This window comes from Rhododendron vialii, chromosome 1a (genome assembly GCF_030253575.1).
Source record: "Rhododendron vialii isolate Sample 1 chromosome 1a, ASM3025357v1".
In the NCBI taxonomy this organism is placed as follows: domain Eukaryota; kingdom Viridiplantae; phylum Streptophyta; class Magnoliopsida; order Ericales; family Ericaceae; genus Rhododendron; species Rhododendron vialii.
The window spans coordinates 5,605,172-5,676,773 of NC_080557.1; the positions used below are offsets into that span (position 1 = coordinate 5,605,172).

Sequence of the window (71,602 nt, forward strand, 5' to 3'; positions counted from 1 at the left end):
AAAAAAAGAACAGATAGTTTTGGGTCAATTATTGATTCTCAACTTTAAAATCACAGTTAAAATCGAGCTAAACTGTTTAGCATCAATACACACGTAGTCAAATGTAATTATGTATTTTCATTTGGTAAGTTAATTTTTTTGTAGGGGATACCGTATTAATATTTTTGTTATCTACGAGGACAATTGAACAAGTTTGTACTGTGTACACATCCCCTGTCCCTTTTTCAGGTGGTGTTGGTGCATACATCTTTAATGAAAATAATTATTTTGATATTCCTTTTTTGTTTTTGAAAAAAGTTTTAGAATATACTAATCGGGTAGAATCAGAACCTACCTAAAATCACACGATATCACTGTTTGATTTTGGTTAGGCTCGGCATAAATAATACATTATATTTTAGTTCTCAATTTTCAAGAACCATTTGGAATGATATGGTTCCTAAACTGGTAAAGAATCGCACAAATTCTGACCGTGCGGAATGAAGAATATCTCTCCCTGATTCCCGAGTCCTGACCTTGATTCGGTCCATTGAGGTGGCAGTCTGGTTTGAAGCTTTTGTTACCAAGTAAAAGTCCATTATGTGTTTTCCTTAACTTGTACGAAAAATTTACAGACCAATATTGGAGTAGCAATGTTGTCCTAATCAAAATCTGACAGAGCAAAACCCGACGGCTCCCATCTCCCCTGGACCTTCTTCCTCTGTAGCTCACCAGTTTCAACAATTTGGATTCAATGCTTTCCAAGAACGCAATTGTATCCAATTACAGCCGAGTAATGGATGCCAAAACCCTAACCCTGGCTCCACCAACCCCACCGCTACCAGTGCCGCAACCACCACCAGGCCTCGCCCTCTTCCCATCCCTCAAACCCCCAAACAAAACCCTGTCTTTTCACCAAATCTCCGTCCTCCTCCTCACCTTCGCCGCCTACGCCGCCTTTCACGCCTCCCGTAAGCCCCCCAGCATCGTCAAGAGCGTCCTCGGCCCACAGCCCCAAACCCAAAACGCCACCGCCGACGCCGGGTGGCCCCCGTTCGACGGGTCACGCGGGCCCCACCGCCTCGGCGAGCTCGATCTCGCCTTCCTCTCGGCCTACGCGGTCGGTATGTACCTCTCCGGCCACATCGGTGACCGGATCGATTTACGGGTGTTCTTGACAATTGGGATGATGGGTAGCGGTTTTTTCACTGTTGTTTTCGGATTGGGTTACTTTTTTAGTGTACATGTATTGGGTTTCTATGTGTTTGTTCAGATTGTTTGTGGGTTGTTTCAGTCAATTGGGTGGCCTTGTGTTGTTTCAGTTTTAGGGAACTGGTTTGGGAAGTCCAAGAGAGGGTTGATAATGGGGGTATGGAATTCACAAACCTCAGTTGGTAATATTATCGGGTCCTTGGTGGCATCGTCGGTTTTGGGTTTCGGGTGGGGTTGGTCCTTCGTGTTGCCAGGGGTTTTCATAGTGGTGGTTGGAATTGTGGTTTACTTGTTTCTTGTTGTGAGTCCTGAAAATGTGGGATTGGAGTTGGAGGGGAAAGAGGTTGAGATGAATGTGGAGGGACTGCCTTTGGTAGTTTCAGAGAAAGTTGAAACTGGAGAAGCAGGGTTGGTTCAGTCTGAGAATGCGGATTCGTTGGGTGCAATTGGGTTTTTGGAGGCTTGGAGATTGCCGAATGTGGCACCGTTTGCGTTCTGCCTCTTCTTCTCTAAGCTTGTGGCTTACACTTTCTTATATTGGTTGCCCTTCTACATCAGGCACACAGGTAACCATTTTTACTAACTTCAGATCGTGACGTTTGAACTAATTATGCATCTGACTCTGCGTTAGTTAAAATTTCGTTCTTCACCTAGTGGGAGTATCCTGTCAAGTTGTGTTGCAAGTACCAATATTTTAAACTAGGAGAGTTGTAGTTCTTATAGATGATCAAATGGCCCCAATCGTAGTTGGCAAGGTGCTTGGAGGTACAGATTTGATTTCAAGATTAATCATGTTAGATAACTTCAGAATATTAGGCAAAAGCTGCTGGCAAGGAAAAACTTTTAGACTACGTTTGGATTGACGTTGAATTCAAACAAAGGGATGCAAATATAGATTTGAAGTTTGCTTATGGCTTTTGAGATTTAGTTTGAAAGCTTTATCTTGATGGGCTTGAAATTACTAATAGCGGAGTGATTTGTAACTGTCCATAGACATATCTCTTCTACTTGTAATCCATCTTCAACTCCCTTTTCACAAATCGCATAAAGCTAAACCTCTTATGTTTTTATCAATATTGAACCTGGATTCTCTTAATATGAAATCGACACTATTCAAATGGCTCCCTAGGTCCCACGTATATTCCTCAATTGAGATTTTTTAGTGTAGTAGTCTCTACTGATGGCTTTGATCAATGCACCGCATCCATCTGGCACTACGGATAATGGATTTCTAAATAGAAGCATGAAACACAATGAACTTATTCTTTTTTCCATGAGCCATCCAAATGCTTCCTTTTGTTTTGTTTGAGCGTGCTTTGTTGAAGGATTTATAGAAGAACGGAAAATGCAAAGGACTAGGATAAAAATAAATAAATAGGGAAATGTATAGTCAATTTATTTCTTTCGTTTTTTTCCGTCATTTTCCTGTCCCTTGACATAGTTAGAAATCCGCAATTCAATAAACTTCCCAAGAGTTCAAGTTCTTAAATGCGACTTGGTCGATTGCTTAATTTCCACTCTACATTTTTGTTGTTTCGTGATTGCAGCTGTTGCAGGTGTGCACTTATCACACAAGACTTCTGGGATCCTTTCCACTATATTTGATATTGGAGGAGTCGTTGGTGGTATTCTAGCAGGGTTCATTTCGGATGCAATTGAAGCTCGTGCTGTTACTTCACTCATATTCTTGTTACTTTCTATTCCTTCCCTTATCTCTTACCGCATTTTCGGAAGCATATCTATGATTAGCAATGTTACCCTGATGTTTCTTTCTGGGTTACTAGTAAATGGACCATATTCACTTATTACGACTGCAGTTTCAGCTGATCTTGGTACACAAAGCTTGATTAAGGGGAACTCACGTGCGTTAGCTACTGTGAGTGCAATTATAGATGGTACTGGTTCTGTTGGGGCAGCTCTTGGCCCACTTTTGGCAGGTTATATTTCAACCAGAGGGTGGAACAGTGTGTTTTCAATGCTTACCGTTTCTATTTCTATCGCGGCCATGCTCTTGATTCATGTAGTCAAAGCAGAGATTAAAGAGAAGATGAATGAAGGAAAATGGCTTCGGTGGAGTGTAGTCGTGCAGTAAGGAAAAGCTTTATGACGGTACAACTGTTATTGCAGAATGCCATTAATCAATACTGGTGTGTCCAGGCCATGATAATGAATGGGTGGACGGTATAGTATACACGGATTCAAAGTTGACGCATTGATCATTTATTTGATTGTTGTATTTTATAGGTAGAGCCAGGTTTTGCATAAGACGTTTCTTAGTCTGTCATACATGTATATCTTTGTATCCTTTTTGGAAGTCGACTTTCGCACACACTGTACAATGATCAGGGATTTTGTCAATCCACGACTCGTGGGTTTTTTGAATCCCTTTCATCATACGAGAATAAAACTTCGATTTACGTCTGACTGAAATTGTTCCTTCGACTTTTGTGGGTATTGTTCTATTTCTCCTGGTTCCTTTTTGGTTATCCGAGTTACAGCTCTTGTATGTTTCTGCTTTCGAATGTGACGCTTGTATTAACTCTGTGAAGAGAAGTTAATGATAGAAACTTGTGGATAAAGGTCCGTTTAATGCATATTGTTGGTTTATAAATTCTTATTGGGCGTTAGATGAACAGTGATGGTATCGTATAATTGTTGATATGCAGAGACTGCGACATAAATGTTTAGAGCCGTCCAATGCAAATAGCCATAACAAAAAAAATGCATCGTACATGTACATCGAACAACTTTAAACACATTTGTGTCTAAACACATCCGTGTCCGAATTAGTAAATAGAGTTTCATTATTGGTTTTTCCGATCGCAAATCATTGAATATTTGGCCACTTTATTTGGAATGGAAAATGTAAGGATGTGTTTGGATAGGCAATTTTTTGATACATTTATGTGAAAACCATGGAGAATGAAGTGAAATAGCCAAATGCATTCTTTCGTTCGTTTTCAAATTACTCCACAACTCTATGATCCAAACAAAGCCTGTTCATTTTCAAATAACTCTCTCCATGACTCTATGATCCAAACAAAGCCTAATAGCATATTCGCATACCAGCACACAACTATTGAAAAGCAAGGTAATATGAAAAAGATCTGTGTAAGATCGGTGTACTCTGCTCATTAACCACGTAAGTTAACAAGGACCATACAAGAAGTCAAGAATCACAAAATTTGTATGCAAGTTACAGTCTACTGCCAAAGATACACAACACTTATTTCCGATCCAACAATTTCTTGATTCTCCATTATGCTGGAACCCCAATTGGACACTAACAATACAGGAAAGTTCTCCCCACTAAATGTATCTGTATACAACAAATATCCGAAAAATAGCCAATTATCGCCATCATCGTCATCACCGGCTGTGTATTATTATTGACTCCTCTGCCATCTTGACTAATATAAACTCTTACCCTTCTTCTAGCAGGCACTTAATATTTTGAAGCCCTTCCGCAGAAATACTCCGTTTGACTCTCGGTCTCTGCACCACCATAGGAAGCGGCGGCTCTGAATGGAAACAAACCATCACAACCGTCAAGTTATCCATAGCTCCTCTCTTCACCGCCTCCTCCACTATCTCCTTGCAACACTTCTTGACATCATTGTGTTCTTGCAGTTTCCTCCTAGCAAAATCCACAGCATTTTGGCTTCTAAACACGTCCCACATCCCATCACTCCCAATTATCAAAAATTCATCTTCTTTTGTTAGTGTAAGTAACTTCAATTCTGGTTCAGCACTCAAGGGTCCACCCATTCCGGTGGTGGTTTCCTTTAATCCGTTCATGTGCCAATCTCCTAGGGCCCGCGTTACGCCCAGTTGACCATTCAAGTATCCATCGTCGATAAATCCTCCCAATGACTCAATCCTCATCCTTTCATTATCGCAGCATGGCCTGTGATCTTTTGACATTTCTATGACCATTCCGCGTCGAGATAGTACTGCTCGGCAATCACCGGCATTCGCTACAAGTAAAGATCTGAGGAAAGTGACAATAATTAAGCTAATGCATGCACAAAACATATAACGCTTCTCAAAAGAAAAAGGGTGTGCAGGCATCCCTAGAGTTCAACAGTCCCCATTTCAACTTTTGAATGTGCGGTAACATGTACAAATTCATCTTCTTTAGGCACCCATCTAAATCGTACAATCCCCGAAATTTAAAAGCAGATGGTAAGCAAACATCATACATTGAAGTTTGAGAAGCATCAGTAAGACAAAGGAAACCCCAAATTCAAATGCCAATATATTTATTTGCAAGCTCCTGGTTTAAAATTTGATTAGAGCAGTAACTATTTAGGTTTACATGTCTTTTTGTGTGCTTTTTTCTTCCTATTATTCCATAAGAAAGGAAAGTTTTGCAGTCTCTCGTTTTTGGTGGTAAAGACTGCAGCCGGAATGGTTTCTTGCGTATGAGCAGAGATTTACTTGTTTTGGGGTAAAATTATTCAGCTCTAAACCCACTAAGTTTTCTGTTCTCACTTCTTCTAGCTTTGAAATTGTGAACTATTAAACTCATCCTTCAGTCTATGCGATTGTCAACCGAAAGCTAACACCCTCATTGCCCCCCAGTTTGTCACCAGAAGCTCACTTTAATAAGCCCCAAAGGTAAGGTGAGTATAATGCTGAATTCAACAAGATCCTACATTGTAAGTTGTAACTATCCTTTTCTTAATAAGCCCCAAAGGTAAGTCTCTCCTACATTCCCCCCCAGTTTGTCACCAGAAGCTCACTTTAATAAGCCCCAAAGGTAACGTGAGTATAATGCTGAATTCAACAAGATCCTACATTGTAAGTTGTAACTATCCTTTTCTTATTTACTTTTTCAGGAAGGAACCAAAACAAATGGGCAAACAACAGTGAAGTTACCTCCCAAATATCATTGCAGTGAGAGCAGTTGTGCCAGAAGACAGGGCAGACTCAAGAGAGCATGACTTTGCAAAGGCAGCATCTGTTTCCATAAATGATCTTGTGACCACTTTCTCAAGTTCTAAAGGGAAATCAGCATCCTCAACAATGACCCTTGGTAAGTGTTCGCGGACAAAATTTGCTGCACCCTTTCCCCCATGTCCATCAAACACCTATCATTTTAACCAGTTGCCGTTTTCAGTTGTCACAAGCCGAAAAACATTTCTGATATTTGATGTGCAATATTGCTTGTCCATATTCTACTCCTGAACATCATCATTCATAGGCTATATTATTCTTTTTATCCACAAGTGATATCTACTTGATTAAAACATTTGAGAGCTCTACATTTGAAATTAGTAATTCTCCTGCTGTTCCGAGATAATGTTAATCAATTAACTGAATTAGCACAAGAACTAAGCAGACAAACAATGGACAACCAAAGTAGGTTAAAGAACTTACACCATAGAAGGAGATAGCTTCCTCATCAAGTACATTGTAACCGAAGTTCTTTGCTAGGTTGGTAATGCATATGTGAGTATCCTCCATATCGGAGCGACCACCAATATCAGACCACTCTCCAGACCTAAGGGCTGGGATGAAGTGATTAAATGGATTGTATCTTCTGTTTGAAACCGAGGCATCCTCACTAATGCTTTCCAGCTAGGAAATTTCAGAAAACAAAAGGGACAGGTTAATTTGCAAAGTAGGATTACAAGATAAAACCAAAAGAATATGTAACAGGAGAAAAATCTTTTTGATTTTATTAATGAGAGACGGACATTGTCTTTCCTCAGAACATGAAGAATTTCAAAAAGAACAAAAAAAATGAACAAGATTACAACACGAGGCAGGGCAAGAAATTCATAAATGACAAACTGTTGGAAAAAATGCCCACCTGATAGAAGATTTCACAAACCACATGGAAGTGAGGTAAAGAGTCGGACAAAAAGAGGAGTGCCAACTTTGACACATCCACGAACACTTTAGTTATCTTTGGATCATGGATTCGTGAAGGCATTTATGATGAGAATGGAAACTAATACGGAAACCATAAAAACAATTAGTTGCTTATTCTTTCTTTCCCTTTGTGACTCCCTCTACAAATCAAAATTCCAACACAGCCTTATAGTGAATCTTGCAACTAGATCCTGGGGCGAATCTTTCTCCTGGGGCCTGAAGTCAGGAATAGGATGTATGGCACATTGTAATGTCCACACAAAAGGATTAACCAACTCCTTAAAAGGACAAGCCAAAAAAAATTCAGCACCTATGTTTTACCGTAGCACACACTATAAATAGGTTTATATAGCAATCTAGCAGAATCGAGACACCATTATAACTCAAGGAATCCGATTAAGATAACGTTTCCTCCAATGTAGCTCATAAAGGCTCAAACAAGTTCCTCAATTAACTCACAAACGGGAAGCTTAAAATCTAAGGGATACATAAATACTGGCAACCGGCAGTTAAATTATTCCAGTGAGTACCAAAGAAGTATAAAAATCCAAAACTTATGACAAAAGTGGTTCCGAAAGACAAGGAAATCGCAAGTACTCAGATACTCATACAAACAAAATTAGACATATGGGCCTTGGATATAAATTCCAATTCAAGCAAGGCACAGATACACATTTATGAGGTAAAAGTACCTCATGTGTCATCTACAGGAGTAAAGTAAAATTTAGAGCCAGAATAACTTAGATAGTACTCAAAGTAAAACCATCCACACCCAACTCAATTTCAATTCGTGAAATAAAAGCACAGTAATCAATAAAAACAGCCCTTTGGATAGAGAGACTTGATGGGAAAAGAGAAAAAGATTAGAGTTTCTTGCCAAATTACCTATTTTGGATTACAGCCCCTTTTGGATGATAAGAAAGGATGAGATAAGAACAGGTAAGAGCCAGAAAAAGTTTCCATTTTTGTACTTTTCTACCCACCAAAATACTCAATCCAAATGAGTGATTTGGCTAAAAACCAAAACCCTTTTCTTTTTTTCTCTTATGAAATCCCTCCATCCAAAGAGGCTCTAAGTAATTTGGCGAGAAAAAAACGGGTACAAAAATGATATTTTTTGATTGGCTCCTTCCCCTTACTCACCTAAACTCACCCTTTTCTCACAATCCTCACAATCCAAAGGGCTCTCAACTCTCCAGTGAAAACCAACACAGACCCAACTCAATTACAGCTAGTCAGATGACAAATGGATCCTTGAGCATACAAATTAGGTACAAAAAACTAAGTTATGACCTAAACCACACCAAACCGAGACGAATTAACCCCCTACAAACCCAAGGGGCGGTGGAATTGGGTTCCAAATTAGGCGAGCTGCGCGTAAGCTGGTCTGGACGCGTGAGTTATCAAAAAAAATTACACCCAACAAAAGACAGTTATCTGAAGCTTCCTAAAATTAACAGCACCAATTATCAATCAGAACTTAATCACAAACATGAGAACATATCACAAAAAGGGATACAGATCAAAGAATTGAAACACATACAGGAAAAGAAGAATTCCCCAAATCACAGGAACTGTCTTTCTGATTCTCCATGCCCTCAGTTGCTTGTTCTGAGTCTTGAACTCCCATTTTGGGTGGTCTTAATTTCAGTCTGAAAGCAAATTGGAAAGTCTCTCTTTTTTTTTTTTTTTTGGAGATAGAATATGAACAAAAATGGGTATTTGGAGAGAAGATTCGTTGGGAATATCTTGGAGTCTTTTGGTAAATGAGTAGATTTTAGTATTACTCTGTGGCGGGGCTCTGTTTTATGGTAGTAGGTTTAATGGATGGATGGGAAGTGTCTACTTAGAGAGAGAGAGAGAGAGAGCAGAGAGAGAGAGGAGCAGCCGTTAAATTCCAGAGTTTTCTGTGAAAGCGTGAGATGTGGGGACGGCGGAGGTGTTAGCGTCCGATGATGTGATAGTCTGATAGTGTTTTTGCTTTCTTAAGGCGAAAGTGTCGGTTATGTGGCTGCAAACATCTTCTTCTTTTTCATCATGATGAGAAAATATCTTAAAATTGACAAACTCTTACGTTTATTTTTAGAAAGTGTTTTTGACACACTTTTTTTTCTTCTAATGGCACTCTTCTTTTTTTCTCTCTCTATTAGGTAATGGAGATAGAAAAAAAGGAAAAGTGCTGTTAGAGAAAATGAGAGTGCCAAAATCACTTCATTTATATTTTACTGAATTTAAAAAAAAGGTAGTGATTTACACATTTATTTATTATTTATATTTTTGCTCTTATAGGTATGAATTTGTTACTCTTTCATGTCTTATACACATAAATAGGCAATATAGTAAAAAGGAGTGTTGATAGTAAAAAGAAGAGTGCTAAAATCAATTTTTGAAAAAAAATATTTATTTTTGTGTTTATTCGCAGCCCTTTATTTTCTCCCATAGCTCACTACATTTCGGTAAATGGTTGTTGAAAATCATACATAATATTTCGGTAAATAGCTATTGAAAACAAGATTATATTTTGGTAAATACATGTCGAAAATATGTCGCACAAAAATTTGTTGCACTCATCTAGTTCAACAATTGCACTCTTAAGTTGTCAATCTACTGGTTTTATTACAAAAGGGTACATACGACTTTCTATATTTTTTCGCAAGAGAACAAAAGTAAAGCGGCGTCTCTTTTATAAATTTATGTAAAACTGAGTAGTGTTTTTACTTTATAAATTTTTGTGCGACGGTGAGATTGATCTCGATCTCAGATTAGTTGAGTCTTTGAATCCCGAGTTATAAAAATAGTGATTTTTTTTTTAATTTCGTTTGTTGTCAAGCAAGGGGAAAAAACTTGTTCTTGAATTGAATATTTTCTAGTTTTTTACAGATTAACTCTAAATTAGTAAACAAAAAAGTAGTTTTCAGATCTAAATTTTGTAAGAACGACTCCAATATCTTATTTTCACACACTTTGCATAGTTTTAATGGAGTCAAATGAAAAGTTTCTTCCAATTTTTTTAAGAAGAGATTCTTCGAAATTAATTTACAAATACAGTAGGGGTCAAGTTTCACCTCTAATTGGTCATTGAACCAAAATATCTCTGCAGTGTCTTTACAAAATCACGCAAATCCATTTTATTAAAACAAATGTGATTCATTTACTAAGTTACCAATATCCGATCGATGTGACTTTGGACGAGTTGTTCTCCATGTTGAACATTCCGCATCCACCCCTTTTCTAAATTTTGTAGAGGGTCGCGCAAAATGTGATATTGCGTCAATACAGTCGGATTATTTTTAATGTAAGCTAATCAAATAATGCAACGCTCTACGATAATAATATTTTAAGCTTATTTTTTTTTCCTAACTATAATACTTTATGAATTTGTAAAAGTCGAGTGAAGTTTCTGTTGCTTGAAAAAAATTCCTTTTGACTTTCAACCATCGTTAATTGGCCTAAATATTGTTTAAAAACTCTTTAAGATTTAATTATAGGTAATTAATTACTCTATACACGCATTAAATTTGAGGACATCACATGTAGATTTTCTTTATTTATAACTCAAATGTCCGCGTTAGCTTACGCACATCTCAACTAATTTCGGAAGCCCAATTAATCTCATGGCCTGCTAGCGGAGAGCCTAATTAAGTCGGAGCAAAACTCCGTATGGATTGATCCCAAAAGAGTTGATAACATTGTAAAATTTTAACCCGAAATCTTAATTAAGATTTAAGAGAAAACAAACTCTTAAAGTTTCAGGCTTTTACCACCGGCTACCATGTCAACCCGTTTCGGTTAACATCTAGAATTTTGTGTTACTCGTGGATTAAAGAAACTCTAGAGAGGAGAAAAAGCTGGATTCCCTTTGCATGCTATGTGGGTGAGAAAATTGTGTTATCTTTGTGCTTTTCCCAACTTTAGCTTTCTATCCACTAAATAGTGCTGTTTTTAGGTGCATAATATTCAAAAGTCGTTGAGTTAGGTGAAGATTATAGTCTGTTCAAAAAAGGTGAAGATTATAGCACAATTAATGCAAAATGACAGAGGTATGGAGGAGGGAGTACTGACAATATACCGCCGGCTTGTGAGGCCCATTTTTGAATCCCATACGAATCATTCAAACTGATATTATCGGTGGGCCTCACACACACATCGGTACATTGTCGGTGTTCTTGCCGTCGGTACCTATAATGGGCCGACTCCTAACTTTCTTCAAAATACGCCTGTTTCTATTCCATTCTTCCAAATTATTCTTGTAAAATGCATATTCTTCATTTTCAAGCAACAACATTTGTCCAGATCTGTATACTTCTTGGCCCGATCTGATGTAATTTTGTCAATTGTGCATTACTTATTATTGTCGTAAAACAATCTTACCATAGCAAGTGGCAACTCCGGGAATTCGGTACAACATATATATGGGTCATATCAATTTTATTTCCGTAGAAAAATAGTCAAGCCAATCTCTCTTCATAAAATCTAAAACTATGCAGTGCAAATTGTAGTTTTTACTTTATTACGTTATTCTTGATTTGAAAAAGAACAAAAAAAATTCCTAACTTCAAAGTTTTTTTCTCTGGTTACTGGCCCCCTTCAAATTAGAAAATACGTAACTTTTCAACTCATAAATCCAGGAATGACCTCATTATTTCATTTTCATGACCTTTTTTTGCTTAAATTTCGACCGGTCAAATGAATTTTGTTTCAAAAAAAAAAAAAAAACACATACACACTTTATAGGTAGCTTTAATTTTGGAAATTGTTTATGATACTTCACCCCCTAAAATTAGCTATAGCATCGCCACTGGATAAAACCTTGAAAATAAAGCCTTAAGAGGCCTGAAGTTAATTAATATGGAGTTTGCAAGAAAAGAGGTTTTGTTAACTAGTTTGGGTTTGACATATGTAGTTAATTAATCCATATCAGTTCCATTTCAAGGTTTCGTGATATAAATATGTACTACTAATTAAATAATCTAATAAGTATTAGTGTAATTAATCTTTGAAGGACCAGTACATCAAGACCTCCAAATCCGATCAAAGTACATGCTTTTCATGCCTAATTGGTAGTCACGGATGGAGAGATCGATTTGGATTTTTTCCATGTGCTATTAAGTCTTCTAACTGAGCTTAATAACTACGGGCTTTGTCTTGATTTTAATTGGACTCCCGATTAGCAGATTAGTAAATGGGTAAATTTTCAAAAATTAGCTGAGCTGATTGTAAACGGACTATCACACTCGTAAAAATTCAACTCATAATAGATCTTTTAATGCGTAGGTAAATATCCAATGTGATATTTTGTTTTTGTTTTTAGTACTTCGGAATATCCAAGGTGATAGCTCAACCTCCGAAGAAAAGTGCACCATGTTTTTTCTAATTGGTGATGATTGAACCACGTATGTCAAGCTGAAAGTGGCCTTCAAGTGTGAGCTACAAGACAGGTAATATGTGGAGATGATTACAAGAGACAATGACCATAGATTTGTTCCTTTTGCCTTTTGGGGAAAGGGAAAGCGAGATTTTTTTTATTACCGCATGTTCGACCAACTTACGTGCATTTCGATTAATTCCCGAATTTTGGTGATAACGATCAGGTATAACTCCCAATAGCCCCATATTTGAAATGTTTGACCTCCGTATATTGGAATAAAACCTGTAACCTCATGGACACTTTGCTTTCTCATAATTACTTGGTTAAAGTCCTTGGGATTGAAAGGGGAAGATAGTACGTGTGTGTATATATGAATACAGCACTCCTCTTTCATGTTCAATGGCGTCCAGCTCTGTTTTGATTGGAGTTTTGCCAACCCACATGACAAGCCAGAAAAGAGGAATCATATTGATCTTTTTATTGTTTTTTTAATTTAAAATACACCTTCGCGATATGAATTAGGACCTTAATTTCATGTGATTGTGTCGGTGATGTGATGATCTCTTCTTGTGATTCGGACTATTCATTCATAGGCCATAATATACATGCATAATACATCATTTATTTATAAATCAAGTTAATCGGATATCAGTTAGTACCTCAACAAATAACATATGTATCATAAGAAATGGGCTGTCTGAAGTGACATGAAGCCTTAAAATTTTGACTGTCTATTCTTCTCAAGACAAATATAATTTGCTAAGATTGCTACCCACGTTTGATTTGCTAAGAAATGGGCTGTCTGAAGTGACATGAAGCCTTAAAATTTTGACTGTCTATTCTTCTCAAGGCAAATATAATTTGCTAAGATTGCTACACAATAAAATTTATATAATGAATGGCTCCAATCATTAACATAAGAGTATGGTAGGCCTTGTTTGCCTCACTTTGTGATAACACGAGAGGTCCACATAATTAAAAACTCAAATAAGATCAAAAGAACCGTTCTCGACTAATACAAAGTACGTTTATTGTACGGATAAGAAACATACATTTCTTAAAACGGATAATAGAACCTACTGTAAGACCCATAACCCGCACAAATCAAGGTTTTTGAGAAATGTATTGAGAGGGCGTTGGATTTGGTTCTCTAGATTAAGGTTTTTCATGGTACATGAATCATGAAAGGTTTATCTTTATTTATTTCTATTATCTTAATATTGTGCTCACGTATCGTGGTAATTCTGAAAAATCATTTGTTCAAATCAATCCAACCCCTTCCCTTTCTCACCTACTATCGGGAGACCATTATGTCGTTTCATGACAAAAAATATTGAAAGCTTGGAATAATATATAATTCAATCAATAGTGTGTGTTTATATATATGCATACACACACATTATGTCATGCAGGGGACCAAGTCGAAAATAGGGTTTTGCTTTCTTAACCTAAATATAGGCTAGCACAAGTAATTGGTCTATTGTAGGTGATGCAAAAGAATCTTCACATAGTTGGTTGGATTGAGGTGGAAATTGACTAATTGTGAAAGCAATTGGTGGATCTTTAGGTGGCATATTGCTATCCATCCAATTAATCTAATGAGCCAATTTTGTGCATTACATAATGGAAGATATTCTTAAATTGGGGTCCTTTGTCTTCTTCCTCGTCCCCTTAATTAATTAAGCAATTCGCTACGGGTTTTTCTTTTTTCTCGGTAATGTGGGTGTTACGGGCCAGTTTGCACGCACTTCAAACTAATTTATACAGTCTCTCCTATGGCTGTTCCGATCACACGCTAATGCGTGAGGGTGAGATGATCCAAGAGTTGCGGGCAAAAAAAAAGAATCGAACCTGAGATATTAGAAGGAAGCAAACCCCTAAGTCCCATACGACTACTTGGCCAACCCCTCGGTTGAACTCACACTATGCCTTGAAGTGGACTTGAATCGCCACGCTCTTTATATAGCACGATATTTTGAATATCGTGTGTCTTGTACAATTTTTCCATCAACACATCTTCCAAGTAATTTAAGTATATTCCAACAATATGATAATTTATCAATGCTCAGATCATCCATGAAAAAAGCTTAGTTTGATCTGGTAACCGTCGTCGTCACATATTATTGTAGTCGTGTACGATCTTGCCTTCTAAACAAACAATTATGGACAAGTTCTTGAATCCAGCCCAAAGAGTATTGAAATAGGCAAAATTAAGTCAACCTCATATTGATATCATCATGGTATTTGACATTATGGGCTTGGCTTAATAGGATTTTCTTTGCGATCTCAAATTTTTGTAACCCCACCTAGGTCCAACCATCCAGAAAATGATACCTGGCAAAATATTTCTCTTGGTTTAACATCATAAAGTAAGTAGTAATGAAATCAAGCTAACGAGGAAGAGGGGTCTTTATAAAATCGTGTATGATCTTGGAAAAAGATCGGAAAAGACATTCATTCTCATATAGATGGTCTTTTTCGTTGTCGAACATTTTCTACTTTGATCTATATTTTTTTACTTTTCAATTTCTCTCATTGAGAAGAAATTTTTCTTTTAAAAATTGGACTTGAACCTTGTAAAAATTAAAAGAAAATAACAAAAAAATCGTGCCGAAAAGTGACAGAAAAGTGACAAAAATAGTTAGTTAAGTCGAAGGCCCCAAAAATACTCACAGGGCCATAAGAATTCTATAATGGGCCTGGCTTTGGGATCATTGGACCAGGGTGTGTTAGAAAGTTGGTCCAACACACACACACACATATACACAAATTATTAAGTGAGGGATCCCTCACTTTGTTAAAATGCGGGACTTTCATTTCTCGATCAAATTTTGAAAATCCGAACCGTTCAATGTGTGCAGAACGTGATTTTAAGGGTCCTCGCCAGAAATCAGCCAAAAAAATGACCGGGAAGGGCTTCATCCGAGCAGTTTTTTTTGAACCGTTCAATGAAAACTGCTCGGATGAAGCCCTTCCCGGTCATTTTTTTTTGATGATTTCTTACGGGGACCCTTAAAATCATGTTCTGATCACTTTGAGCGGCTCGGATCATCGAAATTCAATCGGGAAGGAGAGTCCCGCATTTAAAAAAAATGCCGGATCCCTCACCGGAACCCGACTGTATGTGTGTGTGTGTGTGTGTGTGTGTATATATATATATATATATATATATATATATTCGGTCAAACGGAAAATGTCCAACATTTTTTTTAATGCTTAATCCAAATGAGAGAAACTTATTCACGGCTCCACTGTGAACAAGTTTTTTACAGCAGTAATCAAAGCAACCAATCGCGATCGTTCAAAAGTCTTAGGGATGATTTGGATGTTAATGAAATTTTTCCGAGAAAGAGTTAACTTTTCTGGGAAAGAGTCTCTCAGAAAAGTTTTATTAACCTCCGGACCGTCCAGAACTCCAGAACACTTTTGAACGGTAGTGATTGGCTCCGTAAACAACTATTCACGGTTCTACCGTTAAAAAAAGATTTTCTCTTGAGTCCAACCTTTGATGGATCCAATCCAAGAGCAACGTGGGACTTGGTGAGATAGTTTCAAAATCATATTTTTGCACCAATAAATTACGAGGTTTTGCATCAATTAGGGTTACTTATGATTCACCTCCCAGAAATTACAATCACTGATATGTCTTTTAGTCCAACTCCACCGGGAGCTCTCTGATTAAAATGTGGAGATTAAATTCTTTCTTACCATGGCCTTTTTCGGTCCTACCGTGTACTTATTGTTGATCTGAACCGTTCATCTTGTAGATTCACATAATAGTGTATCCATGAGAAAAATAAACTTGATCGGACATCAATAGGAGTATCAAAAATTGAATTTTGCTTTGTAAAATAGAAAGTTAATCTTTATTATTATTGACAGAAATCAGATCGTCTATTTTATAAATCAAAATTCAAATTTTGATATATTTAGCGACTTTCGATGAAGTTGATTTTTTGCATGTCAATACTATACTACGGGTCTTATAATATGAACGGTTCAGATTACAATAATCGATGCTCGGTGGGACCCATAATGGACGGTGGTGGAAAAATGAGATTTTACACCGACGGTGGATAGAATTTATTCTCTAAAATGTGTACGATATGCACCCACTTGAATTGTTTTGAATTCATTGCATTTTTCATGAACAATCATTCTAAAACCACGGCCACTAACTAGATGTGTGTGGAGTCCGCACTCTTGTGAGTTTGGGTATATAATAGGGGGTAAATGATTGTGATTCTAGCATTTTTGTTATGCAATCCGTAACATCAGTTTTGAAGTCATAACTTCTGCATAGCAATTCGTAATGTTCAGACAAATTTTGAGCATTTTTCTTAGTTCAGTAGTACTAACATTTTTCAGAAGTACCAAATGTGTTTCCCATACAAATCAAGTACAATACATTTGTGCTGCTTTTACTGCTCTTATTTCCTTTGTCCTCCATTTTTCTCCAAAACTCAATATTTTCTTCAACGGCATTTGTTTCCGAGAGCCAATTAATGGTGGATTGGAGGTTTTGCATGTGCAGGAGTGTAATCTATCACTTCTACATGCGAATCCCTTTCTCCCGTCACACTTCTTCTGCTTTTCACGTTCTCTTCGATTCCATCAATGTTCTCTGTTACAATATATATATATATATAGGGAACGACTTCGGTGTCCCCGGTCATTTTGGGGACACCATAATTTTTGGTATAACAAAATCATTACAAGCATAACCAAACCAATTATATGTATAACCAAGCCATAACAAGGCATAACCAAGGCATAACCAAAACTCCGATCCAACGGTTGAGATTGTGCCACGCATGCCAGTTTGACCAAAAAAAACCGGTCAAACTGGTCACCCTAACAGGTCATCCTATTTGGCATAACAAAACCACTAAATAGCATAACAAGTAAACCCAAAAAGGCATAACAAGTGAATTTAATGGCATAACATGAGTATAACATTTCCTAAACAAGTATAACATTAACCCAAAATAGGCATAACAAAACCATTAAATGACATAATTGTTGAGTTATAACCATGTGGGCATAACATAAACCATTGAAAAGCATAACAAAAAACCAATAACAAGTATAACAAAAACCATAAAAGGCATAACAAAAAGCAAAAAGTAAACGAAGCATAATATGACCACATAAAAGCATAACAATAACCTCTAAAAGGTATAACAACAACCTCTAAAACCATAACAATACCCACCTGTCATTTTTTCATTTATTTTTTTATTTGAAAATGTTTAACCATGGTTAAGTGGGAAAAAATTTTTAAATGTAAATGTGTCTTGCGATTTTGTTCAACAATAAAATGTAATGGACCTCAATAAATCATTTATTTTAATAATCAAGGCCGTTAATTTGGTTGTTCTTGTTGATTTTGTTATTTATGAAAATTTTGGGCTCCATCTGGATTATGAAACTCTTTGATTGGTACAAAAATTCAACATAAGAATGATAACTTATGTCCGATAAAGTTTGTAAAGATAAGCAATTTACTTATTTTTTTTTTGCAAGAATGATCTAATCTCTCTTACGGAAATGATAGACGGTTCCGATTTTTAAAAAATTGATCAAGCGGTCATCGAGTTGTGAATTATAGGACTTTAATACCTACGTAAGCATCGAATGTGTTCCAATCATGTGGTTGCCGACATTCAATCATCACTAAAGTTGGCGAAAAATATAGAATCGATAAGATGTGCAATCTTAACGGTTTAGATCGGTCATCAGAAAAAATTATTGAATAGCTTCCTTTAAAATCTATATATTGAATTTCATTGTTTCCAAACTAAGGTCTTATGCTTTTGTGTAATGTACAATACTCATACTATTGCAACACAATCAAAATGATCGATACCGTTCAGTTTGTTTTGATTGGTGTTTTAATTGTTCTCGTAAATTTTTGGGACTACCAGATTTAGAAAGCCCTTTTATTGGAACGTAGAATCATTATTATAATGACATTTTACATCCGATCAAGTATGTATTGATAAGAAATTTAATTCATTTTTGGCAGAAGTATTCTAATCTTTGTTACGTAAAGTATAGACGGTCCCGATTCGGAAAAAAATAGCCAAGGCGGCCCAAGAGTGGTGCAGTATGGGACTTTAACGCTTCTGGAAGCACCAAATGTATTCCGATTATGTGGTTGTCGACATCCGATTATCACCGATTTTGGTGACAATGATTAAATAAACAAGATGTTAAATCCCATCGGTTTAGATCGAGCATTTGAAAATAAATTAGTTGCCAACCACCTTTAAAATCTATACATTACACTTTTTTTATTATGAACCAAGATCTTGTGCTGTAGTCTAATGTACAGTAGTCACACGACCGCATCACTATCACGACGATCGATACCGTTAATTTTATTGTACTTGTTTTAATCATTCTCATAAAATTTTGGGTCTAACGGATTTTGAAAACTTTTTCATCGGAATGCAGATTCAATATTGTATGTTCGATTTTCCGATTATGTATGCAATTGGTCCCACCCATACAAGGAGAATCCCCCAAAATTTTGAAATCAAACTTTTTTACGGCAAAAATTTTGGGATTCGGATCCTCTATGAGGATTTCTCTGTTAGGATCATGTGATGCTTTTAATATGGAGCTGCCAACACATTAATGAGAAGATCGAAGGGCCCAAAACAACTCATCTTTCTTTTTGACAGAACACGCTGCTGTAGGGAATAATTGTCTACCGGAAAAAAAACCCTACGTCCTAATCTTCTTCTTCTCCGTCGCTCTCAGTCCATCGCTCTCAGTAAGTGTATCTCCGTCGCTCTCAGTAAGTGTAACTTGCATCTTGACTTACGTTTCATCGCTGGTTTGATTTATCCAGAATTTGGAGGTGTTTCCTGAAGACAAGGCTATTAGTGAAGATGGGTCAGCTGAGGCAGGAGGATCTACTCGGAGTTTCAAGCTCTTTGGGAAGAATGTGCTAGTCAAAGATTCTAACAAGCCAAGTGAGGCATTTTGTGATTTGGCTTACATTTGTGAGAAAGGAGTGAACTTATCAGGTGGACAGAGAGCTCGTCTTGCTCTGGCCAGGTAAGATCCTAAATCCAAACTGCTCGTCTTGCTCTGGCCAGGTAACCATTGCTACTGTAAATAGGGTTTCGTAGGGTTTTTTTCATTTTCCTGCCACTTTTTTTTGGTTTCTTTGTTCATTAGAATAGTTAGGGTTCTCCTGCAATTCATCTGAATAGTTTTGTACGGCCGTGTGTTTCGATCTTTGGGGCTACGTGGTAGGAATATTTGTGGTATCAAACGCGTGATGATACAAATGCACATGTGCTCGAGCACACACTACCTCCACGGGCAGGGGATTGTTTTTTTTGAGTATTGGTTTCTAATAATTGGTTATTCCATAGAGTTTGCTACTGTTTCACTTCCTTCTATGGCTGAACTGTGATGAATGTATTTGTTACGCAAGAATTGGACTTTTGTGTTCCACTGTGTTTGGAATTGAAATTTTGAATTAGGTTGAGCTATTTGTTACAACATTATGCAGTTCTCTACATGGGAACTAGTAACTCCAAATCCCTCGGTGCTACTACCATTCCCGGCTTTTAGAATTTCAGCAATAGGCAAATGGTTTGGATGAAAGTTCCCCATCTCTTTCTACAATTTCGGCTATGCAGTTGATTTGCCTATTCCATGTAGGTTTGGTATCATTTTGAGTAGTTATTTGATAGGAATAGTTATGATGGTGCCTGGCAAGAGGTTTTGAAGGGTGAATGTATCAGGAACATCACTTGCTTTGATGGCCTGTAATTTGTAAGTGGTTTCCAATGCAACGGCAGGAGCCACGATTCTAAATGCGCAACATTTGAGTTTCAGTGCACAGTTGTGTAATTCACTTTTACATTAGCCATACATAACTTACGGTCTTGACCAGTATTATAAATATTACGATTTTGATCATCGCAGTTGGTTAAAAAAAACGATACAAAGATGATCCAAAAGGAGGGATTAGTCCCTACAAGGGGCGGTAGAGGAGTTCCTTTGTAGAATGCCAGGGACTGCCCAGAAGTGGGAAGCAACTGCAGAATTGCAAACCAAACATTAGAAGATTAAATAAGATTAAATACCCTTTTTCTTCTTCTCTCTCATTTTAGAACTCATTCTTATCTCTCCATTCTCTATCATCTGCAATTCATATATTGTTAGGTCACATACTGTTACCAACACTCCTCATAGCTTGACCAAAGAAGTATATTCCACAATGGTTGGAAAATGCATGCTGCTGCGAAAAATTCTCAATACTGCGACACTAATAATCAGAGAATGTATAGCAAAACTTTTGGGAATCTTTCACCGTAACTAGAGAACGCAATTGCTATTGAAAAAAACATGGATTTGCACACTTTGATTGTTTTTTTGAGTATTGGTTTCAACTTGAGGTTGGATGCAATCCGGTCGTGAGTTGGGCATTCAATTGCTATTGAAAAAAACATGCCCAGATTTTAATGGAGTGGGTTGTCTCTTTGTCGCAAACTTGGAAAGACTGAAATAAGAAAAGTTTTAACAACTTGAATTCTAATGTTTACTCTAGCTACACGAACATCATTGCCTATGCCTCTAAAATGAATGAGGCATTCAAGTCCCTTCTTCACAATGTGGTAATATATTTAGTTACCACTTTGAGCTTCAAGGATTTCCACACTTTGAGTAATCCTAGAAACTTACATTTGGAGATGAAATGCTTTGTTACCATTATGTTTTATCATATGTAGGCAGATGGTTATTTCTTTTTGCTAACTTTTGAGAATGTCACTAAAAGATTTGATCTCCATCCAGTTTATTAGGAAGGGGTAGCCCTAAGGCACGAGCAAGAAGGTCCATTCGGGACTATTCAATTCTTTGTAGCTATAAGGGTGTTTAATAACTAGTGACTCATGCCACTAGCATGTCCTTGCACTAAATAGGGATTCTATTTCCAATTGAAGTTGTACGATTCCATTTCCAATTGATGATTAAACATTTTAAGCTGATTACATTTTCATCTCGATATTATGTTTGATTGTAACACGGCCATGATGAATTATGTATTTTCAGCATGACAGACGAGATCATTCAGAAGTATGCTTTGAAAGGAAGGGTGCCATCGGCCTTCATTCTATATAAGTATTCCTTGTTAATGAAAATTTAATTCATTTAACACTGATTTGGTGTTTAATTATGTATTTTCCTATGACAATGTTTGACTACTACTTTATGTTTGTGCAAGTAGCAATGAAACCATAGCCAATCTAAAAGATGCTGGTACCTTAATAACAAATCAGGTAAAATTATAATTTTAACTTAACATTTTGTCATCTAATTGCATCTATTTGATCTAATGTTGATGATGACGAATGATCATTGGTGCATGATTTGGTACGTATTGCAGACGAAGAGGGACATTGGTGAGCAATGGAAAAACCTGTCGAACGAACACAGGCAAAAGTACAAAGATTTGGCTGAGTTGGCCAAAGAGGAACTCACCAAGCATAAAGCTGTACTTCCGCCAAAACCCAAAAAAGTGAGTACAAATTGTTGGAACTTGTCTAGGTGAACATGATTTGACCTGATTTTGGAATGCCAACTTATTTGATGATGTTTGTTAAATTTGCAGAAAAAGATACAGAACCGTATTTCCTTAAAGTCCATCATTCGAATAGTACAAAAGTTAAGCCCAGATCAACGTCGTGCTGTTCAGCTTATTGGGTTGGGTGGAATATTAGAATTGAGGTGTACGGCTCTTAACCATCCGCTATGTAATTGGTTGGTGCATAAATTTGATCCTGTTTCTCGTTCACTTACTGTTCATGGGCAGACATTCCTTCTCACTGATTCCCATGTTCATGAGTGCTTGGGCATTAATGCACAAGGCAACCTTATTGAGTTGGAGGGAAATACGTCGGTAGAATTTTCAGAAGTTTATACAAACCTTGGAATGACGAATGGGGTAGTCCAACTGAAAGAGTTGAGAGAGTACTTGGAGAAAACGGAGGAAGTAGATGATGTTTTCAAGAGGAAATTTGCCTTGTACATCTTGGGATGTTTTTTATGCCCAACCACAAAGTCGGGTGTTACTCGATCCCTTATTAATGTTGTTAGTGATGTTGCGGCAATGGCCAATCAGAATTGGGCGAACCTAACCCTAGACTTCTTATGCAAGGGTATACTGGACCAACGCAATAAGGATCATGCACAACCAAGCGGGTGCCTATTCCTCCTGGTGGTAGGTATTGAGTGATTCTGCATTAACGCATTTCATATTCCTTATTTCACTTTGGTTATTTATTTGTTATGCATTATTACTTTAATTGTCTCATAATGCAGGTTTTCTACTTGGATCGTGTCTCTCCAAGGCCTATAGTTATGCCTTATGTTCGAAAATTCCCTTCTTTGCTTGCTTGGGGTGATTCTGAAATTAAGAGTGTCTTGCATCGGTTTGACCAAATTGGAGGTTATGACAGGGAGGGAGTGGTGGTTCATTTTACACTAGAGGAAAAAAAAAGTGGCAATGAAGGCGGTATGTCCCAAATTTCAACTGGAGATGTAACTGTGATGACAAATACTCTTGCAACTATAGCAGGTCTTTTGTTGCGTCAAAATATATTAATGGCGAAGCACTTTGGCTCTGAAACGCCTTCTAAGCTACAACCACAAATCGGTCAAGAAATGGACCTAAACAATGTCCACCTTCAAGGAGAATTCTCTGCCCTCCTCGCGGGAGTACATGCATGTGAAACTTCAACACCGAACTTGTTTCAAACCCCTGATCCTGCACTCAACCAATCATCCAAGGCTGTCTCAACAAATCCATGGCTAGCCAGCCACCTTAGCGCTGAAACACCTTCTAAGCTGGAACCACAAACAGCTCAAGAAATGGACCCGAACCATGTCCGCCTTGAAGGAGTATCTTCTCCCCTTCTCACGCAAGTGCATACATGTCAAAGTTCAAGTCCGAACTTGTTTAAAACCCTTGATCATGGCTCTAAAATACCGTCTCCGCTGCAACCACAAACGACTCAAGAAATGGACTTGAACCAAGTCCACCATTCAGGAGAATCCTCTCCCCAATTAACGGGAGTACACAAAAGTGAAACCTCAATACCCAACCAGTTTAAACCTCCCGATCCCAACCAGTTTGATCAATATAACATGGGGACTGACACTCGAAAGAGGAGGATACAATTTGAGGTGGATGAGATTCTAGTTTTACCTTCAGCAATATCGGACTTTAAGTCACGCGGTGGTTTGAGTAGAGGTACCGACACTCGAAAGAGGAAGATACAACAGGACATGGATATGGCTGTATGTTCACCTTCACCGGTAAAGGGCTTTAAGTCGCGTGGTGGTTTGAGTAGAGGTAGGAAAAAAAAGTTGCCGAATGCCAACTATGTCCCGTCTTTCTGTGTTAATGATAATGTGGAAGTGTATGATGAACCACCGCGGTTGCGGCAGCCTAATGAGTTGAAGAAAAGCCAATTCCAACGTTCCCCCTTTACGAAGGATGGTCTTAAGAAGAGGAACCCTCCTAACAAACAAGCACAAACTCAGTCAACGATTATTGCGGACCAACATCAAATTGTGGACAACCTGGATGTCAACGTTCCCACTGTATGAATCTTAATATCATTTACATTTATTGTCCTTTGTATACAATGTATTTCCAATTCATGATTCTTATATTGTTTTTCCTGTCCAATTAAACAGTTTTGTGGACGCTATGGAAAATTCAAGTCTTTGCAGTTTGCTGGTGTGCAACAGTTGAATCTACAAACCAAGGTTACTAGTGATTCCCAATTCCCCTTCTACATTCTAGTATTTAGTCTAACTTGTTTTTCTTTTCTATTTGTTTCTTGTATAGCCGTATTTTCGAGAAACACCTGATTATGCAAGGAAGTCAACCTCGGTACCCTTAAATGACCTTGAAAAGTTGTTCGCGGCATTCATCTTTGATCCTTGCGATCCATTTACTGGGTACATTTTTCTAATTATGTGTTTTCCTTTGTTTTCCCTTGTAAACTATGAGGATTGTTTTTCATTACCACAATCATTCTTGTAGGGATTCTTACGTGCATTTGAAATTGTTCTCCATCGAAAGATTTTTTGCAACCCGGTCTGAATTGTGCAGCTTGAAACCCGGAGCATGGATACTAGACACGGTTTGTGTAAATATGATTTTGCCACTTGGTTTAAGTTGAAGTATTCAATTTGTTATTACTTTTTGCATTTTAGTCCAATGTGGTTACCTATCATGTATGGTTGTAGATTCTAAATTTGGTAGCCGTGCAAATGACAAATGCGGAAAGGTTGCTCTATCCAGACAAGCGCCACTTCATGTGGTATTTGCCGGTTACTGTATCAGTGAGTATAATTAATTTTCCCTTTGTTTCTTATACTACTGGCATTGTTTTTTATTCCCGTAAATTTGCCTCTTTATTCCCGTAAATTTGCAGAGGCAGATATTAGACAATCCCAACCTCAATGATTGTGATTTGAAGAAGTTATGCGGTAGCTACTTTGGAGATACAAATTTTACTGCTGATCTTAGCTCATGCTCTATGGTAAAGTTATAAAATGTTGAACTAAGTTAGTACTTTTGCAAATCAATTATAAAATAAGATTTCAATTGGTCTTGAATCATGATTGTTTACCTTTGATCGTAGATATACATACCAACAAATGATCGTGGGAGCCACTGGTTTTGCATCAAAATAGACATGGGCATCCATATGGTTTATATTTTTGATTCAAAGCCCGCTACTCGATCCAATTTGTTTCGTAAGAAACTGACACAACGAGTGGTATGGCACACCTCGTTTAGACCATGTTTTACGATATGCCCGGTTTGTATTCTAACTACTTGTTTTTACGATTAGCTGGAGGGATTACATCGCGCGTTGCACTTCCAATATGGAGAGTTCTATCAGGTTGATGTCACGAAGTTTAATATTGCTAATGTTGAAAAGCAACCCTTGCAGCATGAGGAGGACGGGTAATTTATTAAACATAATCTTATGTTAATGCTTGGTATTGGCAATTCAACTACTCTTTTATTTTTTAGGGCTTCACTTTTATGCCTATGAGACTAATAATTATGAAAATGTATCCCCAACGTATCCGTATCCTTTTTTTTAGGTTTTGCCATATTGCCGTATCCGTATCGTGTCGTATCCCGTATCCGTATCTGTGCTTTATAGGTTACTTGTGTTACTAGCGTTTGAAGTGGTTTACTTTATTCCTTTCTGCACATTTTTAGGTATGATTGTGGGCTATTTGTTATAAAATTCATGCAAGGGTTCAATTTCCCATCCGGTGTACACAAGGTTAGTGCTTGTAAAGTAACATCGTTATGTTGTATTTAACTGGTTGTGATAGTGTTGGATTTCTAAGCTAGCTTTGGGTTTTGTAGATGGACAATACTGAAAGGCCAAGGTTGTTATTGGAATTGTGTGGTGACAAGAATAATCGGGATGCCTTGGAGGTTTTAAAAAAATTTGAGGCATGGAAGGCAGAAAGAGGTAAAACAGGCTTTGTGTACGCAGGTGGTCACGTGATTCGTATATAACTAACAATCTGTAGGCATATTTTGTAAAGGTTAAGTTTTTTGGGGGCCTGATTTTACATGGGTTATCAAGTATCGTTCCGTATGGTAGTTTTAACATTTTAGGGTATTCCACTTTGTATTATATGGCGCATGATTGGAACCTAATGCTATGTTGTTTCGTATTTATTTAGGTGCAATATTTTGGTTATATAATTTCCTTGTTCCATATAGGTGATCAAATTTAATGGGTATTCATTAATGCCTGCGTGATGGGAAAGAGTTACCTCACTACTTTTGAATACTTCTCGGAGATTCGCACACATGGTTATCCAAATTCCTGATTATACTATCATTACCCGTTCTTTCCATGTGAATCAATTGGCAAAGATAGTGTAATAGGAATTTGGACAATTTGGGGCAGGACCGGCAGGTTTTTGGAGGAGTTGGAAGATTACAAAATAGTAGGTAGCTGTTTTTTTTTTTGTCTGTTTTCGTTTTGCAAATCCAGGAGCTGCTTTTGTTTAGGTAGAGTAAGTTTATTGGTTCATGTGAGTTGTATACAGAGGTTTTGGCAGTTCATAGGAAGGGAAGTTCAGGGGGTGCAAAGGAGCAACTAGCACTTGTTCCAAGGCTGTGGAATGCGGGTTATTACCACCAGAAGAAGATTCAGTTGCAGTTAGAGTAGTGGATGGTGGTGATTATGATGATCAAGGGGGTTCTTGCAGAATGGTGTTGCTAATGGAGTGATTACTTCTTCTGGTGGTAATAACCATTGTAACTGTTGCTTCTACTGTTGTTGTTACGGTACGAGTGCGGATGTATGCCCAAGAGTCGAGTTTACCAAAGATTAGGTGCCAATTTGACAGAAGGAAGATTTTCCCAAGGACAGTCCACTGATTTGTAAGCCATGTTGATCATCTTGCTTCTACTTGTGCTATACATCTTGAGTAGGCTACCCTCTTGTTGGATCTTGAGATAGAAATTGTAATAACACCCACTGGTTAACCGATAAACAACACCAATAGCTAGCATCAACCTAGCACCTTTGATCCACCAATTTGATCCACCAATATGAACGGGACAATTCATACGAAATTTTGTTAGTTGGGATCTGAGGATTTAATAATTTTAAATGTATATTTCTTGTGTCTGCAAGGGTTTCAATGTTATCTCTCATTTCTGTATGGATTTTTGTTGCTTACCAGTTGATAGTTTGCATGATTCCCATAATGCTTCGGCTATGTTAGCTTTTGAATTGTGAAACCATAAAACAAAAACGAGAGAGAGAGAGAGAGAGAGAGAGAGAGAGAGAGAGAGAGAGAGAGAGAGAGAGAGAGAGAGAAGGACAACACGAATAACATTTGATAGTTCACATGTTTCTTTTCTTTTTCATTTTTGAGCAACAAGAAAATGCAGATATATTGGAACATGAAGAGGTTACATGGCCAAATGGCTCTACAGGAATACAACGAAAAATAAACATATAGAACCTTTAAAACCAGCAACAGAAATCAAACGAGTTTACTTAAAACTGGATTTTGTGCAGGTAGATCCGCATCAAAGTGAAATACAATGATTCCAAATAAACACCACCCTTTGTACTATATATAATTCAGTTTTCTGTTCTAGTTTCAAAAGCCTTCTATAAATGAACCTTTTACGCAGTTGACAAATTGAACAACAAATCTCTTCATTTTAACCCAAACAGAGCATTCTGATCCCCATACAATACTCACAACAGAAGAGCTTACAATCCCACAATTACGTGGCCAAAACAAAAGGTCACTGACCTAGCTCGGCAGCACCATGGCTTTTTACTGCATTTTCCTGTTTCGATATGTTCAGCAAATATGCCAAAGTTCATGCACATATTGCACTCTCGCGTGCGAATTCATTTTTTGTTAACCCACTTTTATCAACACTGACTAGTGGACTTGAGGCTCCAAAAGAATGAGACGGCCGATGTAATTGGACACTCCCAAATAACAGTGTGAAGCATAAAAAATGACAACAAACTAGAGTGTTTAACTGATAGCTCAAAAAGAATAAGGCATTAGCCAATTACATTTGGAAACTAAACAAAACTGGAGACAGATGAAGAAACAGGACGAGAGAGAGAGAGAGAGAGAGAGAGAGAGAGAGAGAGAGAGAGAGAGAGAGAGAGAGAGAGAGAGAGAGAGAGAGAGAGAGAGAGAGAGAGAGAGAGAATATGGATGGAGCGTGGGGGTTAAATATACAATTCCAAAATTAAAAACCTAAAGCAGTCTGTCCCCTCAAAATCTATTAAACTTCTCATTTTGTAGGTCTTGTCCGCGTAGTTTCCGAAGTGACGGTATTTCCATAATAGAATTGCTTTGAGGATTCATCCCAGTACGCCTGAAACACATCAGGAAAAGATAACAGGCATGAGAAAAACTTGGATGGGAAACGACTCGTAACCAAGATCAATACATACGCACAAATATAAGCATGTACAAAATTCTTGCCTGCGTGTAAATTAAGATCAAAATCAGCAAGCGCAAGGAAACACCATAATACAAGAGGGAAATATAGTACTACTAGAATAAGCCACGACACCATCAGCATCGCTAACATACAATTCTTAAAAACTTCAGCACCAGTGGAAGTTCCATTGGCTACATCGATCACATTAGCTAGAGTGGGAAATCGAAGCAAGGTATAGAGCTGTTGAGTTGTTTGCAGACGCTCTCAATTTTCATATTAGAAACTTGGGATCTAAGCCTACTCAAAAGTCAAATCATAACTCATAAGTCATTTATGCTTAGGGCCGTTTGTCTCTGCTTGTCTGGCCGACCCTTGCATTTGAACAAAACAATTTTAAAGGCCTCGGCTTTATCTGGCCTGACCATCTACACCAATGTCCCACACACGTCATCTTAAAATCTGCCAGCATGCCATAGTTTAGTTTAACCAGTTTCAGATTACCATTCTGTATTGGCTTAGATTAAAGAGAGAGACTTCTTATACTGTAGAAGATTCAATACCTGCCATCCCGAAGGGAGATCTCTTGAAACTTCATTCAGATTCGGCTGCTGGTTTCCATCAGTAGAAGACCCTAATGAATTCTGTACAGCTTCACGTTTCAATTGAGCTCTCTTCCGCTTCACCCATTCACGCCTGAGTAATCAAATATCCAATCGACAAATAAGATAAGCATGATCATCAAAAAACCTAAAAAGAGGACAGCATGTGTGTGAGGTACAGAGAATGGAATAAAAAAAAAAGCAGCAGAATGGCATCAATAAATTATTTAGCAAAAAAAGAAACAGCAAGAAAACAAAACACTCCATTTTGGCATATCCACCTTTCAACCCCAGATGAAAGTAGATGTTTTTTTATCCTACACTAAAACAGCCATCAAGAAGCAGGCCGGCAGCTATGCACCTTTTACAGTCCAATGAACCCTGTTACCCTATAGAAGTGAACCAGTATAGATAAGATCTAAATGATCATTATCATATACATGAGCGTGCTTGCATGTGCGTATGTTTGTGTGTGTTGAATGCGTGCTTGCATGTGTGTACGTGTTTGCATGCGTGGTTCCGACAAGGAGAGAGAGTGGAAAAGATTAGCAACAGACATGCAGAAATTAAACAAAACAAACTTCCTATGCAGTGTCCATCAAACCCAATGTTTTCAGTTATACACAAAAATAAGCATTGAGCAGTATCATTGCAGCTTCAAAGCACCATTTTACTACAAGTATACAACAAGGTATCCTCAACTTTAGATTCAGATTATTATCGTCATTGCAAGATAGGTATAAGATTCCATACCAATCACCACCCAGAGGCTAGAAATTAGCATTAACTTTGGCCTCTCCACTGGTGATTTGCTGTGCACGCCATTCCTGCAAATTAAAAGGGAGTTAAGGCACCAGAAGCAGCTATCATAAACATTATCCAAAAGAAACAAAAACTCATTTCCACCTCTATTTCTCGTTGTCGCTTCTTCTCTATCATCTCATACGTATTTTCAGGTTCGTCTTCCCCGTCCTTGTGCATCTCCTCTTTGGCTGCCTTCCACTATTAGACGAATTAATTTGAGTACTAAGTTAAATCAAAATGTTGTATACATGCACGTCTACAATATAAATGCACCTCTTAAGCTCATAATGTAACATAACGAACAAATGGTTTACCTTGTCCACCAAGCTGGAGACCTTCTTATTTGACTTCAATGTGGATACTGCAGCAACTGTTCGTTTTTTGCTGCGCAAAACTGAGCAAAAAGAAAATAACATATGAGTAAATTAAAAATACCTTCAACAAAAACAGAAGCTTGTATACAACATACCATCGTTCGTGTAAGTGAATTGCATAATAAGATAGAGAAGACGAGGAGGGGGCACCAAGACACAATTATATACTAATCTAGGTTGTAAGCAGTAAAGAATCAAACAGAATCTGGAGAAGGTGAGCTGTTGTCGTCTCATGAGCAACTAAAAATCATTACATGAAACAAGTTCGCTTAACCAACCGAATAAAATACAAAAAGGTGAATTCATGTGCTGGGCAATGCTTCAAAATATAGTGGTGGATGGGACACAGGAACATTAGGGGTTGGGTATTCTGTGCTTGATTGACCATAATACTGAAAATTAGAACCTGGGTAGGAAAAACTGTATTGTTTCGTATAAGAGAGCGGTTGTACTGTTTCAAAATAAGTTGGCTGTGGTGGTGGATATGAAGGTTCAGAAGGGTCATCAGGTGGGGGTGGGGGAACGAGCTCGTTATCAGGAGGTGGGGGAGGGATCCAATCCTCTTCAGGAGGGGGCGGAATAGTAAAAGCTTCTGGTGGCACAAAAGATTCTTGAATAGGTTGTTCTACTGGAGCACAACATACGGCCGCTAATGAATCACTGGCAATTAAACCACTTGCTGGAACTTCATCTTCAACTTCCATGTCGACATCCATATCCACGTCTTCTGCATTCTGGGGAGTTAATTCAGATAGTTGTGTAGCTTCATGAACTCCACTGGTCCCTTCAGAACCACTATCTGAGTGTGATGCAGGATAGTCAATTGCATCAGCACAGAAAACATTACCGCTGGAAGCTTCATGTTTTGAATCTTTCAGGACAGATGACAAGACGTCGACATCAGCAGAAGCAGAAGCAGAACAGATTGTCCATCAGCAAGACTCGATGTTAGTGTGGTATTTTTTCTGCAAGTAGAGAGTGGGTAAGGGTGCAAACAAGCCTTCAAAGAGTTCAAGCTTGGTTCATGTAATGTTTAGGAAACTCGAGCTTAAAGGAGCTTTGAGCTAATATTTGGGTGTTCCAATTCGGGTTCCTTAAGTAAACAAGCTTTTATAACCACTAAGAGGCAGTTTGGGAGCCAGATTGTCCATTCTGATTATTCATTTTCGAAGTTTTTTTGTTTGGGAACTCAATTGTGATAATGCAACGTCACGCGGTGTTTCAAGGATCCAAAAGTATTCTTCACCAAAGATGTTGAAAGGTGTTATTAATCTTTATTGGGACAATTCATACGAAATTTTGCTTCAACCTGGGTTCGTGAGTAATGAACGGTGAGATTAGTAACCTAAAACCTATACTAACCAATATGTGGGTAAACATGAAGCCAAGCTTCCAATGATACTGAGCAGTCTAAAACACTACTATTCTGGGATCAGTATAATAAAGAGCTCTAGTTTTAGATCATAGACAGCTTTAAACTACTAAAAAAACTCAACCATGCACATTTTTATGTATACAATGTATGACTACATCAACAGCCACCGGTAACTAGTTTTGTGACACGGGCATCCCTATGAACTACCCAACTCCCGTCCACCATAACAAGCAATGCTCAGCATTAGTAACACCAATATATACAGAGCAATAACCAGAAAGAACTAATGTGGGAAGCACATCAGCAGTTAGAACACTACAAACTAACATAGGTATACCAAGGAAGTCCATATGGAAGAATTTGCACCTATGCCCAAATGAAAGCTTCTTACTTTATCAGAACATAGATAAATACTGCCGCTTGAAGTTCAACCACATTCATGTCTCCAAAGGGACATAGAGAGGAACAAGGCTAGGCACGAGACAGCAACTTAAAGAATGGCTAGGCACGAGACAACCATAACAAGCTTCTTTCTTTGTTATGTTTTTGCTCATAAAGTACGATAGGAAGCAAGTTTGGCAAAGAATACGTTTAATTTCTCTCGAGCTACTACACTAGACATGTTTTCTTTGTTATGTTTTTGCTCATAAAGTACGATAGGAAGCAAGTTTGGCAAAGAATACTATCTTCAATCTTAAAGAATCTCCCTAAGTATGTTTAAAGAGTGGAGTGACTATCTTACAGGGGACTGTTTTATTACCATTGTTAAGAAGTGGAGAAGCCCTGGAACAATCAAACATTATAGCTCAAAGGGCTACCCATATTGTGCACATTGAGGGTACCAAGTCAAACCCAACAGAATTTAGCAATCTATGCAAATTGAGGGTACCAAGTCATGGTATATTTAACTACAGACATGAAAATTGTGGAATAAAACATGACACAACAATATCACAAACCTCTGGAAGATGATAAAAATTGAAATAAGAAATCTGAGCCGAATGACATATAAACTACTTATCTCGAGCTAATGAAGGAAGATTGAATTGTACCTTTGTATTTGGATTCCCTAAAGAATGTGAGAGAGAACATCTATTCTCTTCCATGTTTGAGACATGTCAATAATCGACCTCGAGCATATGGGGCAACAATATCTGTGTGACATATCAGCAAAACTATTTTTCATAGGTAAACAAACTACATCAACCTATGAAAAGACCTAAACCATTTCAACAGATTAAGACACTAACTGACATAGATTAACACACAAACATAGTTCAACATCAACTAGGCCAAGGAAAATGAGTAATAAACATCTGCAATACGAATATTCCAACTGAACTTAGTAATTGAACTTACTAACTACTACAACAGTGAATAAGTTAAAGAGATCCATTTCTCATGATAATGCTCATACATTGAGGCCTTGAGTTTTAAAGTTCCACAGTACATCAACTTTAGGCAAATATAAAAATATGGCTAAATAGGAAGGTCGTCAATTGGATGCTTTGATGACAACTTTGGACATGTCCGCTTATCGTGACCTCGGCACTTGCAGTGGCTACATTTCCTGGGATTCCGAGAATGTTGGGCACTAGACTTCTTCCCAGGGTTGCCTTTGGTCTTGACCACAGGTGGATCGCCCACACCAAACAAAATTTGGCCATCACTTGATTTACCAATCTCTGTGTTGCACTCCTTATTCTTTCCCATCTCCCAACGCTTCCTTATCCAAGATGTCATTTCGTGTTCCACTTGCCTAGCATCTTCAAATGAGTCCTGGGCATGCGACGCATAGAATGACATCAATTTGTAACCCGAACTCAATATCCCATACCTAGCCATGTGGGACATATTGCGAGAAATTTGGCAAACATTTGGTTGTTGGGTCAGAGGTTGACCACGCCTTGTCCATCTTTGCATGACTAAACTAGGGGGAATGGTCGGTAGGTGTTCATATTTCATGACCACAATCATATGGCAACAAGGTAGACCAAAAGACTCAAACATCAAACAACTACAATTGATTCTGCTATCAATTGGATAATACTCGACCGTCCAATTGGATTCTGGATGCGAGTACATCTCAATGAAGTACAACCGACGCTCCATCTCATCAACACGACGTGCCACAATCAATGCAGATGCACGCTGTATTTCATCCTGAAAGAATTTGAATATGTATTGTGTGTACACCTCAGTTCCATTCTTCTCCAAGCTTTTCAATTGCGTGATCAAGACAGGGGTACTATGCTCCGTTGCCGTCTCAGCCTTTGCATCGGCAACTCGCATCCTAGCTAGACCACGGTGGTACTATTGGACAAATTCAAAAAGCCGTAGCCTTACTGTTAAGAACCGATTTAAATAACGGTTCATACCTTCACAGCGCTGAGTACTCCTCATCCCTGCAAAGAAATGGCCGAGAAGATATGCCTCAGCCCATCTTTCGCGGTCGCTATACATCTCTACCACCCAAGCGTTTGTCTCTAGGCCGTAGTGTGATACCATATCAGCCCAAAGAGTTTCAAATTCTTCAACATCACATTCCATTTGCATCAAAATGGTAAAGTCAGATACGAATTCCGGTATGTGAACATTTTTAGCGGCATTTCGCTCCAGATGCCACGAACATAGGCGATGCCTTACATCAGGAAAAATGTTTCTAATTGCATTGCGCATCGCCAAATCACCATCTGTGACCACCGAGATGGGCCGTTTACCATCCATAGCCTCTAAAAACGTTGAAAGAACCCAATTGTACGTATCCTCCGTCTCCTTTGACAACAGCGCACAACCAAATATGGTCGTTGTAAAGTTATTACTCACACCTGCCAGTATGACAAATGGCTTCTTGTAAGCATTGGTTCGATAGGTCGTGTCGAAAACTAACACATCTCCGAATGCAGCATAATCCATCTTAGACCTCCCATCTGTCCAGAAAAGTGTCTCCAACCGGTCATCCTCGTCAACAGTGTACTTGAAGAAAAATAACGGATCATTAATTACTTGAGCAGACAAGTATCCCAATGCACCCTCAGCATCCCCATTTCTTATTTCTTCTTTACGAATGCTATGCAATTTGTTACGCAAATCTTTTACAGTGAACCCCACATTATGGAAACCCCCAGACTGACATGTCATATAGTCCATAATTTGCGCTGGCTTCATGCCTACATTCTGCATGGCCATTACCTGAGCTATGTCTGCATCACCCACACGTCTATGCGATCGCAGAAAGGGAACACAATGTGGTGCTGCTAAGGGATGATTGTGGGTACTCACAAACTCTGTGACAACGTAATTTTTCATGGTTTTGCTCATACGACAAACCCGGAATTTAGCACCACAACCAGTTCTTGTTTCAGCTTTATGACGTCGTTTTCGATCAGTGCGTTCTAAATGCTTCTTATTTCTTTTACCTTCCCCAGAACAAACCCAAGTCCTCCACCTTACGTACATTTCATTGCCTTTTTGTGGTTTACTTTTATATTTGCGTACGCTAAAACCAATTGCCTTGGCATATGCATTGTAGAATTGACCAGCTTCATCTTCAGAAACAAATTTCATTTCCATAATCTCCATATCAGTGAGCAAGCGAAAACTATCATCTACAATGGAAACTGACCCTTCCTCTTCCTTTTCCCCATCCACATCATTATCTTCATCTTCAGAAACAAATGTATTACTCTGCGAATCTTCCGAACTAGAACAAGAGTCGGAATTGGATTCCCAATCGTATGAATCTACCTTCACACCCTTGCTGTTGGTACTACTATTGGGAGTTTCCATTGTACCCCTAAATAATAAACCACATGCCACAACTTTTAATCCACAAGACTAGTTACATACAGAGGTGAAATAGGTTGCATACACATGACCTATAATTAAAGTGCATTACTTACACAATTGTCAGCTTCATAGTGATAAACAAAATAAATCTATTTCGTGACACCTCATATGCCTTCTAAATGGGTTTTCAAGAGATTTATGTCACCAAATCTACACAAACATTATAGACTTCGATGTCAAACTTTTGCATTACTATTTCTCAAAAAAAAACAATCGGAGAGTTGTTTGATTATTATTTGGACAAAACTGAGACTAAATTATCAATGGACGATAAACACCATTACTATATCTCACACTAACATCAAGATTCTGAAATTTGGAATACCTACAAAAAATAATTGACCACTACAGAATCAACAATACATTTTGACAAACAACTTATATGCAAACACCTTAACCAACAACATATAAGGGCATTTGTGTGATCAAATAGTGTAACAAACAAAGAAAAATACTCTTCTCCCACTTCCTCACCGCCAACCATATGACTTTTGTAGAAACACAATACACCAGATTGTTTATGCTGTCTTTCTTTACAGTCCAAAGAAATTGGACTGTTATTTATGGCACAACAAAGTCCAGAGTGAACCAACATTCAACTAAACCATCATCTTAAATATAATGTATGGTAAAACAAGTTTACCACATCGGTATCTATTGGTCTTGTGTACGCTGGTTGCACCCCATTGGTGTTTTTTTCACACATTGTTTCTTAACAGATAAAACAAGAACAAAATATAAGCGCACTATGTTGTTCAATACTCAAGTACAAATGTAGGTGTCTACATGGCCTACTCGTATAAGTTTCTAAGCACTAACTCACTAGACATGACTTCCAAAAAAAAATTCAAGGACAAACAGGGGCGGCAATGTATACAAATTAAGAGTTTGCTCTTCTTGGGCCTCAAGTTCGAAATCTCTTAGATAACATCTTATTCTTGGTGTTTTTTTCACACATTGTTTCTTAACAGATAAAACAAGAACAAAATGTAAGCACACTATGTTGTTCAATACGCAAGTACAATTGTTGGTGTCTACGTGATCTACTCATAAAAGTTTCTAAGCACTAACTCACTAGACATGACTTCCAAAAAAAAAAAAGTCATGGACAAACAGGGGCGGCAATGTATACGAATTAAGAGTTTGCTCTTCTTGGGTCTCAAGTTCGAAATCTCTTAGATAACATCTTATTTTTGTAAGGCAAGTTCGTATAGGACTTTAACCATCGTTTCTATTAATCACCTCTGTTAGAGGACGTCAAAATTTTGACTCATAGAAATTAGTCAAAATGCAGAATTCACATCTCTCAAAATGCAGAATTTGCATATCACAACTCACTCGCCAAAATACACAATTCATAAACTAAAATGAAAGAAATTCACACTTCACAAATGCAGAATTCACCCCCTCTAAAATGAAAGAATCTACACCCCTTCTGAACAATTCACACCCTTCAAAATGAAAGAATTCACACCTTTCAAATACAGAATTCACACAGGCTCTACACAATTCACACTCTCGAAAATAAAAAAAAATTGCACATAATTTTCTACTCAATATAGGTCTTGTTTGGTAGATCTATTTGAGTAGATTCTAAAAATATAAATTTTACAAAAAAATTGATATATATATATATATATATATATATATATATATATATATATATATATATATGTGTGTGTGTGTGTGTGTGTGTGTGTGTGTGCGCGCGCGCGCAATAATAAAAGATATTGAGTTTTAAACTTTGTAATGCAAAAAATAACAAATATGTCCACATCAGCATGTGTCAACATTAACCACATGTTTATATGTTATCCACGCAAAAGGGTGAGGACAAACTAGTAAAAACATCTTTGAAAAGGATCTGGGTGGAATCTATAGCGCTACAAAAGAAGATTGACACGGAACCCCTCCAAAAAAATGGAACCGACCTGTCATTTCCCGATCTGAAAATTAAGAACACAGCCCAAGAAGGCCCAAAACTTAACCTTACCTATATGATATTGTGATAGGATCTTCCTTGATACTTTCCAATATTTTCATCTTGTACGGTTCATTGACAGCCATTATACGTTTCTGAGCCTCGTCTCTGGAAACTTCTTCTCTAATCAGTGGAAAATTTCGACCAATAATGCGAGATCCTACAGACGATTTAAGAAATAAATTATGTACCCTGAAACCACAGACTAATGAATTTTCTCCCAAGTTCATGACCTTCCACTTAATCGAAAATGATAATGCTAGTTGTATTATGAACTGAGTTGCCCACCATCTCCTTCTTAATCCTTTTCAAGTCTTTATCTGTCAAAGGCTCCATATCAAAGTCGTAATAAAACCCATTTTCTATCTATGAACCGATGGTCACTTTTGCATCCAGAAATATCTTTTGAACAGCCATGGCCATCACGTGAGCACACTGCAATGATTTAGTACAAAACCATCTCCGTACTTAAACAACTACATTTGTCTCTTTAGCTAGTTATGCAGCTACAAACGGATTTACTTATGTCGACATTTGCATGGGAAGACAGCAATTTAGCGAGAATCCAAAGCTAAAAACACATATATGTGACAACTTTGACACAACATGCACCCAAGGAAGATTGAGCAAGTCGCCCGCGCTTGATTACCTAGAAATTTACAACGTAAATACGCAAATATCTAAAAAAATTCTGCTATTATTTTCTGGGTACTAGTTTCATCATCAGGCCACACTTAAGTAGCAGCAACAACAAGTCACAGCATAGGAGTGCTAGAATCGTTAATTTGTGTTGCCCTAAAGTTAACACAAATTAGAAGATTTCAACAAATATGGGCCGTAAATAAAATTTGTTCAGAAATAAAATGGGAATCAGATTATACCCAAACACAAATACTGGGTTTGACGTGGGCGTGGGGGAGCTTCAGGATCTCGGCCTTGTTCTCGTTGAAGGTGGGTTTCGGATTTGGATTGAAACCGGGTTGTCCGATGGCGGCCCGACGCCGTTGTTGTTGGTTGTGGGGGCAGCGGCGACGTCCACGGGGTGGATGAAAGGTGGGGAGGAGGGGACGGAGGAAGAGAAGAGAACAGAGAGAGAGAGAGAGAGAGAGAGAGAGAGAGAGAGAGAGAGAGAGAGAGAGAGAGAGAGAGAGAGAGAGAGAGAGAGAGAGAGAGAGAGAGAGGAGTTGCTCAGATCAATACATTCCTCGACACCAGACGAGGAGTCAATGATGGGTGGGAGATGAACATGGTTCAAGGGCGAGGGTTTTCTTTCTGGGTGGGAGTCTGGGAGATGAACGAAGTGCAGATGGATTTTCCCTGGTTAAAGGGAATGATTTAGGGAAAAGATGTAGAGGATGATAGATGCAGGGGATAAAACTCTCTTAACCGTGGTTAAACCTGGGTTAAAGGGGGCTAATTTATTTTTCTTTTTTTTTTCACCGGCTCTTTAAGTATCCGGGAAATTTGTTATACCTTGGTTATGCACTATATGGTTTTGGTTATGTTCATAATGATTTTGTCATGCCAATTATTACGGTGTCCCCAAAATGACCGGGGACACCGTAGCATCATCCATATATATATATATATATAGAAAATCCAATAATTAGTTCGATTTAGTTGACTAGATTTTAGCAAATAATTGGTCTAAAAACGAAACGGGCAGTTGTGGTTGTGCGAGCACTGTTTGTGTTGTGTACTAACTGTGCGCAACATGTGCGTTGTGCTATCACTTTGTACTCGAAACTTAACAATCATTTTCAAATTAATATGCACTCCCATGCTCATGCAAATTTGTTACTCTACGTGTGTGTACTTTTTTTATACAGTGAATTCACAAAATTAATGTACCTGAAACCCCTCCGTAGACACTTTTGCTGGTCAGAACGCCCTACTTTACCTGAATACGAAAACAATTTTGTTTTTTCGTTAATTAGAAGACTTATTTTTGAAAAAAATCTGATGCATGCACAAGTTCAAATGGGTTTGAAAAAGTTGGAGACCCACGTGGATGTTTTGATCATGCTGAACCGGAAGAAACCCTTGTCCCAATCGAACTCCTACATAGAAACAAACAACACAAACATAAATTTAGGATCGAGTTCACCCATTGGTAAAAAATGCCTTTCTCAAAGCCATTTTTTTGCTTACTACAATGTGAAAAAGCTAAAAAAAAAAATAGCAATATAGCTGCACCGGTTTGGCCTCATTGGTACTGTATGAAATCACGACCTTTGAACTAAACTTATCTCATGTTTTCAATGCAAATCAAACGACGTAAATGATGTAGGAGAATTGACACCAAAGATGGCATTGTCATTTTTCGGGATCATTGGATGGCAAGGTTGGACTTAGATTGTGATTAAAAAAAAATTGCCATATATATGACAAGGGATAGGAAAGTTGGCAAACCTTGAGCAATGCAAAAGAGTAAATGCAAAAGAAGCAGGGAGGCCACAAATAAAGAAGACCTCATTGTCAATACAATTAGAAAGCAAATTTTTGAGAGAAGATTTGTTTGGTTTGCTTCAAGTGATGAGCCCTTTTATGCTTGACGCATGTGCATACGTATATGGTTTGATTTCCTTGGGCATAGCCTGAATTGTTAAGAAATCTGTATGGGTGTTTCTCATTAAATTGATTTAATCTTTATGGGTGATTTCTCTTCCCTTCCATAATTTTTCTTCCAAATTAAAAAGAAAAAAGAGAAATAGATTTTTTTCCTGGCATTTACTCCTGGAATTGCCACAATGATGCTTTGCCTTTCCGACGAATTCATGTATGATCGCATTGTTCTCATACGAGTACCTTCTCTTTTTTTTCTTTTTTCTTTTTAATCTTTAGGTCAAACAGAAGAGGATCCATTAAGCCAGACGATCAACGTCAACAAGCCAATAAACGACATACATAGATATAGTTCAAAAAAGGCTATGAGGGAGCCCTGATCCTAGGTTCTAAGATGTCCAACACCCATGGCATCTGCCAGAGCAAACTCCATAGCTGCAAAAGAAATGGAGCTAGAGACAATCAAATCTTCTTGTTGTTGCGAGCAGGGCCGGTTCATAAGTTTTGGAGGCCAGAAGCGAACTTTTTGAATGAGATCTCCCTATATTTTCCATATAAAAGTTGGTCTGCACAAAGTTTCATTAAAAAAAAATAACCATTACAAAAGAGGGGTCTCAAGGTATGCTGTATTCAAGTATTTTTCGTCTACGGTCGTCGGTTCCCTTCCCTTCTGAGTCGTGAGGCTTATTTTGTGGTTCCTCAATTTTAATTAGGCTTATTTTGTGTAAAGGAGGTTTAGTGCAAAAAAAATTTTGGGCCATATATACATACATATATATAGGAGTCCTAGAATTTTGGGGCCTTCATTTTTAGCATTTTTGGAGGCCCGAAGCCCATGCTTCTTCCACCTATGCTATCAGTCGACCCTGGTTGCGAGCCAAGTCTGGCCAAACAGTTTGCAGTTTTCTTCTTGTTGTTTACTTCTTTATTATACGTACGTATTACTTTATCTGTCCCAATTTGTTTATCCAGTACTAAGAATCCAACTTACTTACGGAGCATAATGATTAAACCTAAAAGTAATTTTCTTTTCAATATTTATCCTTTAACTTTACTTTATTTCAAAAAAAAAGTAAAGGTAAAAAAGGAATTTTATCCCATTTAAAAGTCAATGGACAAACAAATTGGGACAACGCAATTGGTCAAAAAGTGGACAAACAAATTGGGACGCAGGGAGTATATTTTTGTAAAATCGGCCTACAGGAAAGAGAAAATATTACCAAAAGTGATGGAGATCCAAAACGTAAGGAAACTACTACTAATTAGTTCCAACTTTTCAAATGGAGCATATTTTTAATTTCACTTACAATTTCCATAAGTACGTAGCTTAATCTATTCTTGACATAAATGAACTTCTACATTATATGGGATACATGGCCAAATTTCATTAACTAGATACTACTGAGTTGGTTGCGTGCGTCGCACGAAACCTAACCCAATACAGAACATTTGCACAAAAAACATTTTCGTCCATCATCTTAAGTAGTAAATATACAACCTACAATCGAAAGTAAGAGATTTTGTTAGAGAGTAATTAAGCGGCTTAGGTTGTATTTTCACCCAACTAAATGTACTAAAATGACTATAGCGCGCCCATGTTCTCACGGATTTTAGGCAGGTCAGTCTTCTCATATATATTAACTAAACTATCATTTAGCGGAAACAACTTGACTATTGTCATTAGTTTGTAGCCCGTTTTAGTTTGGCAGAAATGCATGAACCCTTTGTTAGTACTGCACTGAGACAAGTTCATTACACTGAAATAATCCACGAAATCTTATTTGCTTTATCCCAGCACAAAATAGGTGGGTTTGACGGGTATATTCCCTTGAATGAAGCAAACCCTAGGTCCTATATGACCACTTGGCCAACTCCTGGGCTGAAGTCACTACGGTCTTTCTTTTTTGTTTTAGCACAATGCAACTACTGGGGTCGAGATGAGGTGTAATATATATTGAGAAGTGTTAACCGTCCGAATTTATGGATTTGATTCAGATTATGTAAACTAACCATTAAGGAAAAAAGAAGATATATTTATTCCCTCTCCTTTCAACATTGTTCAATACTTCAATTAGAAGAAGCAGTAATAGCTCATAATAATATAAGTGTGTAATTCTGCATGAAACTCAAACCTAAAAAGTGCGGACAAGACTTTCCATCGATCATCAATGCTATTCAATCTATGCCTCTTATTGAGCCCATGAACATTCTTAACACTCTGCCTTGAAGTGGACTTAGCCTCCCCGCTCTTTAGCACGAGATTTTGAGTATCGCGTGTGTACAAATATTTTTCCATCAACACATCTTCCAAGAAATTTATATTCAACCAAAATGATAACTTCTCGGATTGGTTTGTAGGCTTGGAAGGCTTGCTTTCGTTTGATACGCTAATAAGGCTGGGGATCCTGTTGGCAAAGGAGAAAGCAGTTGACGATCGCAAGAGGTTGGCGGAAGGAGCTCCAGTACTAGAAGGCACCAGCGAGTTCCAAGACTAGAAGGCACCAGCGAGTTCCAAGTAAAACCAGGCCCTCCCAAAGAGGCTTTGAGAGCCCCCGCGGGAAGCCAGCTTCATAAACTGTTGAGACATTTTGTCTCATGTTTGATTATACACTTCGTACACACCGCGTGGTTCCAGTTCGTTAAATAAATCAACGGTTTGAAACTGTTGGAGTTGGAGCGCCTGATCAACGGTCCGATTTTAATTGAACGAATGGATGTCTTTTAAATGAATGGATGTGTAGGAAACTAATTGTTCAATGGGTGTGATGCTTAATGAAAGGTTGTGACAACTCTCCCAGGGGATGTAATTCTTTCAAGAGATGTAATCTTTCTAAAAGGGCACATCTTTACCAAAGGGCACTGATGACTCCTATATAAATTATTTTCACCCTAACGTCAATCACTCCACTCCACATGAAAATCCATCTCTCTCATAATAGTTGCAGTAGACAAAAGATTTCTTGGAAGTCTTTCAATTTTGTTGGTTGCAATTCTTCACCCTTAGGCTTTGTTGAATTATGGGGACGACTTTGCCTGAACCCAACAACAAACTCTATCGAGTGGGGGCAAATTACGTTCTAAAAATAATGTCTTTAGATACGGTTCAAAGCCTTCCAATCTCATCATCTTAACATTCTGTCCCAACATAAACTAAAGACAGTAGGAGGTGGCCAGCTTTAGCCGCATATTTTTTTTTTATCAATGTGGAGATCATCCTTGAAAAAGCTCAGCTTGATCCGATAATCGTCGTCACATATTATCGTAGTCGTGTATGATCTCGCCTTCTAAACAAACACTTTGTAAATCATTAAATTTGGACAAGTGCTTGAACCCATGGGAACCACCAACACACCCCTCTCCAGACCAAAGAGTTCTGAAATAGTCAAAAGTCACCTCGATCATATTGCTATCATCGTGGATATTTTACATCTTGGGCCTGGCTTAATAAGATTTTCATTAAAATCTCAAATTTTTGTAACCCCACCAAGGTCCAACCACCTAGAAAATGACACCTGTCAAAATATTTCTCTTCATTTAATATTATAAACTAATAGTAATGAAATGAAGCTAATGAGGAAGAGGGATCTTTATAAAGTCGTGTATGATCGATCTTGAAAAAAACCGGAAAAGACATTCTTTCTCATATAGACGGTTTTTTTTGTCGTCAAACATTTTCAATTTTGGTTTGCACTTTTATATTTTTTCGATTCCTCTCATCAAGAAGAAAATTATGATATAAAAATTTGACTTAAATCTAGTAAAATTCAAAAGAAAATAACCGGAAAGATCGTGTTGAAAAGTCAAAAAATAGTTAGGTCGAAGGCCCCAAAAAATGCTCACAAGGCCATCAGAATTCTATAATGGGGCCTGGGTTTGGGATCACTGGACCAGGGTGTGTTAGAAAGTTGGTCCAACTTTTTTATTTTTTTAGCGAAAATGACGGCAAGAACGTGTTTTGATAATTAATATCCATCAAGATAATTAATATCCGTCAAGGACATTTTCAGCATTAACAAATGTTCTCAATATGTCATTTGCAGGTATTAATTATCAAAATAAGTTCTAGACCGTCATTTAGCCATTTTTTTTATGTTTGAATCCAACCTATGATGGATCCAAGAGCGACATGGGACTAATACATTCCTAAAAACTACACCGGACAAATTTTGAGCATTTTTCTCAGTTCAAAAACATTTTCAGAAGGTAAAATTTGTTGGCGTACAAATCTGAAGTACAAAATGTGTTTTCCATACAAATCAAGAACAATACATTTGTGCTGCCTTTACTGCTCTTTTATTTCCATTTCCTAAATTTTTCTCCAAAAATCAATATTTTCTTCAAAAACATTTCCACCAACGGCAGTTGTTTCCAAGAGTCAATTAGTTGTGGATTGGAGGTGTTGCATGCGCAGGAGCGTAATCTATCACATCTACATACGGATCCCTTTTCCCAGCCAAACTTCTTCTGCTTTTCACGTTCTCTTCAATTCCATTGTTCTCTGCTACAATATAAATATAGAAAATCCAATAATTAGTTCGATTTAGTCGACTAGATTTTAGCACATAATCTGTCTAAAAAAAACATGAGCAGTGGTTGTGCTGTGTACTACTAACTGTGCGCAACACGTGCGTTGACACCCATTATCGGATCTATCACTTTGGACTTGAAATTCAACTTAACAATCGTTTTCAAATTAATATGCACTCCCATGCTCGTGCAAGTTTGTTACTCTACGTGTGTGACCTTTTTTAGTTTTTATTTATTTTTATATAGTGAATATGTGTTTACAATAGGGAGGAGAGCTAACACACAAAAAAACATGAAAGAAGAAGCGATAGTACACACACGCACAAAAATCACATTTTTTATCTTTAAAAAATATACACACACATTATTTATTTACCTACGTATATATTCTAGGCAAATTCCAATGCGGTAATTAATATGTCTATCTATGAAAAATAAAAACATTAAAAACATGAGAGGGCCAGGACTTTTGAATGATATATGGAGTATGTGACAAAATTAATATAATGTACCTGAAACCCCTTTGCAGGCACTTTTGCCGGTCAGAACACCCACCTTTACCTGAATTCAATAACAATTTTTTTTTTGTTGTAAATTAGAAGATTTATTATTTTAGAAAACAATCTTATGCACAAGTTCAAATGGGTTTGAAAAAGTTGGAGACCCACGTGGATGTTTTGATCATGCTGAACTGGAAGAAACCCTCGTCCCAATTGAACCCCTACATAGAAAAAACATAGCAGAAATTTAAGATCAGGTTCTCCCATTGGTAAAAAATGACTTTGTCAAAAGCCATTTTTTTCTTACTACAATGTAAAAAAGCCCAAAAAAAAAAAAATAGCAATATAGCTGCACCGATTTGGCCACATTGGTACCATATGAAATCACGACCTTTGAACTAAACTTATCTCATTTTTCAATGCAAATCAAACAACCCGAGTGATGTGGGAGAATTCGGCTCCAAAAATGGCATTGTCGTTTCTCGGAATCATTGAATGGCAAGGTTGGACTTAGATTGTGATTAAAATAAAATAAAAATTTGCTATATTACAAAAGGGTTATAAAAGTTGGCAAACCTTGAGCAATGCAAAAGAGTAAATGCAAAAGAAGCAGGGAGGCCACAAGTGAAGAAGACCTCATTTTCAATACAATTAGAAAACAAATTTTTGAGAGGAGATTTGTTTGGTCTTCTTCAAGTAATCATGAGCCCTTTTATGCTTGACTCATGTGCATACGTATATGGTTTGATTTCTTTGGGCATAGCCTGAATTGTTAAGAAATCTGTATGGGTAATTTCTCATTAAATTAATTTTATCTTTATGGGTAATTTCTCTTCCCTTCCATAATTTTTCTTCCAAATTAAAAAGAAAAAAGAGAGATAGATTTTTTCCTGGCATTTACCCCTGGAATTGCCACAATGATGGTTTGCCTTTCCGACGAATTCATGCATGATCGCATTGTTCTCATACGAGTACCTTTTTTTTTTTCTTTGGGTTAAACGGAAGAGGATTCGTTAAGCTAGACGATCAACGTTAACAAGCCAATAAACGGCATACATAGATAGTTCAAAAAAAGGCTACGAGGGAGCGTTGATCTTAGTTCTAAGATGTCCAACACCCATGACATCTGCCAGGGCAAATTCCCTTGTTGCAAAAGGAATGGAGCTAAAGACAATCAAATCTTCTTCTTGTTGCGAGCCAAGTCTTGCCAAACGGTTTGTAGTTTGGTTTGCCAAACGATAGATGTAAGCTATGGTTGAGTTAGTCCGGGCGTCAATTCTACAAACTTCTTCAACAATGTGGCGCTGGGGGTGGTTAGGAGGTGGTCGTTCATTACAAAAGTTCACCGCCGCACTCGAATCTAATTCAATGGTGACATTAGACATGCCCTATTCTCATACCACTACTAAGCGCGCTTTCAAGACATGTCTAAAAAGACAAAAATGTACGTAAATTGACACTTCTCGTGAATGTCGAGAACAAATATCAGGGAAAATGAAAATTTTATTTTGTTCTTGTTCTTTACTTCTTTATTATACGTACGTATTATATTCTGGTAACATCGGCCTACAGGAAAGAGAAAGTATTACCAAAAGGTAAGTAAACTACTACTAACTAGTTCCAACTTTTCAAATGGAGCATTTTTTTAATTTCACTTAAAATTTCCATAAGTAGCTTAACCTATTCTTGACATAAATGAACTTCCATATTATACGGGGTACAAATATTTAGTCTAGCATCTCTTTACAGGAAAAAATACATGGCCAAATTTCATTAACTAGATACTACTGAGTTGGTTGCGTGCGTATGCGTTGCATGAAACCTAACCCAATACAGAACTGTTGGTCCAAATAGCAACTTGAGAGGGAAGAGAGAATCGAACGCAAGAATTTATAGTGGTTCGGTTCGCAACTTTACAGCCTAGTCCACTCTCCAAGTGTTCAACTCGGGATTTGCTGCACTATCTCCAATAGTTATAATCTTCTAGCTTCGCGGGTGCTAGACAACCTTTACCACGAGCAATCTATCCCCAATCGCTCCAACTATTTTTGACTCTGGTGTTAGTCACACCTAATCCAACTAGTTTTGACTCCGGTTCTAGTAACACCTAACTCTCAAGTGATTTTCTCTCCAAAATCACTCACAAAAAGATTTAACTCTCACAAGAGTATGAATAATGATGTACAATTCCTTTTACCATAAAGATCAAAATAAGAACTCTCTCATACAAGTGTATAGATATCAAGATGACGTGTAGTTGTATGTCTGATAGATTTTCAAGTGATGCTCACAACAATTTTCTTCAAAAGTTCTCTGTGTGTTGCTTCCTCTTGCTTCTCTTTTTATTCTTCAAAGAATATGACTGTTGGAGAATTTTTACCGTTAGACACAAAAGGCTCCTCCCTTGCCATTCTTGATTTCTTCAATCTTCCTCCATAATTGGCTTCAAATCAGAGATATATATTCCATATTCCATTTAGCCCTTTGAACCATAAAGAAAAGATTTGTCCTTAAATCTTTCCTTTTCTTATTTTAACTCTTGACAATTGGAGATGGGTTCCCTTGTTGCCTTATCTTCAAGAGCTTGAATCCATGGCTATGATGCCAGAGAAATAGCCGAACATGTCTAGGTTAGGAAGAGAAGAAAATAATCCTGTACAACAAGTACATATATAGCTTAGCCATAAGATATTTCACCAAAGCAACTTTGAATTTTAGAGGACATATTAAGTAAACCCTCCAGGATAAATATAGTGATAAGAACCAAGCCAATAATTAAAGAGCTTTGTCAGTTAATCAAAATAAAGTTAATTAAGCATGTGTTTGTTATCGTCAAAATCAACAAGGTATATATTCTATAGAAACCTTTGGGCTAACAAGAACATTTGCTCAAAAACATTTTCGTCCATCATCATACGTAGTAAATATTTTTGACTCCGTAGATCGTAGCATGCACCTTCGATAATACGGTCTTGCTATTGTCAGCCCACTGGGCTGACGATAAACAAGCTAGAAGACAAGAAAAACACTTATTTTTGTGCACTTTTTACACCATTTAATATACATTCACACACTCACTATTGTCAGCCCATTGGGCTGATTTTAGAATTTTCCAATGACAAAAGCCCATGTTTTCACGGATTTTAGGCAGGTCATTCTCCTCATATATATACCAACTAAACTATCATTTAGCGGAAACAACTTGACTATTACCATTAGTTTGTAGCCTGTTTTAGTTTAGCAAAAATGCATGAACCCTTTGTTAGTACTGCACTGAGACAAGTTCATTACATTGACATAATCCACAAAATCTTATTTGTTTTATCCCATAACGAAATAGGTGGGTTTGATGGGTATATTCCCTTGAATGAAGCAAACCCTAAGTCCCATATGACCACTTGGCCAACCCCTAGGTTGAATTCACTACGGTCTTTCCTTTTTGTTTTAGCACAATGCAACAGCTGAGGTCGAGATGGGGTGTAATATTAAGAAGTGTTAACCGTCCGAATTTATGGATTTGATTCAGATTATGTTAATTAACCATTTTAAGGAAAAAAGAAGATATATTTATTTCCTCTCCTTCAAACATTGTTCAATTAGAAGAAGCAGTAATACAACAACAACAACAACAACAGAACCCATTTAGCCCCCCTTCATTGGAGGTATGGGCGAGAAGAAGTGCGGACAAGACTTTCCATCATCAATGCTATTCGATCCGAGCTCTCTTATTGAGTTCATGAACATTCATGACACTGCGCCTTGAAGTGCACTCAAACCTCCACGCTTTTTTATTAGCACGAGATTTTGAGTATCGTGTGTCTACAAATATTTTTCCATCAACACATATCTTCCAAGTAATTTATATTCCACCAATATGATAACTTATCAATGTGCAGATCATCCATGAAAAAAGCTCAGCTTGATCTGATAACCATCGTCACATGTGTGTGTATATATATATATTATCGTAGTCGTGTATGATCTTGCTTTTTAAACATGCAATTAAATCATTTAAATTGGACAAGTGCTTGAACCCATGTGTTTCACCACACCCTCCAGTCCAAAGTTTACTGAAATAGGCAAAAGTCAACCTCATATATATTGATATATCATCATGGGTATTTTACATCCTGGGCTTGGCTTAATAGAATTTTCATTGCGATCTCAAAATTTTTGTAACCCCACCTAGGTCAAACCATCCAGAAAATGACACCTGTCAAAATATTTCTCTTGGTTTAACATCAGAAACTAATAGTAATGAAATTAAGCTAATGAGGAAGATGGGTCGTTATGAAATCGTGTATGATCTTGCAAAAAGACCGGAAAATGACATTTTTTTCTCATATAGACGGTCTTTTTTCTCGTCGAACATTTTCAACTTTGGTTTGGTTTTTCATATTTTTTCAATTCCTCCCATCGAGAAGGAAATTATGATTTTAAATTTTGACTTAAATCTGGTAAAATTCAAGAGAATATAATCGAAAAGATCATGTTGAAAAGTCAAAAAATAGTTAGGTCAAAGGCCCCAAAAAATGCTCACAAGGCCATTAGAATTCTATAATGGGCCTGGGTTTTGGGATCATTGGACCAGGGTGTGTTAGAAAGTTGGTCCAACGTACTTTTTTTTATGTTTGAATTAATCCAACCTATGATGGATCCAATAGCGACGTGGCAGTACTGAATTCCAAATTTTTTTTATTTTTTTTCAACGGTGTAAACTCCTACTTAAAAAAAAGACCAAGTAACTAAGACGGCGGGAATTCTTCCCACAGACTATACCCTAAATCAACTAAACATTTTCCTGCATAAACAAAAAACAACCCAACCAGAAAAAATCCAGCTGGGAGAAAAACTCACGGAAAGAAACCGGAGAGAAAACCTCCACAAAAGAGAGAAGAAAAAGTAAAAGATTGCAAACCAACGAGAAAACATTTTCTTGCATAAACAAAAAACAACCCAAACGGAAAAAATCTAGTCGGGAGAAAAACTCACAGAAAGAAACCGGAGAGAAAACCTCCACAAAAGAGAGAAGAAAAAGTAAAGGATCGCAAACCAACGAGAAAATGAAAAAAGAAGAAGCATCGCCATCATCATCCAATTCCTAAAAATTAAACCGGACAAATTTTGAGCATTTTTCTCAGTTCAATAACATTTTCAGAAGGCAAAATTTGTTGCCGTACAAATCTGAAGTACAAAATATGTTTCCCATACAAAATCAAGAACAATACATTTGTGGTGCATTTACTGCTCTTATTTCCATTTCCTACCTTTTTTCTCCAAAACTCAATATATTTTCTTCAAAAACATTTTCATCACTGGCAGTTGTTTCCAAGAGTCAATTAGTTGTGGATTGGAGGTGTTGCATGCGCAGGAGCGTAATCTATCACATCTACGTATGGATCCCTTCCACCCACCAAACTTCTTCGGCTTTTCGCGTTCTCTGCAATTCCATTGTTCTCTGCTATAATATAAATATAGAAAATCCAATAATTAGTTTGATTTAGGCAACTAGATTTTAGCACATAATCTGTCTAGAAATAACATGAGCAGTGGTTGTGCTGTGCACGACTAACTGTGCGCAACTACTAATTGTGCGCAACACGTGCGTTGTACACCCATTATCGGAACTATCACTTTGGACTTGAAATTCAACATAACAATCATTTTCAAATTAATATGCACTCCCATGCTCGTGCAAGTTTGTTACTCTATGTGTGTGACCTTTTATTTTTATTTTTATATAGTGAATATGTGTTTACAATAGGGAGGAGAGGTAACACACAAAAAAGCAAGAAAGAAGAAGCATAGTACACACACAGCAGAAATTTAAGATAATTAATATGTCTATCTAGGAAAAATTAAAAAATTAAAAACATGAGAGCGGGGACTTTTGAATGATATATGGAGTATGTGACAAAATTAATGTAATGTACCTGAAACCCCTTCGTAGGCGCTTTTGCTGGTCAGAACACCCTCCTTTACCTGAATTCAATAACAATATTTTTTTTAATTTAGAAGATTTATTATTTTAGAAAACAATCTTGTGCACAAGTTCAAATGGGTTTGAAAAAGTTGGAGAGACCCACGTGGATGATTTGATCATTCTGAACTGGAAGAATCCCTTGTCCCAATTGAACCCCTACATAGAAACAACACAGCATAAATTTAAGATCAACTTCACCCATTGGTAACAAATGACTTTGTAAAAGCCATTTTTTTTTTTGGCTTACTAGAATGGGAAAAAGCCCAAAAAAAAAAAAAAATTAGCAATATAGTTGCACCGGTTTGGCCGGCCATATTGATACCATATGAAATCACGACCTTTGAACTAAACTTATCTCATTGTTCAATGCAAATCAAATACCGTGATAATGATGTGGGAGAATTTGGTACCAAAGATGGCATGCATTGTCATTTTTGGGGATCATTGAATGGCAAGGTTGGACTTAGATTGTGATAAAAAGTTAAATTTGCTACTCCATATGACTTGGGTGGACTCTAAAAGGGATAGAAATGTTGGCAAACCTTGAGCAATGCAAAAGTGTAAATGCAAAAGAAGCAGGGAGGCCACAAGTGAAGAAGGCCTCATTGTCAATACAATTAGAAGCAAATTTTTGAGAGAAGATTTGTTTGGTTTACTTCAAGTCATGAGCCCTTTTATGCTTGATGCATGTGCATACGTATATGGTTGATTTCCTTGGGCATAACCTTATTAAAAAAATTCCTTTATAAAGATTAGGCAAAGAAAAAAAACTTGTTAAAATTTTTTTATGGGTTATTTCTCTTAATTTTTCTTCCAAAAAAGAGAAAAGAGAAATAGATTTTCCTGGCATTAATTACCTTGGAATTACCACAACGATGCTATGCTTTACTGACGAATTTATGCATGGTCGCATTGTTCTCATACGACTACTAAGGGCGCTGCATGATCGCATTGTTCTTATATGAGTGCTAATTAAGGGCGCTTTAAAGACATGTCTAGAAAGATGAAAAAGTACGTAAATTGACGCTTCTCTTGAATGTCGAGAACAAAATGGGAAAAAGAAAATTTTCTTGCCGTGAATATATCGACAACTGTTGTTCTTGTTCTTTACTTCTTTATACGTGCTATATTTTCGTGCGATTGCCCTACATGTAGGTTTCTTACCATCCTCTACTTCTACGGCAGGTGGTTTGTGGCTGGGATTAGTAGGTGGTTTGTGGTGGTCGGCTGGTGAGAAGTGGTGAGAGCCACCACAGCAAGGAGCACCACTAGGAGAAACTTGATGGACATTTTGTTTGGGGCTAGAAGAGCGGGTGCAAAACTAGGAGAAATATGTGCGCTTTGTTTTGTTTGGTTCTCTCCGAAATATTCTCTCCAAAAATTTTGACGGTGTGGTCTTTTTATAGTGGATATGGGCTAATATATCCTCGCCACATGGTAGTATATTTCTGAGTGAATTCTGTTTTTCCTCTTATAATGGAAGGCTGTGGAAAACCTCCAAAGTATGGTCGATGTTGTTTGCATCATGGCTGGGTGTTCCGTTCAATGAGGAGAATGTCCTATTGGTACCCCACGTTTTTAAGCACACAAAAATACACGGACATAAGTCTCCTAGGGCGCTAAACTATGAAGATGTAGGGTGTCCCGATAGACTTCACCAAGATTTAATTACCTTAATTTGAACTGTTCTGCTTGTAAAGTCTGGATAGTAATGATTATATAATCTTGATAGATTTGTGCTACATTCTAGCTACCCTTGAAATTGTACAGACCATTTGTTTTTTAAAGCAAAAATTTCAAGACCATTTGTTTTTTAAAGCAAATGTCAGTTGAGCAATAAACCAATCATATCCGAATCAATTTAGTTTTTCTCTTGGACGATTTTCTTCGTGGACTATACAAACTAAAAAGTTCAATCACTAACCAACTCGGGCTAGCTCAAGGCTCTTGCATTTCACTAGGAGGGCAGGAGTTCGAGTCTCTCCACCTGTATGTTTGCGTTTTTCCCTTAAAGGACTTTTCATTTCTCTCTTTGTTTCTACCCTATATATAAGGGCTTATTTTTTGTATTGGTTGAGTTGTTGGGCTTGATTGTCTCGTGAACTCTCACGCACAATCGATATAGCGTCCCGTATTTGTATTCTGTACTTCATATCTGATGTAAAAATGATTTCTTCTAGATCTATGGATTGAAAAAAATAATAATTTCAATCATGCATGTAGTGATGGAATCTAGATAACAAAAGCTAACACCCTCTGATCTACTCTTTGCAATGGATCTACATCTTCCCAATGGCATATCAATCTGATTTGTACTTTTACAAGTTTTAAGAAAAAATTTTACACTCTGCATGACTTTGAATAAATTTTTCTATTTATCTTTTTTCACTTATTACATCAATTTTTTTTTCTCAAAACCAAACAAAATGGACTTTGTGTTTGGAAAATGTGGACGGGAAGAGCAAGGAAGAGAAAATACGGGAGAGGAAGTAGTAGAGTAAATAGAAGGAAAACGTTGAGAAGAGGGATCACGTAAAAGAGAAGGGAAAATTTTCCTTTCCTCCACCCAAACAAGGAATCAAAGAAACCCACACTTACCGTAATGCCAATCAATGTGCCAACCATCTTGCTTACTTGGGAGTCGAACAAAACGACGAGCTGATTATTGCAGTGACTATCCCCATCTTCCTACGGGAGTTCTTGATTAAAGATAGCCTTCTTCTTTGGCAGGTTTTAGATTAGTGCTCTTTGGACTTATCTCGGGCTATTCTATCCTTTATCTTTATTATGACGCTACTGTGGACCTTGCTTTTTTAGTTAATTGAATTTCTGACGTACCAAAAAAAAGGAATCAAAGAAACAGGACAAAATTTTGTTAAAATTTCCTCTTTCCTTCCCGTTTCTTTCTATTTTCTCTTCAATGTACTGAATGTAGTAGCCTGAACCAGCCAAAGGACTATTTTCTTAGGGGACAATTCGCTATTCGATCACTGCAGCAGTATTCTAACCCTAGTCACATAATTCTTCAAAATGGCTTTCACTCCCACTCTAAATTCTCGATCTTCTCTCTCAATCCACTCATCGATGAACTTTAATTGTTTGAAAGGGTTTTGAAAGATGCTTTTGGGTTATCCAAGTGGCTTGGATTTGAATACACTCAGTACTACAAAATAAAGCAACCCACTGGTGTGCAACAAAACCCGTAATTAGACAATTCACTAATGTTTATCTTTTTTCTTGGAAATGCGAGTGTCCCGGACCAGTTTGCGCGCACCTCAAAATAATTCATACAGTCCCTCCCTCAGCCGTTTCGAACGCACACATACGCGTGGGGTAAGGTGACCCAAGCTAGTGTTGCAGGCAAAAAAAAAACAGAGGAATTTGAGACCTTAGAGCGAAGCAAACCCCTAAAATCCCATACAACCACTTGACTAATCTCTTGAAGTAGACTTGAACCTCCACACTCTTTAGCACGAGATTTTGAGTATCGGATGCCAAAGAGCCAACAACACGCCCTCAGTCCAAAGAGCACTGAAATAGACAAAAGTCACCTCATATTGATATCACATCTTCAGCCTGGCTTAATAGGATTTTCATTACGATCTAAAATTTTTGTAACCCCACCTATAGTAGCTAGGTCCAACCATCCGGAAAATGACACCTGTCAAAATATTTCTCTTGGTTTAACATAATGAACTAACAGCAAACACAACACATAACCAATTTCTAGCCGTCTATTGCTGTAATAAATGGCCAGGATTCGCTCAAACTCTTCCCCCATAAAAGTTAACTTTTCCTTGGAAAAGTTTTTATAAAATCTAGACCGTCCAAATACATCTGGACGGTCAGAATCACGCACACAACCAATACAACGGTTGTATAAGTAGCATTTTTGATGAAATTAAGCTAATGAGGTAGAGGGTTCTTTATAAAATCGTGTATGATCTTGCAAAAAGATCGGAACACACATTCTTCCTCTTATAGATGATCTTTTTTGGTCTTTTTTGTTGTCCGAACATTTTCAACTTTGGTATGTACTTTTATACTTTTTCGATTCCTCTAATTCCGAAGAAAATTATGATGTAAAAATTCAACTTAAATCTGGTAAATTTAAGAGAAAATAACCGAAAAAATCGTGTTGAAAAGTCGCAAAAGTAGTTAGGTTGAAGGCCCCAAAAAAAGCTCACAAGCCCATAAGAATTCTATAATGGGCCTGGGTTTGGGATCATTGGACCAGGGTTGGATCCATGAGCAACGTGGGACTACTGCATTCCTAAAAATTAAACAAAAAACCTTATGCAATTTTTCAAAAAAAAAAATCATATGCATTTTTCTTCCCAAACTACTTGGGAGATAATTTCAAAATTATATTTTTGCACCATAAATTACGAGGTTTTAATTTGCATCAATTAGGGTTCGTTATGATTTACATCCCATAAATTATAATCACTAATATGTCTTTGAGTTTGATGCAGGAAGGTGTGTTGAAAAAGGAAAAACGTGCAACAATGACAATCACAATCACGAACAAGCATAAATTAGAAATACTTCCTCTACAAACGCATGATAATGAGAAACATCTCAATTTTTATTAATCAAAACAAAAACAACCCCCTTCGCTAATGGCTTCAATCTTACTCTAGAGTTAAAAAGGTTATAAAAATATTAGAAAGCAATCCTAATTCTTGTAAAAAAATGAAAACATAAAATATAGGATTCCTCACAAAATACTAAAAAAATACTAAAACTAAAGCAGTAAATAAAATACTAATAAACTACTAATTTTTTTTTCGAAAACTCAAAAAAAATAGTAGTTTATTAGTGTTTTATGTACTGCTTTGGTTTTTGCATTTTATATTCATTTACGGATGGTGAACTGGAATTGATGAATGTTCATGAGCGTAATCTATCGTAACTTCTACATACGAATCCCTTTCTCCCACCAAACTTCTTCTGTTTTCCACATTTTCTTCGATTCCATTGTTCTCTGCTACAATATAAGTAAAGAAAATTCAATAATTAGTTCAATTTAGTCGACTAAATTTTAGCACATAATCGGTCTGAAAATGAAGAGAGCAGTGATTGTGCACTTGTTATTGGATCTATTGCCCTTTCAAATGAATATATTTTCACTCTCATGCTAATGCAAATTTGTTACTCTACATGTGTGACCTTTTTTTTTTTAGTGAATTATATAGTGAATATATGTTTACACTAGGTGGGAGAGGTAACACACGAAAACGAAAAAAAGAAAGAAAAAAAGAAGCGACTGTACACGAACACAAAAAAGCTACAGTAAAAGTCGAATAGGGGATGGTGCTGTGGTGTCCGCAGCATTGTGTTGTGCATCTCTGAGCCGTCAGATCGTCCATCCAACGGCTTAGATCTTATCTCGATAATGAACAACTCTCGATCGTTAGTTGTCGAGATAAGATCCGAGCCGTCGAACGCACAATCCAACGGCTCGGAGGTGTGCACCTCACTGGATAGCACCAACCCATAGTCCGTAAAAGTCAAACTTGAACATTAAAAAATCACTTTTATATATATATATATATATATACACACACACACACACAGTGCCCTTCTAATGCGGGCGCCGGCATTCAAGCAAGTTGCGGACCACACCATTTCTTCCCTTTCCCGATTGAATTTTGATGATCCGAGCCGTTCAATGTGTTCAGAACGTGATTTTAAGAGTACCCACCAGAAATTGGAAAAAAAAAAAGACCGGGAAGGGCTTGATTTGAGCAGTTTTTATTTAAACCGTTCAATAAAAAATAAACAAAAACTGCTCAGATGAAGCCCTTTCCGGTCTTTTTTTTTGCTGATTTCACGCGAGTATCCTTAAAATCATGTTCTGAACACATTGAGCGATTCGGATCATCAAAATTCAATTGGGAAAGGCAAAGTCCGCAACTTGCTTGAATGCGGGTGCCCGCATTAGAAGGCACTGTATATATATATATATATATATATATATATATTGGCACTCCAAAAATTGATACAGGCACTCCAAAATCAGTGTAATTCCAAAGTCATTTTCTTTTATTTTTTGGAGTGCCTGCATCAGTTTTTAGAGTGCCAATATCATTTTCCATATATATTCTAAGTGAATTTCTATAAGGTAATTAATATCTATTTATACTATATACGTAGTACTATATTAACATAGTTACGTAAAATAAAAGGAAACTCTCTGCTTTGCTCTCTGTCCTACAAGGAATTTCCTTCAATTTTCATCTTCTTATTCATTATTCTATATTTTTACCTAAAATATATAGTTTATTTTGTTTGAAAAGAAAACTGAGTTCGATCAATAACATGACATATATATATATACTTTATTTTGCAAGAAAACTAAGTTTTTTTTTTTTGATTGGCAAATTTTTTTTTATTAATCAGTGAACTGAAGTTACAAAGATTAAAAGGAAATGGGGAAAAATAGGCATTACAACTAACGACCTACATTCCCAACCAGAAAGTCTATTCACACAGACTATTAGTGTACAGATTTTGTTATGAGGCCTTTCATGGGTTCCACACAAATGATCTGAGCCGTACATTAAATGTAAAAAAAATTTTAAAAAGTTTTCGCGAAAAATCATCTTAATCCAATATGTATAGATGTTCGATCCAATCGTCTAACTTTTAATTCAGATTTCAGAATAATGAAAAGTTAGATGATTGGATCGAGCATTGAGCTAAATTTTTCTCGGTGACGCTCGATTTTTTTTTTCATTTTATGAACGGCTCGGATTATTTGTGTGGGACCCGTGGTAGGCCCCACAACGAAATCTGTGCACAAATTATATGTGTGTGTAGCAAGGTTCCATCCCAACTATGTTGGCTTCTTTTTTTTTTTTTTTTTCTTTTTTTTAAATTGTTGTGAAAATTTTCTTATTTTTAAGCCAGAAAAGAAAATTTCAAGAGTCACCTACTAATTCACCTGACCACACGAAAAGGTTCTCACTAATATTTTTTCAGTCATCGTTTATCGAATGGGCAAGACACTAGTGTGTATCTATGAAAAGGAGAAAAAACTATTAAAAACCTGAGAGGGACTTTTGAATGATATATGAAGCATGTGACAAAATTAATGTACCTGAAACCTCTCCGTTGGTACTACAGCCCTGCTGAACTGGAAGAAACCCTTGTTCCAATCGAACCCCTACATAGAAACATCACAAAAGAAATTTAAGATCCATGATATATGCATTAATCAATAGAATAAGACCTCGTTTGAAAGTTCATCCGTTGGTACAAAAATAACTTTGTCAAAGCTATTTTTGTTTGCTTACTACAATGTAAAAAAGCCAAAAATAGCAATACAATTGTACCGGTTTGGCCATATCGGTACCATATGAAATTACGACCTCTAAACTAAACTTATCTCGTTTTTCAACACAAATCAAACGACGTGAATGACGTGGGAGAATTTGGCACCGAAGATGACATCATTATTTTTTCGGGATCATTGAATGGCAAGGTTGAAAATTTAAAAAGGGATAGAAAATTTGGCAAACCTTGAGCAATGCAAAAGAGTAGATGCAAAAGAAGCAGGGAGGCCACGAACGAAGAAGACCTCATTGTCTCAATACAATAGGAACACAAATTATTGAGAAAAGACTTATTTGGTTTACTTCAATTGATGATCCTTTTTATGCTTGACGCATGTTTCTTTGGGCATAACGTACGTTATTAAAGAAAGTAATAAAAAAAATTTGACCGGTTTTGGTATCTCAATAAATTGACGAAATCTTTATGGGTGATTTCCCTTAAAAAAATAGAAATAGATTTTCCTGGCATTTTACAACCCTGTAATTGCCACAACGAATTTTTTTTCGATAGGCTAGAAATTTTTTATTAGTAGCCTTACCGACAAATCTATACTATATACTACTAGTATTTACGATGAGAATAAATTTTTTATACTGCCAGTGTAAACATTTGTTTTCTACAAATCAATTGTATTGCGTCACATCGTCATATTTTATTAATTAGGACCACTGTTTTGACACATGTTGCAATGCAATTGATTTGGAGGAAACAAATGTTTACACCGACGTTATAAAGAATTTATTCTCATTTACTATTACCTAAAATAAATGAAGCTCTCTCCTTAACTCACTTCTCATATGGGATGTGGGTAGGGGGTACTATGCTTCATGGCACAGTAGAGCTCTTGCATCGGGGGAATCCAACCCTTGTGGGTAGGGGGTACTGTGCTTCATGGCACAATAGAGCTCTTGCGTCGGGAAAATCCAATCAAGGGTTGGATGAAAAAAGAAAATAAAAAATGATGGCCTGGTCAAAGCCCACCAACACCCCAAGGGCCAGGCCCCAAAAAATAAACCTAGAAACCACATGGGCATGACCCAGAAAAGAACCAATACAAACTCTAAGCCCAAATCTCTTCCAATCACCAGTAAAAGCACGCACCGCCGCCGCCACCACAACACACCTCCTCCACCATCCCAATCCACCACCAAAAACCACCTATACCCCAGCCCCTCCATCAACACCAGCCGCCTCCACCTGCCCAAACCACCACCAGCCACTTCCACCCCAACATCACCATCGCAACCAACAGCCACCACCACCACCCACCAAACAGACGGCAAGCGAGTAATCTGATGCGGACGCGAACCCTGCAAGCTACTAGAACCCGAGAATAAATGACTAAAATGACTAAAGCCCATATTTTCATGGATTTTAGGCAAGTCATTCTCCTCATATACATCAACTAAAATAATATTTAGCGGAAAGAACTTAACTATTGCCATTAGCTTGTAGTCCATTTTAGTTTAGCAGAAATCCACCCTCCGTTAGCACTGCAATGAAATAAGTTCATTACACAGAAATAATCCACAAAATCTTGGCATTTGTTTTATTCCAGAACGAAATAGGTGGGTCTGATGCTTCCAAAACCCTTGTGTGTTCTGAATGATCTTTTCTCTGTTTAAAGAACGAAAGACGAGAAATAGGACAGGACAGGACATCTCAAACCAAAGTCACATCCATCTAAACTAAAAGTGTTCTTGAACAAATTTTATGTTTGGCCAAATGATGAGGTACCCCTTTGCCGGTGAGTTCAGCACGTACAATTATTAACTTAAAATTGTCTTTGCTAATTTTCCAATGATTTTTAGCCAAAAATGTTTCAAGGCAAAATTAGGGGTGGGCATCGTGTTATGTCATCTCATCTTCGTGTCAGAATTCTCTCAGCCCTAACCCGACCTGTTTAACTTTTCGTGTTATCGTATCGTGTCATATTCGTATTCCATATCAGAAATATGCCGACCCCAACTCCGCTAATTTCGGGTCGTGTTATCGTGTCCTTTCATAAATTCTCTTATCGCGTCATCTCGTGTTTGTATCAAAATTCTCTCAACCCTAACCCAACCTGTTTACGTTTTCGTGTTATCATCTCGTGTCATATTCGTATTCTATGTCAAAAATAGCTGACACTAATCCGCTAACTTCATGTCTGAATCATGTCGTATTGTCGTGTAGCGTCAAAAATTCCCACCCTTGCTACAATACCATCGATGCACATTGAATACCCTTAATTCACGGTCCACCACATTCCTAGCTTATTGGGCCACTGCACATTTGACCCAACAGAAGACATGTGAGCCCACATCCGATAGTTACTACAGACTCATAAATCATGTAAACGATAATTGAGACATGGTGGGCCAATTCGATATGCTCTGGTGGGCCACTTCATGAAAGTTGCAGAAAATAACAAACAAAAAAAAGGCCTTGCCAATGTAATGCGGAGCCCGCAGAAACGTAAATCGGGCGACAGCCAAGTAGTAGGCGCTCTATACTCTTTGCTCCAGACGAGGGTTCAAACCCCGTCGGGTCCCTCCCTTGCCCCAAAAGTAGTAGTATACACACTTGCTTTAACAGGGAAAAAATAAAAATGTAATGCAGCCCACCTAATTCATTGATTATAAAGGTCTTTGTAGTTTCAGATCATGTGCAATTTTCATAAATATTTTATGGTTCCCAACTTAGATAATGATGTGGAATTTTTTTGGGACAGTGGGCATTTGTCGCCTCTCATTTTTGCTAACAATTAATTTGTACTTGTATGTTCAATCAAACTCTTACGGTCATGGACTGTCATTTCATGTGATACTTGCTACAACTATTGGCCTATTTGCTAGGTAGGATTTTAATTAGTTTAACAGTAACAAAGATATGATAGTATTTTATTTTAGTTTTTTTTTTTGGGCTACACTAGCTGCACTAGATATGAGTGGAATAGTATCGAAAATGAAGAAGAAAAATCAAATTATGCAATCGTATAATCGTGTATTTTTCGAACCCAAATGGTTAATTTGCTTGAATTCTCTGAAATGATAGTGCAACCGCCTCTACTTGATCGATGGAGTTTGAAAGTTTTTTAACGTGGAAGCAAAAAGCTAAATGTCAACACATATATATCCAGCGTAATTATTTTCATAATTCTCTCCCTAATGAACCTATTTTCATTCTCGATGTACCTTTTATCTAGTTTTTATAAAAAAAAAATTCTGATAAAAAAAAGAAAAAAAAGAAGAGGCCCAAGCTAACGAAGAGATATTGAGAGTGCACTAAACACACTTAGTACTTGCCAAAAAGGAAGCATTAACATATGTTTTTTTCGAAAGGCAAATTTTTTTTATTAATTTCTGAAATTGATACAAAGATTAATAGAAGCAAGGAATGAAGACATCAAATCCTTAGCCCGAGATCTAAGTGATCTACAACACTAAGAGTAATCCTATGCCTGTCCGAGACCCAGTTCCCAAGTTTGGCAAGAAACCAAACACGGGAACATATGTTATTATGATACTTTGCATGTAACAACAACATCATATAGGTTACAAGGTATATATAGTGATTAATAAAGCCCAGTAAGCACTCCTTAGTGCTTAATTATGACTTAATCATGAAATAATATATATATAATCTAACAATAATTGTACAATAGACTACTAATGTACAAAATATATCTAACCCTAAAAAAACTGCAGCTTTTCTGTAATGCTGTCCATCTTATATCCCCATCAATATTCATCTTTCCTAAGCCTCGATCTCTATACTTTATTTTCTTCATGTTTCCTTCCCTTCCCAAAAATACTTCAGTTGTGTATTGGAGGCTTTCTCCTTGCTGGAGAATAATCCATCTCATCTATGTTTAAAGTGTCCGGATACCGTTCATGGGTCGCCTCCCGGTGATTGGAATCCGGCGATGAGTCAACGGAAAAACTTTCGTGTTTTCCTCCAATTTCGTCGGTACTCGATTTGCCTCCATTCGTTTCATTCTGTATACATAAAGAATAGAGTCATATAAAGGAAGTGGGGATCGTAGTACTGGGACACACGGATTTTTTGTATCCAAATATCTGTGTCTTTCTGTTCCGATGCATTGGTAGTCACACATTTCAGATCGAACTCGCGAACTTGAAATGTAGCTATATGATTCTCAATGCATTTAGACAGAAGGACAATAGTATTTGAGAACATAAGATCTCGTCCCTAGAAATGCATGCAAGTTGGCTTAAGACATCCTGTATTACCCACAAATGATCTCATCTCTATAGTGGTGATCATGTGGGGTCCTAGTAGTGTAGCTTTATCTTTTATGGAAAACCAACCTTGGAAATGGTGGTGGGATTAGTAGACGTTGCCTTGGCAATAAGTTTTCTATTTTTTCCTGCAATAGTAGAAAAAAAAGCCCATTTAACACATGATATGAAATTCCTATCACATGTTTCTTGAATTAACTTCTATTTGGAAGACGGAAAAGGAAATTCAAACTTCGGCATCCTACTAATATTCATGTTAGTTAAGACGATACAAAATTGCCTTGTCAAAACACATGGTCGTGGGCTTAGCCCTGCTGGTCGTGCAACCTCCTTTTAAAGGAAGATTTTAGGTTCGATTCCAATGGACAAGATATCACCCTTAGTTGTAACTCTAAACATCCATTAATATGTTAATGCTATCTCTGGGGGAAAAAAAATTACATGGTCATGGCTTTAAGTGTTTTGAAGCTCAATTGGGGCTCTTCTAAGGAAAACTAAATGGTCAAGCGAGAGAGAGAGAGAGAGAGAGAGAGAGAGAGGGGTTAATGGTGCTTGGGGTTGTGAGTCCTAGGTCCATAGTAGTCTTCATGAATTGTTGGTAACAAGTGGTGGGTTTCCTTGGTTATCCTTGAATTTCTTCTCCTCATTGTACCTGATGAACATTGCCCTTTTTTGCATTGAATATCCTCCCCATCAATAGCTCCATTACTTGCTTTATTCACAGTTCTACCCTCCTGCACATTAACAAACACATATCACCATCAATAGAATCGTGAACTTTACAGCCATATGTCTGCCGATACGTACTAAGTTGGATACAAAGATGGGATCAGGGGGGTCTAGTAGCGGCGACCGCCACGACAAGAATTTTAAAAAATGCAATTATTATATGTAAAAAAAAAATTTATGCCCAACTTATATAGTTTCGCCACCACTAAATTTTTTTAGTATATATTTTGCCACTGCTAGGGTAAAATCCTGGTTCCGTCCTTGGTTGGATAATCATTGATCTGTCTTTAAATATTACTGTAGAAGATCAAAAGAAAACCCACTATGTGTTCGGCAATATTTGTAACACTAATTAAAAATAAGTGGTAGATACCCATTATATTCAAAACAAAGCTTATAATATCAGAGACCAAAAAAAAACAACCTGGAGTTTCTTTATTTTGATCAACAAAGAAATATTTCCCATACTATTAAAAATGATACAAAAGAGAAATCTTGGAGAGAAAACCAACCTGGATTTTATGATCCTTAACTGGTAGAAACTCTTTCTTGAGGCGTATAGCTGAAAAATAGCAAGGGAAAATCAGTACCCAACAACAACAACAACAACAACAACAACAAAAAGAGAGGAAAAAGTAATGCCCAAAGTGAACAAGTACATAGGTTCATGAGAGAGATATTCATATGGTACTGGGCATACCTTGGACCTCAGAAATGATAGTGGACAGAAGTAAAACTGACAGTAGAAAATAAGGCTTCATTATGGAGAAACTGAGGATGTTTCAAGAGTCTAGAAATTAAGGTAAGGAACAAAATGTGGGTTTTTTCTCCTATTTTGTTTCTCTCTATCTCTTTCTTGATCTATTGAAGAACTTGGGTGGATATGGGTTACAGCTTCTGAATGGGTTGATAACATGGGGATGTCTTGTTATATATACTATATAGTTGGATACATCGAATTAAAGTCATGTGGGTCCCACAAGAAGTTCTTGAACATGGTACTATTAAATGGGTTATGGGTATTACCTTCTTTGTTTCCCATATAACTCCGTATATTTTATTTCTTCACTTCTGACGTTAATAAAAAAAGAGTGCAAATTCAATAATAAGATTCTTGTTTTGTTTTTGTTTTCTTATAGCTAATTATCATGTATTGGATTGTTAACCACCAATTCATCTAAAAACTTAAACTGTTTAAGAGGGAGACAACTTTATTACTTATACCCTCAACACGTCCCTCACGTGTAGCCAGTCTTTCCTCCATAAGCGGGCTAATGCAAGATCTATTCCTTGCTCTAATACAATATTAGGTTGTTAACCATCAACTCATCTTAAAGTTTAAGCTGTTAGAAAGAGGAGCAACTTTATTACTTATACGTTTAACACCATGCAACCTCCACGAGCGGATCAGTACTAGTCTCCATCGACGCGGTTGTTAATTTTGGCGTGATCTTTTGTACTTGTTCTTGGTTATGAATATATGTTTGTGTTCCTAAAAAAAAAAAACCGTCATGCAAACCTAAGTCTTCAATTTTTTTTTTTATTAACTAAGAGGGTGGAAGGGGGCGACCAGTGTAACAACCCCTTTGGGTGTGACCATAGAAGCTCCCTAGCTACCAGCCAGTGGAATGTCCAGTTAGAGCTATAGCTACTATCTACGAAAATAGGCCGTCACCACGGCACCACCGTAGTGCAAGATGGCTTAGATTCAATCCCCATTATCGGTGAGACTCGAACCCGAATTTCGGGGAGGGGGTTGTGTGTGTGTGGTGAGCTAAGTCGAGCCATCCAGCCTGCCACCTTTAGATTAGAAATATCAAAAGAGAGAGCTCCTTGAAATTCGAATGAAATGAAAATAGTGCCAGGGGTAAAACAATAAGAAGGGGACAAAACAGCCCTCCTCACAAAAAGGGGGGTTTGGGGGACTCCATTTTCTTGAAATTGGTAGTCTTCCAAACACGACAGATCATCTGGGAAATGACATGAGAGTGTGAAAAAAAGTGCACCTTTCTTTTGGGCATTTCTAACTGCCCCCACCCCCCATTTGGGGCATGGTGTCTCCCTTCGAGGGTACCCTAAAAGATCCAACTTGAGGTTGTCCTATTGACCACACCTTCTTTCCCATCAAGAAAATGAATATATGGTTCTTTGTCTCATCTTCATCCAATCATCAATCTTTCAATTGTCCAATTTTGATGTGCCAATTCTCTGTTTAGATAAATTAATTACTATCAAAATTGATGTGCCAATTGCAAAAACACTAGCTAAGAGTTATATATTAAATCTTCATATGTGCAGGTATAGTAGCTGCACCATATTTGAATATCCCATCCATTTTGGACATTCTTATCCTACCCTTTGGGGTGTTTTAACCAGACTCAGAAGGCTATGCATGCGTTGTCCCATGATTTTAACCTATCAGTTGGACCACACACAAAGTTTACTACTGTTTGACAAGTGACTGAATAATTAACTATCTTCCTCAATTTGTAAATCAAAATGGCTCTGTTTGATTTGGGTGCTGAGCATCTCCCTGCAAAGCAGCGTTCGATCCGACCGTTCATTTCGGAACAGATAGTTCGGATTGAATTTGAGCTCATACTAATCTAAAACATCCATTGCTCGGTATTGTCGAGATGAACGGCTGGATTGACCATTTTGTACCCGCTTTGCAAGAAGGTGCTTGACAACATTCCCTATTCGGGTTTTGAGAGAGGTTTTTAAGATAATGAGTGGAGATAAATAGATAGATAGATAGATAAAGAAATATGAGTAATAATTGAAAAGAAAATTTATTAAGAACCCTGCGTAGAGGAGGGGTTGGTTTTAGGAGCCCAAAATGAAGTCAAAAGCTATGTGAACAGATTGCTTGTGCACATACGGATCAATGGGGCCCACTTCGAGGTCTCTACAAACAATTTAAGGGTGACATTCTGAATTGAAACGTTATTGTGGTAAATGCTGTCAAAGGCAATAATGAAATTACATTTTTTTCCCTTTATAAGCTATTTTTTTCTTGATTTATTGATTCCACATGCAGAACACAATACAATTAGGCTCCATTCTGTCAAGGTTTATATTTAATTTTTTAGTACTTATTTTTTGTTTTACGAGATAAGTCATTCTCTCACAATACATCACATTTAATTCAAAAAATAAGGTTCTTATTTGACCTTAGTGGAACGGAGTTAACATTTTCCTTGACCTAGGGCAAAATTTAATTTGGAATTTGCATATGGAGCTCAAATAAAAAAAAAACTTCTAATACTGTTAAAACAATTGCTACATTTGTTACAACGGTATTGCTGACCTCTCTACCCACTAGGCGAAAGATAATACACATATATCAATACACTTTTTATCTATTATCTTACCCCCTTTGGATGAAGGTTAGAATAATCCTTGTTACAATGAGTTGAGAATGAGTTAGGTTCTTCCATGTCATCAGACACGGCAAAGAAGACGGGGTCCACCCGTTGTCTTCTGGTCTTGAATCATTTATTCGATCTTTCGACTAAGGGAGATATATCTTACTTACGATTCCTGCAATATAGTATCTTGATCGAACCTTGTGCATCTAGCCTTAAAAAACTAGAAACGAACCAAAAGGTTCATTGCTCATTTACAATATTCTGACTTTCGAGTTAGCCGGCTTTCTTTCTAGAGCGACCTCCGATCTGTTCATTTTCTTTGTCCGGCCGGGCAGGACTGCAGCTAAGGCTTCGGCATCTGATGTTGTCTCTTCTATCTCTTCTAAATAAGAAAAAGTAGAGAAGGAAAGAACCCCCTTCCTTTCCTATTGGGTCACTCCACGTGTCAAGGGAACAAGAGCAGTTAATGCGACGGTGATGTAGTCACCGTCCTACCTGTACATTTTTCCACCGCTGACGTGGACTTTTTTGTCGTTTAGTTGCTTCGGGAGACAGTCATTCCACGTGGTCTGGCCCTCAGGACTGTGACGTGGGAGGAATTTAGCCACGTGGCGATTGGTGACTGGCTGGTATGTTTCCGTTGTTGGTAACATAAACATATCTAAAGGTCACCGCCGTGTCGGGGTACTGTGATAAACGTTTTGGTTTAGTGAGATAGAGAATAGACCCTTTGGAGTTCCTAATCCTCGGGACTATGACAAATTAACAAACGCACAACGCACGTACGATATGTTTTAGCTAAATAAGTTAAGTTGACTTTTTTTTAGCCAAGTAGTAGTCTTTGGGACTAAGGTTTTTGCAGTATCAAATTTGATTTTTCTTGCCAATAACTCTTGGAGCAATTTTGTCCTAATGTGTAAGTGTGTGAAACGGCTGTAGAAGGAGCTGTAGAGATTAATCTGAAGTGCGCGCAAACTGGCATGAGATACCCTGCATTATACAAAAAACAAAGAAAGTTGCTTGGCTTATTGTTTTATATTTAAGATTATTCTAACCTCCGTCCAAATGATGTAAGATAAAACGGAGAATGTGCATTGATATCCGAAAAATACATGTGTATTGATATTTGTGAAAGTGTATTAATAACTGTGAGATATACATTGATATATGAATTTGTTTGAAATTATGTGCATATTATCCTCTGCCTAATTGGCAGAGATTAGCAAATCCGTTATATTTATTCAAGTTTTTATTTGTTACAACTAGAAGAATTGGAAAAGCAAAAACATTTGACCCATACTCAATTTCTTTTGAATAAAGTCAATAAATCTGGCTTTTTGACGAATGAATATTGTCATATTGTCAATTTTGCCATATGCTTTCTCCAATTTGACAAATAAAATGGCATTTGTCGTATTCGAAATTTTTTGAGTTTATAGGTGTGCATGGGATAGTACGAAGTTGCCATTTCTTTTGTTATTTTTGAGAATTTACAACAATTTTTTTTTATTTTGCAAAAATAGCAACCGATGTAGTTGCTCTTAGCGCTCATTTGGATGCGGAACTAGGCTTTGGGGTATTATGCAAGAAAAGATGATTGGATAGTATGGGGTATTGGTTAATAAGGGATGACCCACATTTATGGAAAAAATATTAAATAGTACTTGGCCAGTTTGGATGAGGTATTAGAAAGGGGAATAAAATAATACTTGATTTGGTGGAAGATTAATTGAGGGTATAAGGAAGGGGGATTGATGTAAAAAGCTATTAAATGACTTTTTGCCCTTATGCATTGTTTTATGACAAAATTTGTTAGTTTAATTATAATCAGAATAAATACGTGTTGCATGGGACAGAAAAAAAGATAAAAGCTGCAAGGTTTGGTTTGGGAGAAAGCTGAGCAAAAAAAATTAGTGTTTCAAATTTCAATTTGTTTGAATGGGTGAGAAGATTTTATTTTTCTGATCATTTAATTCTAAAGGGTCATAATTAAATTTTGAATCTAGGACTCTCATTGATTAGCCCTAAAAAAGTCGTACAACCAAATATCTCTTAGAACTAACCAACGAAAGCTCTAAAGCCAAAAATTAATTATGACCGTCTAGGATAAAATGATCAGAATACAAAAATCTTTCCACCGGTTCAAACAGATTGAAATTTGGAACACTTAATTTTTTAACCATATTTTTTAATATATAAAATGTAGGTTGAAAAATTAAGTGTTCCAATTTCAATCCGTTTGAACCGGTGGAAAGATTTTAGTTTTCTAATCATTTTATCCTAAAGGGTCATAATTAATTTTTGGCTTTAGAGCTCTCATTGGTTAGCCTTAAGAGATATTTGGTTGTACGATTTTCTTAGGGCTAATCAACGAGAGTTTTAGAGTCAAAAATTTAATTATGATCATTTCGGATAAAATGATCAAAAAATTAAAATCTTTCTACCGGTTCAAACGAATTGAAATTTGGAACACTTAATTTTTTTGCTTTTTGAACAATAGACCGAGAAGAGGGCGACAGAAATGTTGTCTGTAGGTGGGGAAGGGTGATTACGAAGGGTACGATCGTTCAAAAGATAGGGGGATTAGGGGAGATTCCACAATGACTTCTCAAACCCTAGTCATCTATAAGCCCTTCAGCCGTTATTAGGCGGGGTTACGGAGAAGGGGGTTTTGAGAAATCCCTCTGTTATTGACTTTCCAAACAACGCCATACAGCCGGGCACAACGCCATACAGCCGGCTCCATAGACTAGAAGGGGGAATTTCACAATCCCTTCACAGTGCAGCATCCAAACGAGCCCTTAGGTATTATACATAGAGGACTTTGAGTTACGAAATAGGAGTAGAATGGAAGTAAAAAAGAAGAAGAAAGGAATGGTCTGCGGTCCCATTATTTACGACTATTCAATTCATGTGCGTATGTCACTCACATAAATGGGAAGGGGACCTTCAACCACCTCATTTTGTATGTCTCGAGGTATAGATGACTCGTACGTGCACAAATAATATCATCACATTTTGCTGTAATTCTTGCGACGTAGTCTCTAGATGTGTCAAATGGGTCAGGCAGCACATGTACAACATAAGCACGGCACATTTAAGAGCGACACGACATGACACGATTGCTATAGGTGAGTCATGCTAGGTTATTTTTTCGAGGTACGGGCATGAGCACAAGCATAGCACGGCATGACACGAGTAAAAATTCGATATAAATATCATCAAGAACTTCAGGATTTATAAATCGTCGGTATAATTCAACTTGCCAACCATTTCCTTCTTAGAAGATGATGAATCAAAACAAGAGTCTTCTTTCTCTTCGACAATGATGATCCAATATGTAGTAGGCTGAAATAACGGCTTGTGCTCACGCCGTGCAGACATCGAGCCTCCCGTGAACGGTCTAAACCTTGTTGACGGTTCGGCTCGGGTTGTCTCGATGTTCGGTGGAGCCTCTCCAAAAGTTAGAAGGAATCATTTGTTGAACGTGCCGACCCTTTGACGATCGGACCTCACGTTCGGCCTTGAATGGACGTAGGTACCCTCACCCACGTGGGAACAATAACCATAGCCGTGATGATGACCGTGATGTCACCCGAGCGGTTACAAGCTTGGATAAGGATGAGAGCACGTGAAGGTGCCAGCTCACCCTATAAATGAATACAAAATCCTAACGTGACGATAGTGTGACGTCAACTGGCGCGTGACAAGCATATGTGCAGTCTTGGAGGCCAAGCTAAGAAGTACCTTATAAATACCCATTATGCCAACCCTAGAGAGGTACAAGGTCTTCAATACTCAAACCCTAATTCTTGGCTTTCATTTTTGAGCAACTGTACTCATTCTTGCACTGGAGGGCCATTCCAAAATTCCTCCGGTGTGGTCTTTTAGTCGTGCTTCCTTGTGCAGGTTAGGTGGAAGCCAGGAGTCACTCTCAATCGAACCATGGTCCAAAAATGAGTGAACCAGATTCATCGGAACCCCACACAATAACACAAAAGCCCAATCCTCTGTGAGAGCTATATATCATCCATTGCAAAACTTGGAAAGTAGTCATAAGTTATAAATTCCGCATTCTCGGATTCCATAGCTCGTTTTATTTTTTAGAAGTTGAACATCTCTCCCAAGGTGCTATCTAGCTCTTCTTACAATACTAACTTTATCTCACTCGTCAAAAAACAAAAAAAAAAAAAAAAACCAAAACGAGGGAAAATGACGTGCACATGACGTGCATATATTTGTACCCATGCAGGGCTAGTACGTGCTTACAGTGCCCGTGCCGCACGCCCAAAATGACAGCCCGTTCTCATCCACTTAGCGTTTGTGCATGTCCACAACAAGTTGTATGTACTTCTAACGTGACATGCATGTTCTGGCCCGACCTAGCTAGTTCGTTTTTCTCGATACAAGCATGAGTTTAGAATTTCTAATCTGTAATTTTTCTTAAACCACAGATGACATGTGCATACACAAACAACTACACCTATACGTACATGTGTGATAGGTGGCTCCCAAATCTTGCTGGATTTAGTTGTAGTGATAGACATTAACTTGTTCGGTTTGGGTTTTGAGAGAGGTTTTAAAATGTAATGAGTGGAGATAGATAAATAAAAAAACATAATTGGGAACTGTGCACGGGGTTATTTCGATTAAAAAGGTGAATAGTCTAATATTTCATAAACCATCATATTTGCTCTATGTTACAAGCTATTTCAGATCAACATAATCTTGTTGTGTGATTTTAAAGTTAAATCATATATTTAACCATTCTCTTCACTTCAGGCTCCGTCGAGAATTTAGTCCCATGATTTATAGTTAAAATTTGGCGACATTTTTCTTGATAACAAGATAGGATCAGTTTGTCTTATCTAGAAAAATTTTGCACCTCTAAATTTTTTTTGAACAGCGAAGC

General features: G+C 37.4%; 6 protein-coding genes, 1 long non-coding RNA gene and 1 pseudogene across 8 annotated transcripts; 2 read left to right on the plus strand and 6 right to left on the minus strand.

The window, feature by feature from the left end:
• The first annotated feature begins 498 nt into the window (after nt 1-498).
• Nucleotides 499-3,612, plus strand: LOC131299409 (putative glycerol-3-phosphate transporter 5). The gene is made up of 2 exons (XM_058324944.1): nt 499-1,757; nt 2,739-3,612. The coding sequence occupies exons 1-2, from the start codon at nt 734-736 to the stop codon at nt 3,281-3,283; spliced, it is 1,569 nt and encodes a 522-aa protein (XP_058180927.1). The 5' UTR covers nt 499-733; the 3' UTR covers nt 3,284-3,612.
• Nucleotides 3,613-4,283: 671 nt separating this feature from the next.
• Nucleotides 4,284-9,073, minus strand: LOC131299416 (probable protein phosphatase 2C 27). The gene is made up of 4 exons (XM_058324954.1): nt 8,615-9,073; nt 6,574-6,774; nt 6,073-6,284; nt 4,284-5,182 (listed from the first exon to the last, which is right to left on the minus strand). Exons 1-4 carry the CDS (start codon nt 8,699-8,701, stop codon nt 4,615-4,617), a joined length of 1,068 nt encoding a protein of 355 aa, XP_058180937.1. The 5' UTR covers nt 8,702-9,073; the 3' UTR covers nt 4,284-4,614.
• A 12,405-nt stretch (nt 9,074-21,478) lies between these two features.
• Nucleotides 21,479-26,688, plus strand: LOC131326854 (uncharacterized). Its single transcript, XM_058359753.1, has 15 exons — nt 21,479-21,586; nt 21,693-21,744; nt 21,852-21,983; nt 22,077-22,685; nt 22,787-24,070; nt 24,167-24,238; nt 24,321-24,433; nt 24,519-24,618; nt 24,725-24,820; nt 24,913-25,020; nt 25,123-25,260; nt 25,336-25,451; nt 25,716-25,782; nt 25,869-25,977; nt 26,567-26,688. The coding sequence occupies exons 1-15, from the start codon at nt 21,519-21,521 to the stop codon at nt 26,686-26,688; spliced, it is 3,186 nt and encodes a 1,061-aa protein (XP_058215736.1). The 5' UTR covers nt 21,479-21,518.
• Nucleotides 26,689-28,239: 1,551 nt separating this feature from the next.
• LOC131326859 (uncharacterized) lies at nt 28,240-31,144 on the minus strand (annotated as a pseudogene).
• A 1,935-nt stretch (nt 31,145-33,079) lies between these two features.
• On the minus strand, nt 33,080-33,892 carry LOC131326868 (protein FAR1-RELATED SEQUENCE 9-like). Its single transcript, XM_058359775.1, has one exon. The coding sequence runs from the start codon at nt 33,890-33,892 to the stop codon at nt 33,080-33,082; it is 813 nt and encodes a 270-aa protein (XP_058215758.1).
• LOC131299424 (protein FAR1-RELATED SEQUENCE 5-like) lies at nt 33,765-38,484 on the minus strand. The gene is made up of 2 exons (XM_058324966.1): nt 38,312-38,484; nt 33,765-35,396 (listed from the first exon to the last, which is right to left on the minus strand). Exon 2 carries the CDS (start codon nt 35,387-35,389, stop codon nt 33,914-33,916), a length of 1,476 nt encoding a protein of 491 aa, XP_058180949.1. The 5' UTR covers nt 35,390-35,396; nt 38,312-38,484; the 3' UTR covers nt 33,765-33,913.
• An 11,663-nt stretch (nt 38,485-50,147) lies between these two features.
• On the minus strand, nt 50,148-52,361 carry LOC131299429 (uncharacterized). Of its 2 annotated transcripts, none has more exons than XR_009190769.1 (4): nt 52,170-52,361; nt 51,109-51,161; nt 50,956-51,004; nt 50,148-50,483 (listed from the first exon to the last, which is right to left on the minus strand). It is a non-coding gene; the product is annotated as an uncharacterized LOC131299429 (long non-coding RNA). The 2 variants fall into 2 exon arrangements; XR_009190768.1 differs by having other exon boundaries at nt 50,149-50,480.
• Nucleotides 52,362-61,656: 9,295 nt separating this feature from the next.
• Nucleotides 61,657-64,225, minus strand: LOC131299436 (uncharacterized). The gene is made up of 5 exons (XM_058324988.1): nt 64,020-64,225; nt 63,832-63,881; nt 63,243-63,324; nt 62,660-62,718; nt 61,657-62,326 (listed from the first exon to the last, which is right to left on the minus strand). Exons 1-5 carry the CDS (start codon nt 64,078-64,080, stop codon nt 62,144-62,146), a joined length of 435 nt encoding a protein of 144 aa, XP_058180971.1. The 5' UTR covers nt 64,081-64,225; the 3' UTR covers nt 61,657-62,143.
• Between the last annotated feature and the right edge of the window lie 7,377 nt (nt 64,226-71,602).

Coding starts and splice junctions, on each gene's coding strand:
- LOC131299409 (XM_058324944.1), top strand. CDS start 734: ATGCTTTCCAAGAACGCAATTGTATCCAATTACAGCCGAGTAATGGAT. Junction 1,758..2,738: donor CTTCTACATCAGGCACACAG/GTAACCATTTTT, acceptor TCGTGATTGCAG/CTGTTGCAGGTGTGCACTTA.
- LOC131299416 (XM_058324954.1), bottom strand. CDS start 8,701: ATGGGAGTTCAAGACTCAGAACAAGCAACTGAGGGCATGGAGAATCAG. Junction 6,775..8,614: donor TGGGGAATTCTTCTTTTCCT/GTATGTGTTTCA, acceptor GAAATTTCCTAG/CTGGAAAGCATTAGTGAGGA. Junction 6,285..6,573: donor AAGCTATCTCCTTCTATGGT/GTAAGTTCTTTA, acceptor TTAAAATGATAG/GTGTTTGATGGACATGGGGG.
- LOC131326854 (XM_058359753.1), top strand. CDS start 21,519: ATGACAGACGAGATCATTCAGAAGTATGCTTTGAAAGGAAGGGTGCCA. Junction 24,821..24,912: donor ATTTGCCGGTTACTGTATCA/GTGAGTATAATT, acceptor GTAAATTTGCAG/AGGCAGATATTAGACAATCC. Junction 25,261..25,335: donor AGAAACTGACACAACGAGTG/GTATGGCACACC, acceptor TTTTACGATTAG/CTGGAGGGATTACATCGCGC.
- LOC131326868 (XM_058359775.1), bottom strand. CDS start 33,892: ATGCGAGTTGCCGATGCAAAGGCTGAGACGGCAACGGAGCATAGTACC.
- LOC131299424 (XM_058324966.1), bottom strand. CDS start 35,389: ATGGAAACTCCCAATAGTAGTACCAACAGCAAGGGTGTGAAGGTAGAT.
- LOC131299436 (XM_058324988.1), bottom strand. CDS start 64,080: ATGAAGCCTTATTTTCTACTGTCAGTTTTACTTCTGTCCACTATCATT. Junction 63,882..64,019: donor TATCATTTCTGAGGTCCAAG/GTATGCCCAGTA, acceptor GCTATTTTTCAG/CTATACGCCTCAAGAAAGAG. Junction 62,327..62,659: donor ATCCCACCACCATTTCCAAG/GTTGGTTTTCCA, acceptor TTATGTATACAG/AATGAAACGAATGGAGGCAA.